This window comes from Hordeum vulgare, chromosome 2H, assembly GCF_904849725.1.
Source record: "Hordeum vulgare subsp. vulgare chromosome 2H, MorexV3_pseudomolecules_assembly, whole genome shotgun sequence".
Lineage (NCBI taxonomy): Eukaryota > Viridiplantae > Streptophyta > Magnoliopsida > Poales > Poaceae > Hordeum > Hordeum vulgare.
Genome location: NC_058519.1, coordinates 633,009,688 through 633,081,037, shown reverse-complemented (window position 1 = coordinate 633,081,037; position 71,350 = coordinate 633,009,688). Strand labels below are relative to the sequence as shown.

Genomic DNA, 71,350 nt, shown 5'->3' with positions numbered 1-71,350 from the left:
CGCGCCGCGTTTAAAAAATATGTTTGTCCAGCCGCGTTATAATACAGCGCGCCGCTTCAGCGGCGCGCAAAAATGCAGCGCGCGCACAACATTTTTAATTATATTAAAATAAAAAGGATACAAAGTTATTTTACATAGATTGCAACTAGATAGGTAGTTTAAAAACATAGATAGATAGTTCGGTGCTAGATAGTTCGAAAACATAAAACTAATCCCTGTCGCTCCAATCATCTGCACCATCATCATCGTCGTTGGTGTCGTTAGAGGTTGACAGCCAGATGTCCAACCAACGCTCATCTTCTTCAGTGAAGAAGGACCTCCCGCCTGCATTGACGATGTCGGCCTGCGCACTCGCCAATGCCTTCCGCCGACGCCTGTCCAACCGCTCCTCGCGGCGCCGGCGCGTGTCCTCCTCACGGCGCCTTGCCCAATAATCCTGCTTGTAGGCAACGTCCTCCGGGTGGCGCCAGCGCCACTCCGCCATGACCCGCTCGTCCTCCTGGGCGACGAGGAGGCGGCGCTGCCGCGCAGTGTGCTCCGCACGGTCTTGTGCGGAGTTTAGACGAGGCGGCAGGGCGACGTCTAACGCCTGCTGGAGCGTGTGGACGTCCTGGAAGTTCATTTGACGGCGCGGCCTGTTTAGGCGCCACGCCGCCGCGTCGAACGCGCGGGCGGCCTCGTGCGGTGTGTCGTATGCGCCGAGGCTAAACCGGAGATCGCCGGAGCGTATCTCGGCGTAGAACCCGTCGTTGGGGCGCTCGCGAACGCCGCGGTAGCCCGACGCAGAACGGCGGCGCGGCAGCATGGTGGCGCGTCGGGGGCGGGGCGCTGGGGCGGCGGTGGCGCGACAGGTAGAGGGAGGGAGAGAGAGCGGAGCGGTGGCGGCGCGCGAGGGAGCGGCAGAGCGCTGCACTTTTATAGGCGGGCGGGAAGCGGCGCGGCAAAAATGGCGCGCGAGTTGCCGCCTTTTCGCGCGCGCGCAAGCGGTTTTTCCGCCGCCGCTGGAGCGCGCCATTCTGTCCCGCGCGCGCCTTTTGCGCGGCTGTTGGAGATGCTCTAAAGAGTCACCCACGAGACGAGGCCTGTTTGAGACTGCTTTAATTCATCAAAATTAGCTTCATTTTATCAAATTTATTTTGAAACAGTTTTTTTTTTAGAAAAGGAGGATGACCCCCGGTCTCTGCATCTGGGAGATGCATGCGACCATTTTATTGGTTATTTCCGAGGACCTTACAAAGTAGTACAATAATATGTCTGAATCCGCCATCTTGGCAACATTTGCCGCTACTCCTATCCATATGATGAAGGGGTGCAAGCTGAGCCAAATACCCAGACCTCTCACCTAAGCCTAACATCTAAAGCCGGAGGCCCCGACCGAGCCACATACCGGGTCAGGGCACAAACAGTCTGACACACTCACATGTGTCGCCGCCACCATCTTCCACTGGTTCATCTTCAGAGCAGATTGAGGTACCGGCCTTGGCAGGTGCCTCCGCCATCGACGCCACCATGACGCCAAACGACGACCTCCACCTACGCGAGTCCATCTCCAAGCAGCGGACGTAGATCCATGCTAGGATAGGGTCGCACCACCGCCGTCGCCCACCACCCACAAGCACCATCCAGCCCAAGGTTCCCAAAGCGGCGCCTTCAAGAAGGGAACGACGCCGTGAGCGCCGCCGCCGCCCAACAAAGTTAGGGCTTTCGCCCGGGAGACCTAGGGGAAGGGGAACTGAGGGGATCAGTCCATACCGACGCCTCCAAGGAGGGGAACGGCGCCCTCAGGCGTCGCCGTCGACGCGGTCGGCCATGGCCGGCCAGGGATTTCACCCGAACTAGATCCCCATCACCAACAGCGCCTCTTGTACAGAACCGGCGACCCAAGGAAGCACGGTCCGACCAGGCTAGCCCGCACGCCGAACATGGGAGGAGGGGATGCGCCAGATCGCGCGCACCGACCACCGCAGAAGCCACCGCCGGCCGCCAACGACCACTGGATCCCGCCGCCCGCACGGCTCGAACGCGAGATCCACCGCCCGCACGACTGCTAGCTTGTCGTGCCTCATCCATGGAGCCGCCGCTCCAGATCCGGAGTTCCCCACGCAGAGGCAGGGCAGCCAAGGCCCCGCCGCCACGATCCTTGGCGCCCCGGGCTTGCCCGACGGCTGCCTCACGCGGCGGCGAGGAAGGGAGGGGGAGGGAGTTGGGCAGCTAGGGTTGAGAGGGGGAGGGAATTGGGCGGCTAGGGTTGGGAGGGGAAGGGAGGGGGAGGGAGGGCTAGGGTTGGGCCATCTACCAATCCAAACAGTTTTATACACAAGCTATAACACTATCAAGAGAATGTTTGGCTTTCATTTAGCTCCAGCTTTAAGAATAAAAAATTTGGTAGAAAGAATCTATTTGTTTGGTTGAGTGGAAAAAATGAAGCGATATCCATTTACTGTTGACAGTGGTGGATAATTTCTCTTCAACTCTAGCTTCTAGAATGTTTTGGAGCATCCTCTTAGGACCTTTGTAAAAACTCCGAACTTGTATCTTAGATTCATGTTTTTTTTGCGAAATAGCATATCATAGAGCTATTCTGTTTGATTTATCTTTTCTGAAGCAAAGCTTAATTTTAAAAGTAAAACCGTCTCAAACAGGCTCGAAATGTTAACATTCTCAGCGGGGGTATTTCGTACTACTTTTGAGTGTGGCTGCTCCCGATGTCAAAAGTAAGTAGATATGCACTGCGGACCTTAAGCAAGAAATCTCAAGTCGTCATTAGCTGGGTAGGTGTTGCTTGCTTGCGTGAGTGCAACGGCGCCGAGGGATTTCTAGAAGACGCAGCAATTTATAATTTGAACCGATCAAGTGAAAATGACATCTCATTAGATTTTCTTGGGCTATATATGTATCCACAACGATATTATTATTTATACCGTTTTACGACATTGTTTTCAAAGATTTCAAATGTTGTTTGCAAATAATATTATTATGAGCTCTCCTTGGGGTACACCTCACTTAAAGTTTGCACGGATCTTAAAGTCATTTAAAAAACGGTGTTCAGGTATATTCATAATCAACTAATTCTAATCCATATTCCCCATGGAGCAAACAAAGAGATCAGAACAATCTAAACTTTTTGATTGAATGGATAACTTCTAATATTCACCTTTAATCTGCATCTAACTTTATAAACTTTTCTAGGAGGGTGTACTAAATCAAAACTCTAGTACTCCCTTTATTTCTATTTACTCCGCATATTAACCTTGGTCAAAGTCAATCTTTGTAAACTTTGATAAAATGTATAGACAAAAATACTAACGCATACAATAACAAATCAGCGCCATTATATTCATTATTGAATGTACTTTCACATAATATGGATTTATTGTGGTAAGTATTTATATTCTTTTCTATAAACTTGGTCAAACTTCATGTAGTTTGACTTCCGTCGACTTTAATATGTTGGGTAAATAAAAACGGGGGGAGTACTATTTATGTTGTCCATTTTTACATCAAGATATCTGCCATAACTCACTATCCTCACTTCATAGTTGTTGGTGTAGCCGAAAGAAAAATGGAAATTCACTTTGGCACATGGGAGCATATATATGTTCCTGTCATCGGGATACATTGAGATTCGTCCTTCTACATAGAATTCCACCCATAATATGTGTAGCGTGCATGCTTACGTACTTACACCCACAATATGTATAGTATGCGTGTTTATTATTGCTAAACATACACACAGAGGCTTGGTATGTTACACCTATGTATACGTCAATGAATGGATTTGACGATGTATGCCTCGAGAAAATAACACTTGGATATATATATGGATTGGTGGGCATGCATATTTTAAGACCATCAAAGTCAATCATGCATGCACATGCGCTACATGTACAAGAAGCTGCGCCGACCCGGTGCCTGCCTCGACCATAGTTTTGGCGTGTACCCCCATCACATCGTACATCGGTAGCCAGAGGTGGGAGGGATATATAAAGAAAAACCATATTGGAAGGAGTAGGTTTTGTAAAATGAGTCACATTTAACAACATTAATTTTCTTCTTCTCTTGACGGAGTATACGGGCATATGTATTTGAAGCCTAATTCTCATGCATCGTGCCTTGCATCCTTCCATTGCAACGCACGGACAACTTTTCTAGTAAGATAAAATTTTCCTAAATTATAATAGGATCATGTCCCCACCAGTCCCTACACAACCTCTTCATTCAACAAAATAACGAAATTGCTGCAAAATAAAATTCTAGCGAATCCGGTTCCTACCTGGTACCGCATAGACGCTAGACTGCGTTGCAATTTGTGTGTACGTGCCTATATGTTTACTGTAGTCAATGTTCGAACAGCGGACGACTGATATTTTATTGTGCATCGAACAAAATATATACAATGGAGGAGTCTGGACGGACTTCACATTAATTTCGGTCCAGGTTATTCCAGATCCCCCGACACGGCTTAAATCTAGTGCAACAGTGGAAGAGTTTGGACTACCCATGACGTTTGTCCAACAATCTTGTCTTATCTAAAAATATAGATGGACCTCGCCACTCCACTCCACGAGATAAATTCACCCGCGGTCACTGTACTTGATCATCGAATTCACTTTGGTCACTGGACTGAAGAATACCCTAAATACGATGCTTAATGTCATATCAGTGAGCAGTGATGGTCACCGCCGACTCTGTATAGACGTATTTGGCATACCTGGCGCGCTTTTTGACCCTTTGACAGTGCCATGCAAGCCACGCAGGGGTCATTTGATATGTACATTTGATTTGAGGGTCCGATTTGAAAAATACGCGGGGGTCAAACACTACTCATCGCCCAATTCCTCTTTCGCCCAGCTCTAGTCGCCGCCGTCGACCAAATCACACCAGTCGCCGCCGGTGTTGCCGCCCGCCCAGCACTACTCATCGCCGGCGTCGTAGTCCACCCAGCACCAGTCGTCGCGGCTGTGGAGCATGTCTGCATCGAGCTCTTCCCATGGCCGCGGCCGCCCATTCATCCCCCTCATCGACTGCCCCGGGACGTGTGGTTCCTTCGTGATGAAGCATGTTTCCAGCACCGAGGATCATCCTGGATGGGTGTGCTACTGCTGCCCCGGCCATGGTGTATGTTCTTCAGTTTTGATCTACAAAAACTGTGTGTTTTGCCACATTTCGTTTTTTGATTTTTCCATTTATTTTGACAGAATGGATGCAATTTCTGGCATTGGGAGAGGGAGTATGTTGCTATCTTGGTAAAGAAGAAGTTTCTCACTGGAGCTAATGTTGTTGATGCAATTGGGTGGTCTGAAGACAGGAGAGAAGAGCTGGAGCGACGCAATGAACACAGAAGAGCTAGAGCTGGATTTATTAGGGGTCCATGCTCTGAGGAGAGGATGAATGCATCATTGTTGCAGGTTGGCAGGCTGATTGTTCTTCTGTTGAAGATAGTTGTGGCAGTAGGTGTGCTCTTGTGAATGATGTGTTTGATGCTAGTGATAAAGTTATGGTAGATCTTGTAACTGTGAGGAAGTTGTGTTCTTCTCTTTTGGTTATGTAATCAAGTTGTGCAAGTTATGGAATTCTCTTTTGGTTATGGTAGATCTTGTAACTGTGAGGAAGTTGTGTTCTTCTCTTTTGGTTATGTAATCAAGTTGTGCAAGTTATGGAATTATGTGATTAGTAGAAGAAGATGTTATGCAAGTTATGGAACTCTCTTCTCCTTTTTGCATTACTGTGTTGTCAAAAAAAATTGCCAATACCAAAACACATATATAGCAGCAAAGATCACATGAAGAAGCATCATATATATAGCAGCAACACATCATATATATAGCAGCTCATCAACATATATATAGCAGCAGCACACATATATATAGCTGTCTAGGTTAAGTTCAACACTACCACACCACCATAACACCAAGGTTAAGTTCAACACTACCACACCACCAAGTTTAAACTGAACATGAAAAGAAACACCAAAATGATGGACTAGTTCACCACAAACATATTGACCAAAGTTTCTACTTCCTAGGCTCTCTCAGCTCATCAAACATGCTGACTTTCTTGTACTTCTTGTTGTTGGATCCACCTCCCATGGCATGTGTTTGTTGACTTGAAGAGGCCCTCTTAAGACTGGACTTGTTATGCCTATCTTCATTTCTTTTGGCAGCAAGCTCTGCTGCTTTTCTCTTCCTTGCCTCCTCTCTAGCAGCTACCAACTCTGCTGCTTTCTTCTCTCTTTGTTCAAGGATGATTGCTCTCTTGGCTTCAGCTATTTCCTTCTTCTTTGCAACATTAGCTTCTCTTTTCTCTTGTGTCTCTTGCTTCTTTGCTTCTCTTTCTATTGCTTTCTTTTTTGCAGCCAGATCTCTCTTCTCCTGTGCCTCAGCAGCTCTCTTCTCTGATGCAGCATTTAGTGCCTCTAGTGCAGCATCTCTCTTTTCTGCCATTTCTCTATCTTTCTCCATTTTCATCTGCCTCAGCTTCATGGCTTGACTTCCATCCCTGTTAGCAGTTGTAGTAACATGTGGAATGTTGGCGTTCTGAGCTCTTGCTGAGTTGATGAAGTTTGATTCAGGCATGTGTTCATGAGAAAATGTAGGCCTCCTAAATTGGTGCTCCATTCTCATCTGCTGTAGAATTGTGTCACCATACACCTCCTGAAATGATGAAACTTGCAAAATCAGAATATGATGAAATCCTGAAATGATGAAACTTTGATAAGACAAATCATAATATGCAAAGCTTGGTAAGACAAACTTGAGTAATTACTGGCTCCTGTTCATCATAACTAAAACTGCCTCGATAAACTTCATCTTGATGCACATTCTGTTGTTCATCATCTGATGACACAACTGGAATAGGTTGTGGCTGTGGAGCATGCCTCACAGGTGGAAGCCCAACCTTCCTCTTGTTGCAACCAGCTCTGTTGTGACCCTCCTCTAGGCAGTGAGAGCAAGTGATTATCACACCATGCCTTGTGAGTTTTTTGCCTCCTCTCTTGTCCTTTGCTTCATGTGGTTGCTTCCTTCTGTTCTTCTGATGCCTTCCTTTCTTCTCATGCTTCTTGGATGGGGGTTTGATTTCAGGACCATACATCTTTTCCCACTCTCTCTCATCTCTGTCTGGCATGATGATAGGTTGGTAGGCTTTCAGAAATGAGGCAATGTTGTAGCATTTGTTCACTAGATCTTCAGGCTCAATTCTTTCATCTTTGCAGCAAACCACAGAATGATAGCATGGTATGCCATTGAGGTCCCACCTCTTGCAAGTGCAACTTAAAGATTTTAGGTCCACTATGTAAGATCTTCCTTTGTTATCAACCTACACACATAACATAGGCAATACGATGAAATGGAGGTAACAGAAATATGCAAATGAACTTGTCAAAATGCAAAGTCAGGCTACTTCACCTGAAATATTCCCTCTCCTGCATTTGATGCATGACATATAGCTGACAGTTCATCATTCTTCTCAAGTTTTTTCTTAATTTTGGGGCAAACAGTGCCATCCCATGTTTCTGCTTCCTCTCTTTAGTTGTAAAACCTTGTCATCAACTGCTTTTTGATTGTCCTGATCAATGACAAAATTGGCAGCTCCTTGGCTTCAAGTATGTACCTGCAGATGATAAAGTATAAACCTTGTCATCAAGTATTATCAACCTACACACTACCTGCAGATGAAAAAATGACAACAGATGCAACTTACTTGTTGAAGACTTCACAAGCATTATTGAGAAGAATATCACACTTTGGAAATTCTTTCTGAAATGCCCTAACCCAAGTTTTGGGGTCCATCCCATCAAGCCATTTTCATGCTTCAAAGTTTATCAGTTTCAGTTCTTCCATGTTCTCTTCAAAATCAGTAGGAGTTGTGCTCCTAGCACATTTCCACGGGTGGTTCTTGAGCACTTCACCTCTGAATTGCTCTTGATAGTTCTGCCACAAATGTCTAACACAGAACCTGTGCTCTGCGTCTGGAAAGTAATCTCTCACAGCTTTGATGAGACCCTGAAAATATGACAAAGACAATGTTAGCATCACAGTTTAGACAAGTGTGTAATCATGCATCATGACATACTAGTAAAGACATGAAATACCTTCTGCTTGTCAGACATAATAGTCCACAGACCAGTTTCACTAATGCCCATGTCTTGCTTCAGAGAGGATAAGAACCACCTCCAGGTGTCAGTGTTCTCAATGTCAACAACATCACAAGCAATTGGATAGATGCAGTCATTTGGATCTAATCCAACTGCAGTGAGAAGAACACCTCCATATCTGGTCTTCAAATGGCAACCATCTAGGCAGATTACTGGCCTACAAGCCTGCATGAACCCTCTCTTGCATGAATCCAAAGAGAAGTAGCAGTGCAGGAAGGTACCATTTGTATCTGCTGCTAAATAAAAAGTGCTCCCTGGATTTGACCTTCTCCACTCATTTGCATAGTCACATAGCTTGTTGTATTGTTTCTCCTCATCATGGACAATATGAAGAGCCAGCCTTTTTGCTCTCCTAAGCTTACTCCTTGTAGGCTTCATGTTCCATTGTTCTTGCACCACCCTAGAGAACTTCTTCATGCTCATGTTTTCATCTGCCCTAAATGAGTCCAGATACTTCTCTGCCATGTATGGAGCTGTGAAGTTTTTCACCTGCCATTTCTTGCTGCATGTGTGCTTGTCCACAAGCTTCTTTACCATGAATGCCTTTGACCTATTGTCATTGGATGCCCATAGATAAAAAGGGCACCCCTCTTCACAATTTGCACAAACCCTCATCTTGTCATTAGTTGGCATCTTGAGGTTGACCCTATTCCTGCATGAGTATTCTTTGATAGCCTTCCTAAGCAGTTGCACATTCTGAAAAACTTGCCCCACATGAAACTTAGGGCATAACAAATCTTCATCCCTGAATGTTTTGAAGTTCATATGAATTCTTCCTTCATCATCAGAATCTGGCCTTCTTAAGTCATCATCTTCTGACACTTCCAAGGGTTCCTCATTCCTCTTCTCCTCTGCAGCATCAAAGCAATTGTTGACATATAGGTCATCATCCCCCTCTGATATGGCATAGTCACTATCTGCAATTTTTGGCATGTAATCAATATCACTACCATCTTCCTCCTGATTTTCACTATCTCCACTCTCATCAATGTCATCCACCTCATCTACATCCTTATTCATAGCCGACTTGCCTTTATCCTTTAATACTTCACTTGCTGTCCTGAAACCTTCCCCTGATTCAGGTGTGTCCACAATCAATGGCTTCATAGGTCTGAAGACTTGAGGAAGCTCTCTAATTGGGAACCTAACTACATCATCCAAGTCCCTGATAGAATCATCATGTTCCAAAAAAATATCAATGAAATGATGCCCAAATGTAACAAAAGCTCTCATGTTATTTATGTCATCATCTCCATTGATCACCCTCAGCCCATTTGTGCTTACTTGAAGACCTGGCATGCAGTAGTACACTGTGATCCTTCCTTCCTTCTCATACCCTATCTGCTCTATGAGATCATCCACATGTTGGGGTGACCATGTGTTCTTGTCTATGTTACCAAACCATATGTTATGCCCTCCATAGTATTTTTTGGTTCTGCTTTGTCCCATGAAAAAACCTCCATGCCATATTTGAACAGAAAACATAGGATCATCATCACCTACAATCAAGAAATACACATATGCAGACAAAACATAAGAAAAAGTTGATTTCTGAATTTCACAACAACAAAAGTACATGAATTTCAACCATTGGTAGAAACTACATTGCAAAAGACCCTGCTTTATTGCTTGATCACTACTGCATTGTAAAAAAAGCTGCTTTATTTACAAACTACCCAACCCAAAAAACTACATACCGAATTCCCTTAAAACTACATTGCAAACCAAACCATTTGTATCTACAACCCCCCCACCCCAAACCCGTGGTAAACCATACCTAAACCCCCTCAAAAATACATTGTCAAAACCCTACCAAAACCCTAGTTGTAACCCCTTTCTCCACAAAATTTCTAATTAAAATCCATGGATTGAGGCTCTGGACGAGAGATTATGCACGGAAAAAGGGCATGTATGGACGACGGAGGAGGTTCTGGGCGGTTCTTACCGTATTGCGGCGGAGGTTCGTGCTTCGGGCAACGAACAGGGGCCATCGGCAGAGCAGTCGGTGTTGTGCAGCTTCACTCCCGACGGCAAATCCACCAGCAGCCTCGCTCCCACAACAGCCTCACCGACCTGGAGCGCCTCCGACCATCGGCCTCGAGCGCAACGACGAAGAAATAGAGCAAAAACAGAGCGGGCGGCGTGGAGGGAGTTAATTCCACTCCGACCACCGGTACATTTTACACTACGGCCCCTCAAATCAACGACCAAAGCAAAAGACCCCCCGCATGGACAAAAAGCGTGCCACGTATAGCGAATATGTCTATACAGAGTCAGCGGTGACCATCACTGTTCACTGATGTGACATTAAGTACCGTATTTAGGGTATTCTACAGTCCAGTGACCAAAGTGAATTCGGTGATCAAGTACAGTGACCGCGGGTGAATTTATCTCCCACTCCACACTAGTAGAAAACAGGGCTACCGTTCGGCCCTGGCCAGCCCATTAGTCCCGATTCTTCAAGAACCGGGACCAATGGGGGGTATTAGACCCGGTTCGTGAGCCCAGGGGGCCGGCCGGGGCCTCGTGGGCATTGGTCCGGTTCGTGTGGAACCATTTGTCCTGGTTCGAGCCACGAACCGGGACCAATGGTTCTCGCTGCTGGCCCACAACCATTGGTCCCGGTTCGTGGCTTGAACCGGGACAGAAGGGTTGGCTTTAGTCCCGGTTCATGCCACGAACCGGGACAAATAACTTGCCTACATATACCCACCGCCGCGGCAGAGCACTCCACAGTGCTCTGTTTTTGTCAAGCCGGCGAGGGGAGGGCATTTGGGTGCTCTAGTTCACCTCCTATGCACATGAGGTGTTCGATGAAATGCCCAAGCCACACTAGTTAAGATTTCTCCTCTCGAAACTCGACCTCCGAGCTCCATTTTCAACGAGATTTGTCTAGATTTAGCGGTCCGTCACGCCCCGTCCCCGCCCCGTCTTCACCGTCGTCGATCGCCCGCGCCGATCTCGTCACCTGCACCACCGTGGTGAGCCTCTTGTTCTTATCTTCTTTTTGAAAGAAAAAAATTCTGACTTCAGATAGATACTTGTCTAATTTTCTTACTTTTATTATTCCTTGTTATTATATAGTGCGATGGTTTTGGTATCCGCCCCCGTCGGCCCTCGTCCTGTCTATGATTCATATGTGGTATATATTATCTTTCCATAACTATTTGGTTCATTTATTGTTTATGACAATTATGCAGACCAATGTGACATAGATTTTATTTATCTAGGAGGTTGTTGAACCGGAAATTCCAACCGACCCTATTGTCGAGAGGTTAAATTTAGTTGAAGAAGAAAACAATTACTTGAAGGAAAAAATAAGAAAATTTTAGGGGGAGAAGATGATATTCGAGTTGCATGTTGCGGATGTCGTTAATGATCACAAGATCAAGATGGATGCAATGCGGTTGAAGATTAAAAAGATTAGAAAATATGCCATTCATATCGAGGCTTGGTATCATTATGAAGTTGGATCAGTTGTTACCTTGGTTGCGATTATGATCGCATTTGTTTTTGCATTGAAATGTTTTACATAATTTCAATGTATGGTTTAATTAGATGCTCTGGAGAGCTATATGTTGTTCAATGAGAACTATGTATGTACTTTGGTTTTAATGCTCTGGAGAACTATGTATGTACTTTGGTTTCAGAGTTCATTTCAAATGCTTTTCAACTTCATGGTCTTACAGCTTTGAATGGTGCATTTTGAACACGCAAAAACAAGGGAGTTCAAATAAGTTCAAAAAAATGAAATCCCTTTGTAACAGACGAGTTTCCCTATGAAACCCTCATACTTCGAAAGAGATTCTCCGTTTTGTACACGAAGTGCATCCAGTTTTTGTCGTAAGCCTCTCTACTTTCTTGCACATGCTATGTGGGTGAAATGATGATACCATGCCAACTTGTAACCTTTTCAGAGTTCATTTCAAATGCTTTTCAATTTCATGGTCTTATAGCTCAAAATAATCAGTAAGTGCATGAAAAATAACAAATGAAGTCAGAAAGGGTTGTAAATTGATGATGTGGCTTTGAATGGTGCATTTTGAACACAGAAAAACAAGGGGTTCAAATAAGTTCAAAAAAATGAATCTCTTTGTAATACACGAGTTTCCGTATGAAACCGTGATACTTCGAAGGAGATTGTCTGTTTTGTACACAAAGTGCATCCAGTTTTTGCCGTAAGCCTCTCTACTTTCTTGCACATGCTATGTGGGTGAAATGATAATACCATGCCAACTTGGAACCTTTTGAGATTTCATTTCAAATGCTTTTCAATTTCATGGTCTTATAGCTCAAAATAATCAGTAAATGCATGAAAAATAACAAATGAAGTCAGAAAGGGTTGTAAATTGATGATGTGTCTTTGAATGGTGCATTTTGAACACAGAAAAACAAGGGGGTTCAAATAAGTTCAAAAAAATTGAAATCCCTTTGTAACAGATGAGTTTCCGTATGAAACCCTGATACTTCGAACGACATTGTCTGTTTTGTACACGAAGTGCATCCAATTTTTGCCCTAAGCCTCTCTACTTTCTTGCACATGCTATGTGGGTGAAATGATGATACCATGCCAACTTGGAACCTTTTCAGAGTTCATTTCAAATGCTTTTCAATTTCATGCTCTTATAGCTCAAAATAATCAATAAATGCATGAAAAATAACAAACGAAGTCAGAAAGGGTTGTAAATTGATGATGTGGCTTTGAATGGTGCATTTTGAACACAAGAAAAACAAGGGGGTTCAAATAAGTTCAACAAAAATGACATCCCTTTGTAAGAGACGAGTTTCCGTATGAAACCCTCATACTTCAAAGGAGATTGTCTGTTTTGTACACGAAGTGCATCCAGTTTTTGCCGTAAGCCTCTCTACTTTTTGCACATGCTATGTGGGTGAAATGATGATACCATGCCAACTTGGAACCTTTTCAGAGTTCATTTCAAATGCTTTTCAATTTCATGGTCTTATAGCTCAAAATAATCAGTAAATGCATGAAAAATAACAAATGAAGTCAGAAAGGGTTGTAAATTGATGATGTGGCTTTGAATGTTTCATTTTGAACACATAAAAACAAGGGGGTTCAAATGAGTTCAAAAAAAATTGAAATCCCTTTGTAACACACGAGTTTTCCGTATGAAACCATGATACTTCGAAGGAGATTGTGTGTTTTGTACACGAAGTGCATCCAGTTTTTGCCGTAACCCTCTCTACTTTCTTGCACATGCTATGTGGGTGAAATGATGATACCATGCCAACTTGGAACCTATTCAACGTTCATTTCAAATGCTTTTCAATTTCATGGTCTTATAGCTCAAAATAATCAGTAAATGCATGAAAAATAACAAACGAAGTTAGAAAGGGTTGTAAATTGATGATGTGGCTTTGAATGGTGCATTTTGAACATAGAAAAACAAGGGGGTTCAAATAAGTTCAAATAAATTGAAATCTCTTTGTAACAGATGAGTTTCCGTATGAAACCATGATACTTCGAAGGAGATTGTCTGTGTTGTACACGAAGTGCATCCAGTTTTTGCCGTAAGCCTCTCTACTTTCTTGCACATGCTATGTGGGTGAAATGATGATACCATGCCAACTTGGAACCTTTTGAGAGTTCATTTCAAATGCTTTTCAATTTCATGGTCTTATAGCTCAAAATAATCAGTAAATGCATGAAAAATAACAAATGAAGTCACAAGGGTTGTAAATTGATGATGTGGCTTTGAATGGTGCATTTTGAACACATTAAAACAAGGGGGTTCAAATAAGTTTAAAAAAATTGAAATCCCTTTGTAACAGACGAGTTTCCGTATGAAACCCTGATACTTCGAACAAGATTGCCTGTTTTGTACACGAAGTGCATCCAGTTTTTGCCGTAAGCCTCTCTACCTTCTTGCACATGCTATGTGGGTGAAATGATGATACCATGCCAACTTGGAACCTTTTCAGAGTTCATTTCAAATGCTTTTCAATTACATGGTCTTATAGCTCAAAATAATCAGTAAATGCATGAAAAATAACAAATGAGGTCAGAAAGGGTTGTAAATTGATGATGTGGCTTTGAATGGTGCATTTTGAACACACAAAAACAAGGGAGTTCAAATAAGTTCAACAAAATTGAAATCCCTTTCTAACAGACGAGTTTTTGTATGAAACTCTGATACTTTCACGGAGATTGTGTGTTTTGTACACGAAGTGCATCCAGTTTTTGCCGTAAGCCTCTCTACTTTCTTGCACATGCTATGTGGGTGAAATGATGATATCATGCCAACTTGGAACCTTTTCATAGTTCATTTCAAATGCTTTTCAATTTCATGGTCTTATAGCTCAAAATAATAAGTAAGTGCATGAAAAATAACAAATAAAGTCAGAAAGGGTTGTAAATTGATGATGTGGCTTTGAATGGTGCATTGTGAACACAGAAAAACAAGGGGGTTCAAATAAGTTTAAAAAAAATTGAAATCTCTTTGTAAGAGACGAGTTTTCCGTATGAAACCGTGATACTTCGAAGGAGATTGTGTGTTTTGTACACGAAGTGCATGTAGTTTTTGCCGTAGGCATCTCTAATTTCTTGCACATGCTATGTGGGTGAAATGATGATACCATGCCAACTTGGAACCTTTTGAGATTTCATTTCAAATGCTTTTCAATTTCATGGTCTTATAGCTCAAAATAATCAGTAAATGCATGAAAAATTACAAATGAAGTCAGAAAGGGTTGTAAATTGATGATGTGGCTTTGAATAGTGCATTTTGAACACAGAAAAACAAGGGGGTTCAAACAAGTTCAAAAAAATTGAAATCCCTTTGAAACACACGAGTTTCCGTATGAAACCATCATACTTCGAAGGAGATTGTCTGTTTTGTACACGAAGTGCATCCAGTTTTTGCCGTAACCCTCTCTACTTTCTTGCACATGCTATGTGGGTGAAATGATGATCCCATGCCAACTTGGAACCTTTTGAGAGTTCATTTCAAATGCTTTTCAATTTCATGGTCTTATAGCTCAAAATAATCAATAAGTCCATGAAAAATAACAAATGAAGTCAGAAAGGGTTGTAAATTGATGATGTGGCTTTGAATGGTGCATTTTGAACACAGAAAAACAAGGGGGTTCAAATAAGTTCAAAAAATCGAAATCGCTTTGTAAGAGACGATTTTCCGTATGAAACCGTGATACTTCGAAGGAGATTGTTTGTTTTGTACACAAAGTGCATCCAGTTTTTGACGTAAGCCTCTCTACTTTCTTGCACATGCTATGTGGGTGAAATGATGATACCATGCCAACTTGGAACCTTTTCAGAGTTCATTTCAAATGTTTTTCAATTTCATGGTCTTATAGCTCAAAATAATCAGTAAATGCATGAAAAATAACAAATGAAGTCGGAAAGGGTTGTAAATTGATGATGTGGCTTTGAATGGTGCATTTTGAACACACAAAAACAAGGGGGTTCAAATAAGTTCAACAAAAATGAAATCCCTTTGTAACAGACGAGTTTCCGTATGAAACCCTCATACTTCGAAGGAGATTGTCTGTTTTGTACACGAAGTACATCCAGTTTTTGCCGTAAGCCTCTCTACTTTCTTGCACATGCTATGTGGGTGAAATGATGATACCATGCCAACTTGGAACCTTTTCAGAGTTCATTTCAAATGCTTTTCAATTTCATGGTCTTATAGCTCAAAATAACCAGTAAATGCATCAAAAATAACAAATGAAGTGAGAAACAAAATAAATAAAATAAATAAGTAATTTGAAACAAAATAATATAAATTTTAATAAAATAGATAAGTTGAAACAAAAAAAACTTTAATAACATAAATAAAAATTTTGAAACTAAAATTATCAAAGTATTTTCTGTTCAAAACATTATAAGCAACTTCTAGTATTATTGAAACTAAAATTATATAAAATTCATGCAACTAAAATTATCAAAGTATTTTCTCTTCAAAATCATTAAAAGCAAAAATAATTTTCATAAAGAACTTCTTTTGTTAGAAACTTTAATAGCAAAAAGAATTATCATAAAATAAAATTAATAAGTAATTGTAAACAAAATAAAATAAAATAAATAAGTATTTTGTTGTAAGTAGAAACAAAACAAAATAAATAAAGCAAAAAATAAAAAAAACTGGGAAAAATAAAAAAAATGCCACCAACAAGGCCACCATGACGTGAATACAACTAGAAACTCATCCATGGGCGAGGATTCAGGCCCGCAGTAGGCCCAGAAGGCCCATCAGGCAAAGCAGTAGCAAGTAGGCTTGTAAGCGCAGTGGAGAGGAGCTCGAGAGGGATGCGGCGGTGGGGCTTATAAACCACTGCGCGCCCCTTTCAACTAGCGAGGTGGGACTAAACTTTGGCCGCGACGCGGGCAGCACAGGGGCCTTTGGTCCCGGTTGGTGGCACCAACCGGGACTAAAGGGGGTGCATTGGTACCGGTACATGGCACCAACCGGGACCAAAGGCCGCCGCTTACTGCCCTTTGGGCTGCTGAAAAGTGACCTTTAGTCCCGGTTGGTGCCACCAACCGGGACTAAAGGGGGGCATTGGTACCGGTTGGTGCCACGAACCGGTACCAATGCCTTGGGTATATAAGAAACACTTAGCAGTTTCTGCAAAAATCACTTCTTCTCCGCCCCGACGTCCCCACACTGCTCCTCGTCGCCGTCGTGGCCGAGCCCTGCCCCGACGCCGTCGCCCGCGCCCTCGCCCGACGCCGTCGCCGCTCACCGCCCTGCCGCGACGCCGTCGCCCGCGCCCTCACCCGACGCCCTCGCCGCTCGCCGCCCTGCCCCGACGTCATCGCCGTCGCGCCGCTCGCCGCCCTGCCCCAACGCGCGCCGCCCCGGCCCTGCCCCGACGCCGTCGCCGTCGCCGCTCGCCGCCCTGCCCCGACCCCGCGCCCCTGCCCCTCCTCAGCTTGGTCCGGCGGCGCCCTCCCCTGTTTTTTTAAATATATGTGATAATTGTTTTTGTTCATATATATGATGATTTTTTTATAGAATATGATGTTTTTTTCAAGATTATATGTATATGATTTTTTTTATAGAATATGATGTTTTTGCTTTTTTTATAAAAATGTATATATGTTTGTATGTTCTTTGTGTATATATGTTCATATATGCAAAAGTTAGATTTAGTACATTTTAGGTTAGTTTAATTTTTAGAAAAAATTTAAATATCTAGCTAGGAAAGTAAGAAGAAGAAAAAGAATGAGAGGAGAAAAAGGAAAATAAGAAGAGGAAGAAAGGAGAAGAAGAGGAGAGGAAGAAGAGGAGAAATAAATAAGAAGAGGAAAAAGAAGAAAAAGAAGAGGAGAAGAAGAAAGGAATAGAGGAGAAAGAAGAAAAAAATAGAAATTTTTCTTCTTTTTTTTTCTTCGATTGCTTCTCTTCTATTCCTTTCTTCTTCTCCTCTTTTTATTTCTTCTTTTGTCTTCTTATTTTTTATCGGGTATGTCGTTGTTGATATACCCTCCCGATCGAACTTCAACACGAGGGGGGTACCGATATACCCCCTCCCCGAGAACATTATTTTCCCATGTATATGTATGTCGCGTCGTTATCGATATAACCCCCTCCCAGATAACTTCGACATGAGGGGCGGTCGATATATATACCCACTCTCGACCGTGATAACTTATACCACGGGAGCACCCCCCCTCGGCCCTCTCGCTCGACCAAAACTCTCGAGGACACCCAAACCCTAGAGAAAAAACGATGTTGGTCTCCTACCCCCTCCCGCCGCGCCCCTACCCGACAAACTCTCTCGAGGCCACCCAAATTTACCAAGTTAAAAGAGCGTTGTCGTCGAGGCCACCCCAAACCCTTGAAGCGTTGTGTCGAGGCCACCCCAAACCCTTGAAGCGTTGTCTAGGCCACCCCAAACCCTAGAGAAGCAGCGTCGAGGCCACTAACATGATTCCTTATTGTGATTAGCTAGCTAGTTCTACGTTTGCCACTAATATATATCCATTTGTACCATGTTTGAATAATAATTGACATGTTGTAAATATTTGCAGAAACTATGGATCACTCCCGAGACGAAGCAACAAAAGCGATGTTGGGGGAGATAATCGCAGAAGGAAGTGATGTCGTTGCGTCGTTTCTCTACGACACCGATGGTCAAGAAGGACCGGGTGAAGAAGAGGGCTATGTTCATGATGGCTCCGGTGACCCATTAATGCTGGTACAAGAAGAGGGCTATGTTCATGATGGCTCCGGTGACCCAATGGAGCTACAAGAAGGAGACCGTGATGACGGCTCCGATGACCGAACCGAGTCCGGCCAGGTATATATATATTAGTTAAACCCGTGCTGACTAGTTAATTGATGCATTCATTGTTTTCATATGTACACATATTAATTAACTCTCGTCTTTCTTCTTTTTTCTCTAGCCCTCTGGATCGAGCTCAACTTCGGTAAAGAAACGAGGCCTGAAGAAAAAGTTGCGCTCGGATGAAAGGTTTGAGATCACAGCAATCGCGCGCGATGGCAAGCCGATTGAACCCATTCGGACAAGGGATGCATTTCGTGCTCAGTGCGGGGTTCTTGTTAGGGACAAGATCCCGATCAGTATCCAGCAATGGTTAAAGCCAAAGAAGGAAGACCCTGAGGTGCCGACGTCTTATGTCTCCGATATGCAGAAAGAAGATCTTTGGACAACGCTTAAGGGAAATTTCACCCTACCGCCAGAGGAGGATCGAGAGAAGCTAGTTAAAGAGGAATTGATCAAGTCTCATGCTCTTAAGAAGATGGCAGAACTATTCAGGAGGTGGAAGAATGAGCTGAAAACGTTTGTCGACAAAGAAGAGACACCAGAATTCACCGGTCGGTTTGAGAAGATCAGAGATCAATGGCCCGCATTTGTGGCCCACAAGACATCGAAAAAGAGTAAGAAGATGTCAGCGACAAACAAGAAAAATGCTGCAAAGAAGAAGCATCACCATCGCACGGGGTCACGTGGTTACCTCAAAGCCCGACCTTTGTGGGACAAGGCTGAGAATCACCTGATTGCTAAAGGGGTCGAACCAGAGACATTGAGATGGCCAGACCGTTGCCGGACTTGGTTCTTCGGGGTTGGCGGAACCTTGGACCCTGTATCAGGGAAGTGCGTTTGGACGGAAGAGCAACTGCGAATACCCGTCAGGAAGCTTCGACACTATATCGCCGCAGCACAGGAAGGGACGTTCGTTCCAGACAGAGAGAAGGACGAGCTCACAATGGCCCTCGGGAATCCTGAGCACCCTGGACGGACACGAGGCACGCCAGGCTCCCTTTCGTGGAAAGCTGGGTTTCCGGACGCAGGGGGTTACAAAACCCAGGAGAGGAGGAAGAAAGTGGAGCATAGCCAACTGCAGGCGCTGCACGAAAGGGTACAAGGGCTAAAGGAATGAGAAGCAGATCGCAGCAAACGACCTGCCGAAGCTTCCCCTGAAGCTACCTCGCCATCTCAGTGGAGAAGCAGCGTGGCTTCCACCGAGCAGACTCAGCAGCTGGAGCCTGTCTTCACGGGCTACCCCGTGGATGCTATCACAGAGTCTCAACATTGTCACCTTATGACGCGATGGATGACATTGAAATTCAAGGCGGCTGTTGGCTCTGTTATACCAAATGAACCTGGCTCAACCTACCATGGCCAGCCGATTCCAGAAGGATATGCTAGGGTGATGGTGGATCAAATAACGGACGGATTTGAGGACCTCGAGCTTGACCACCCTACGGGTGAAGGGGAGATTCGGCTGGGTTCTTCTCTGAAGACTCCATGCCTATGGCGGAAGGAGCTCATCAACCTTCCGAACTGGACGCCTCCGCCTCCTCCTCCTCCTCCGGCGAGTCAGGGCACTCCGCCTCCTCCGGCAAGTGATCAGGGCACTCAACCTCCTTCTCCGGCGCGTGGCGGCACTCCGCCTGCACCGGCGTGCCCGAGCAGCCAGCTGTCTCCTCCTTCTCTGCCTCGTCAACAAAGGCGGAAGAGACCCGCCGCCGCTCCGGCGCGTCGTCCTTCTCCTCCGCCTCGTAAGAAAGGAAAGACAGCCGCAGCCGCTCCTTATGCTCCGGCGTCTAGCAGTATAGCCAGAGGCAGGCAATACAGATACGGTCCTTCTCTGAAGACTCCAGAGAAGTTACCATACGAGAGGAGCCAGGAGGAAAACGTGAAGGTCGTGCAAGCCGAAGTGACCAACTTCTTTAAAGGGGTCAAAGCAAAGAAAAATCCACCTCCGGAGGAGAAGATAGATCCGGTAAAAGTGAAGCGTACTCTGGCTGCCCTGACAAAACCACCAAAGTCTCCGGTGAAAGACAACTATGAGCGCATTCTTACAAAGTCATTTATCGAAGCGGAGCGGTCGGGAAGTACCGTTAGTGCTCAAAGGTTAGCAGAACGACGAGCTGGGAAAAAAGTTGCCCAGCTCGGCGAACAAGCGAACCAATCGTTGCCCCCGCTCCAGCTGTCTAGCGTCGTCGCGAATCATCCGGGCGGGATGGTGCCCGGTTATAACGATCTTGGAGATTACCTGCCCGACGATGCACATTTTGATTTCTTGGAGGTGGACGAACACAAATACGTGTACGGGAAGACTCTCGTCAAAGATGAAAAAACTCTAACAACGATGATGCGAAGATTCCATGATTGGTATATGAAAACCTGCAGAGAGTCTGAGGGGAGGAATATTTTGACGCTCAGAGTTAAAGAGGAGCATGACCTCGTTGGAATTGATCTGTTGAATGTTCCATTTGAGGAGTTCTTGGAGTTTTTCAATCTAAAGGCCCTCGATTAAGTTAATGATCACTTGCTACTGCCTGTAAGTAGTACTACTTCTGTCATTAAGTCTCTATATATAGGTCAGCTCTTTCATTGCATCTATCTTTAATTATTCTCACTATATTATGCAGATTGAAGACCGCTAATTGAAGAAAAGACAAATCGGTGATATTGGGTTCATTAACACAAATCTCATAGATGCATATATGGTTAAATTTCAGGCCAAAGATATCAAGGCCAAGCTGCTACAATCGTTTATATTAAATCAAAACAAAGCTATAATACTCTTCCCTTACAACTTCGAGTGAGTGTTACTGTCTTGTGCATATTCGGTTTCCCTTATTAGTCGAGGTTATAGTAATGTAATTGATGAGTTATGCATGCGTGCGCATGTTTCACTATATTCTCCTAGAGATTACGCTTGAGCAGGAACTAGTAACCGTCTTAGACTCGAGACGAAAAGATCCCAAGAAGTACGCGAACATGACTGAAATTCTAGAGAAGTAAGTTAAATCTATCATTATCGCACCATATTGACAACTTCAATTTGTTCATTTCCTGATATCAAGTAATTGTTTTCTTTGTCTGGCAGGGTTGGAGTAAATTCACCTCAAAAACTCCGGGACTGCCAAAGAAGCTGCAGTTTAGACACCCGAAAGTAAGTACTATAGTAGCATATATGTTCCACGCATCTCCTAGTGATTCAAGCGCTAGTTTCATCAATACCATTTAGCATGCTTGCTAATTATCAGTTTGATTGACCTCTATTTCTTGTAAAGTGGTTGTGGCAGGAAGAAGGGACTAATTACTGTGGATACTACATTTGCGAGTCCATCCGCCACACGACCTGTGAGCGGGGCTACTCCGAGAAACAATATGAAGTGTGTAAATAATTATATTCACAATTTTATTTTATTGTCATCATTTGTGTTCATTTTCATTTATTAATATATATGTATTGACCTCCTTCTTCAAATTAGATATTTCGGATGCGAGATGAACTCCTAGCACCAGATCGTATGCGAGGAATTCAAGAGGAATTGACGGCATTCTTTCTTGACCACGTGATCGCTAAAGACGGAGAATACTATGTGGACCCTGCAGGGTTCAATTTTAATTAGGAGATTATATTGTAAAAGATACTTATATTGTATATATGTAGGCAGTAGCGTCGGATAGATATACGAGAACTTGTTGTTCGACCACTCTCTCAGGGAAGGAGAGGTGGTCGATATCACTTCTCTTTGTATGCATCTGTTCATGACGATCTTCTGTTTCCTTCATTTGCTTAACTAGCTAGCGTGTCTAGTCCTCTCTATATGTATAGTACGTAGCGTCGACCAAGCACGGAGATAAGAAAGGACACTTCTCTCTATTAATTAGCATGCTAACACAATATATGAAACACCTAAATTAACCCCCCAAAACCCCCAAACCTTTCCCCCCCTTTAAAAAAAACAAAAACCCCAGCACCTGAGATGCTGACGCGTGGATGACACCAACCGGGACCAAAGGGCCTTTTGTCTGGGCTCGCCGCACCGGCCACGTGGAGGCCCATCTATCCCGGTTTATGCAAGAACCGTGACTAAAGGTTTAAGGCATTAGTACCGACACTTTAGTCCCGGTTCAAAAACCGGGACAAATGACCCTCACGAATCGGCACAATAGGTCCTTTTTTTACTAGTGCCACCTTCTCACCATCCATTCTCTCTTCCTACTCCTGGACCCAGCACCGTCACCACACCCGCGTCCCACCGTTGTAACACCACGTCGACTGGAAACCACCGCTACAATGAATCTCTCCAGCCCCACAGACCAATCCTTGTCCATCAGCTTCAAGGTGCCACCGGGTGAAATCCAGAAAGCATCAAATGCCAAAGGCATCACACCAGTAAAAAGTCTTACGATGTGGTGTGGTGGCGCAAGCGAAAGATCCTCATGCCTACACTACACTATCGACATGTAGGTTGTGCTCGAACACACGGTCTCCCATTCTAGGCCTCCTTTGTGCACCGTTGACGTCAACTCTTGAACTACTCCCTCCGTCTCTAAATATAATACTTTTTAAATATTTCACTATAAACTACGTACTGATGCATATAGACATATTATAGAGTGTAGATTCACTCATTTTGCTTTGTATGTAATCCATAATAAAATATTTTATATTTAAAAACGGAGGGAGTAGTTCTGAAGTCCTCATCTTCGTGGATGCCTGCTCCTCGGGAGTTCTACAGGGTAACATGTGTTGAGGGAGATAATCAATGAATGTCAATCTTACTTACGGGAAAGATCAATATCGAGCGGCGTCCGACGCGTAAACAAGTAAGGCGGACAGAGGAGCCGCATACAGTAAGGAGGACAGGTTGGTGCGCCTAGCATGGTTGAATACAAGCCTTGATCCCAGTGAAGGTGTTGAGCGAAGGGGCAGCCATTTGGATGAAAGTGCATGTGTTCTTTAATGATATGAAGAAATACACACCATTCAAAATCATTAGTATTGGAATGAGAGATCCCTCAATCATCGATGGTATGTCATCCTAGAATTAGTGGACAAATATTGTGGTGCGTATGTCCAAATAAAGAACCATGCACCAGCACCAAGTGATGTCAATGTAATCGATTATGTAAGTTTTGCTGCCTACAAAGTTCATCATATAATTAATTTGCTCTATGTTGCAATGTGTTCGTCATGCAATTCTTTTACTAGCTCAACTTGGCAACAACATTGTACAATCAAACCAAGAGTAAGGCATTTACCATGCATCATTGTTAGCTCAAGTTGAATGAACAAAGAAAATGGAACAAATTGGCCAATTCACCCATGACCACCAACGCAAAAGTGGCTCATGCTCCCACCCGTTTGCTAAGGTCACGGGTGAATTGGCTAATTTTGAATGAGCAAATAAAAAATAGGTGGCAAATGCCAAACAAATGAAATAAAGGAAGAAAAAGAAAATGAGTGGTTCAAAGAAGTAATGAAGATGCAATCAAAGAAGGTTGAAATTTAGAAGAGGGGTCTTGCACTTGGGATGATGTGTGAGGAGTCCAAGGCCATGTTCTTCAAGGTCGATGACTTGGATGACGATGTGGTGGTGTGGTTCGCTATATGCGTAGAGGCATGAATGCACACTTTGCCAATGCAGAGAGTGTACTTTGTTTGAGTGAGGCAACCACTAATAAAGCTCAAGATATCGCATATGACACTTTGCCTCTTTTTTAAATTTTTATGTATTTTGTTAGTCAATTTTTTCAAGATGTTTTTGCCCAATAATCACTAACGCATCGCCCCGATTAGCAAAGGGGTCGTCCCTAGGCCTGAGTGCACAACACACATGTCGCCACGGCACTCATAATATCGTGCCTCACGCCGTGCCCGACGCCCCCTTATAATGATATATATGCCCCGCTCACGTGAAGAAACTTCCGCGTGCTTGGTTTTTGGGTTGACCCGTTTAGCGGCCCGCTCGTTTCTTCTTCTCCTCACTCGCTTGAGATGATCGTTGTACTGGTGTTTGGTCTAGTTTTCTGTTGTTTTCTTTTTTCTTTTAGTTTTCTTTGCTTCTTCATGGTTTTCTTTGTGTTTCTTCTCTGTTTTTCTTTAGTTCTTTTACATTGTTTTCTTTGTTTCTTTTCTTGGTTTTTGTGGGTTTTCTTTCTTTCTAATTTTCTACAATTTATTTTGGTTTTATTTTTCCTTTTCTTGTTTTTTATTTATTATATTCTCCGTTTTCATTATTTTTATTTACTTTTTGTTTTCTTCAATTTTTTGTTTCTCCATTTTTCATTCTTTTTTCTTTGGTTTTTTATTTTATAAGTTTCCTTTGTTTATCTTTGTTTCTTTGTTGGTTTTTCATTGGTTATTTCTTTGTTCAACACATGTCTACATTTTTAGTGCACGATGTAAACAAAAATTTGTGCACACAAAATTATTTATGGATACACATTCAATATTTTCCAACACACGAAGTACATTTTTTCTATACATACTAATATTTTCTAATCTTTCTCTAATAATAAAGCACGTATTGCTTATGTCGTCCGTCGTGATAATTTTGTGAAAAAGCCCCTCCATTTTCAAGGATTCAACCCACAATCCTTTTGTAAGTAAAGTCGAACCGTTATTTTCGTTTTGCACAAAAACCCCTATATTTTATCCGAACTAACCCGCTGTCCCTCTTTTAAGTGACTATGAACCGTTTTTTCTAGTTTTACATAAAACCCCTTTTGTACAATCAAATTCTAATCAAGGTAGCCAGTAAAAAAAACATATAAAAAAGGTTTTGCAGGGAATCCTCGCATGGCCGGCCCAAGCATAGGAACCAACTATACTATGCTCTGCTCGGTGGAAATTAAACAGTACGCCTATTTGGGCCAGCCCATGGCGGGGGCCTGTTTTTTTAGTTTTTTGATTATTATTTATCTGTTTCTTTTTATTTTTTCCATTTCAAATAAATCAATAAAAACTTTAGAAATTCAAAAAATTATATTTACATAAATATTTGATAAAACATAAAATGTTTGCGAATTCAAAAATTGTTCGGGATTTTTGTAACAATGTTTGCATATTAAAAAAATCGTAATTTTGGAGAAAACATTCGTGAATCAAAAAAAGTCTATCATTTTGAGCAATTTCTTTAATGCAATTCAAAAAATGTTTGATAATTAAAAAAATGAATTATGCGCCAATTCACAAGAAAATACTTGAAAATAGTTTGTAATATAAAATATTGTTTGCACTGTAAAAAAATGTTTATAAATAATAAAAAATGTTTTCGATTTTAAAAATGGTCCCAAATTTATAAAAAATTTCACGAATGATCGAATGTATGCAGTTCAACAGTAATGCTTCTGAGTCTTTCAGATTATATACCTGAGTGAATTTTGAAGAATTAATTGTCAGGGTGGATCGGAATATTATAGTATATTTTAAAAAATGTTTCTTGAAATTCAGAATAATTCTTTGAGTTACCAAGTTTTTTGAGAACCATGATATTTTTTAAAAAATATGAACATTGTTTCAACTTGTGAATTGTGAATAAAACTAAAAGAAGAAATATTTTCTTGCATTTGTGGACAAATTTTCGAAATCATGCGATGAGATATGAACATAATGTGGTCATCACCATTGAAGATGGTGGGTTTTCCTCCCGTTGCAACGCACGTGCCCTTTTGCTAGTATTTTATGTAAAGTGTTTTTTTAATATATATAGATATATTTAGAACATTTGCAAGTACTCCCTCCATTTCTAAATATAAGGTTTTTTAGAAATTTCACTACGGGGCTATATACAAAGCAAAATAAATGAATCTATATTCTAAAGTATGTCTATATACATTCATATGTAATCCTTAGTGAAATCTCTTTAAAGACTTATATTTAGAAACGGAGGAAGTTTAAACAAAAGTTTAAAAAAAAACACAGGGCGAGGCATAGGGGCGCCACACACGGCGGCCATGCCGTGCTGGCATGTTCGGCAGCACGGCGCCTGGCGGCCGGCGCGGCGAGGGCTGTGGGTACGCAGGAGACCGGTAGTCGCAGGTCAGTGCACCTCTTCCTCCCTGATCGAGGTGGTTGGTGGTGTTCGTGGAGGTCGGTGGACCTCTTCCTCCCCGAGGTGGTTGGCGGTGCTCATGGAGTCGGCGGGGATCAGAATCGATGGTAAGCAAATCGTTACAAACTGGATATTTCCCGTGAATTGAAGATTGAAGTCAGTAGTTCCGTGGTTTCATTTTCAGTTGCCGACGGTGCAGGTGAGGTGTTCGATAAAATGCTCTTCCGGCCGAGCGGAGGGGTCGATGGCGCCTTAGGCGGGGTCAAGCTGCATCCTGCATCGAGGTACATTGCTCTAGGCCGGCCAGGGCCGGTCATCAAAATTACCATTGCCTGTACACTGGGAACCTTCAGCGAGGCCTTCCACCGAACCCGGATGGCACGGTGTGACCACTGACCTGACCAACAGTGGCCAAAGTTGGGCGCGAGTTTGAGTTTCCACATAAAACACAAGGTTGTCGCATCACTGATTGTGTGCCACACTCGTTTCCCCTTCCTTTCCAAGTCATAGACTTTTCCTTGCCCAAGAGACACGTTTGAGCTCAAGTTTAACAAAACATTACTGTAGAATGAGGACGGTACTAAATCAGCTAGCACTAGACGGGCAAAACATGCTCATAAATATTGATTAGTACTGGTCTATATGACTATATCCGTGCAATACTGTACCTGACCTGGTCGACGTTGAAGTCAACTGACAAGATCAAAGTTTTTCTGCTTATTAAGATATGACCAAAGGCAACTACTGTAGTCAGAGTGACTCGTCTAGCTGGTGCCCTACTAGCTCAGAATGGACGTTGAACTTGAAGTCAAGTAACAAGACCCAGCATTTATTTCTTCTACATAAGAAGAGTTCGATTCATAACCAAGCATACGTCTAGCTAATTCATAACAGCTCATGCTTAAGTTGCAGGAGAAGATGATCCTTCTCCTTCCCTCCATTCCTTCCCCACAAGCAAAGCTCCTCCTGCCAATACTACTTGTACAGATGGCACTTCAGCTCCTCGTGGCAAAGGTTGCCACCGCTGGTCCAGTAGCCTTGCCCGGCTGCCTGGAGGCCTGCGGCAACGTCACCGTCCCCTACCCTTTTGGCTTCCGGCAAGGCTGCTTTCACAAGGGCTTCAAACTCACCTGTGATGAGACACGCCACCCTCCGAAGCTGCTCCTGAGCGACGGCGTGGAAGTGGATGCCATATCCCTCTCGGGCGGCAAGGTGCGTGTCCAGAGCATGATTGTGAGGCCTTACAGAAACATGACGCGGCCGCAATCTCTCGGCTTTGGCGTCGCCTGGCCCGACGCCGCCTGGCCCGATTTGAATACTGGAGTGCGACTGGCGGTGTCAATCAAGCACAACGTCTTAGTGGCCATCGGGTGCAACCTCGTCGTCAACCTCGTCGGCCAAGAAACAGTTTTTAATGGCAATGCAAACGGGGATATCTATAATCAGTATGTAAGCGCATGCGCTGCGCTGTGTAACTATGATGGGACGGATTCAAGTGAGACCTGCTCAGGCTTCGGCTGCTGCCAGACGACCATCTCGCAGAGTTTTGCTGCGTACGGTGTGCAGTTCAAGCAGTTGGACAACAGTCCGTCCGGGGTTGCGTTCATAGTCGATCGCGATTGGTTCAACAGGATCAACGTCAGAGCCATACAAAATAGTACCACATTTCATGATTTTAGCGTGCCCACGGTGCTGGAATGGTGGCTGGATGTGGAAGGCGATCGTGACTTGCTCGTGAGGGATCTCCGTTCTGGGTCTGGTTGGAGATGCATAAGCTTGAACAGCCTCGCTCTCAATGTTAGCGATCACTACGGTGCAGTAAGTTGCAACTGCTCGTATGGATACGAAGGCAATCCTCACATCGTTAATGGATGCCAAGGTACCACCCCTACCACTATAACTACTATACTTCCGACACCCCTCTCTTTTCGAGAACTTCATCTATTAGCAGCAGTATAGTTGACATTTTAAAATGTAGCATATCTGATATCAGGCTTTTATAGCGACTCACAACTTTCTAAAACTACCGAGTATAACACAGATGCACACAGATACACACACCACTATATGCATGCGTTTACACATCGCCGTTGAAGATTGGAGTCATGAACTATCAAACTAGACAAATTAATAACAACGATCTTGCAAAAGTCTTCTAAGGAATTGGTTGACTGTATTGTTGTTTTATTTTCTTTGTATTTACTTGTTTTTTATTGGATGGAAGTACCGTAGAACGATTGCTCTATGGTCAGTGCTTAAAAAAGAATCATGCAAAAGAAACATTAATCATAGAAACTTCATAAGAATAAACTTTGCTAGTTCTCAGGCCATGATGTTAAATTTCTAATGCTTCATTAAATTTGTAATGCGCCTTTTGGTTCATATGTTAAGTAAACCTATAAACTATGATGTTGGGCATTGATCCAAAAGCGAGATTGGCAAGAAGTTCAGAAAGGCGGTGAATGCATGATGAACAGATCTCAAAATCTCGTAGAAATGAAATTGAATACGACAAGAATTTTCACTTTTAGCAGCTCAGCAGCCTTAGCAATCTGAAACCTGAAAAATTACATGCTCTAAAAACGGGCCGCGGGCTTTTAATCGAGTCGAAGGGTAAGCCGGGTGGATCAGTCCCTAAAATCTGGGGGCTAGAGAGATGGCAGGCAGGCGTCAGCTAGGCGCCCAGGCGGGAGCTGAACAGCATTGAGATAATTTTCATCACTAGGCGAGAGCTATGCACCGGGCCCAGTTGTCCACTATGCCATAGAGTTTTCAGAAAAGAGTTATGTCTGCTAAATAGGCACCTTTTTCGTTGCACCATCAGAAATATTTGTTTCTGACAGCGGTTCCCTACTGTCGTAATGAGCACACAATTTTTTTTTATGAAGCAATTCGGTCACCTGAAATATTTAAAGATCCCGGTGCTCAAAGCAGGGCCAAGACTTCCCTTTGAAATTTGCTCTTGTAGAATATGCAATCCTGTCCGAAAATTACTTGTTCAATGTTTTGAGGCTTGAACTGCACTTTGAACATGCTCTGCCTTTTAACTGAACTTGTCCTCCCTCTTTTCAGATATCGACGAGTGCCTACAGCCTGATGTTTATCCATGCGACGGAACCTGCACCAATATGCCAGGGACACACCGATGTACACCAAAAAAAAGTGCCAGCCGCCTTCCAGGTATAAATATAACTCACTCACTTGGTAAAAGTTCTTGCTTAATGATAATTAAGGACCATAGAATTACGAAATTTTCTGTTATGTAGTACATTAGTAGAACAGCTACATAAATGCTACTCCCTCCGATCAGAAATAAGGGTAGTGGTTTTAGTTCAAATTTGAACTAAAACCACGACGCTTATTTACGATCGGAGGGAGTACTAATACATTTTCCAGTTTAAAATCAGTTTTCTTAATGCTGTGAAAGCATCACCATTCACAAACAAAGAGAACACAAAACTAGTAAACCAAGTGATCAATGATATGGAAAATATACTTCCAATATGATTGCTCTGATAAATATATTTAAGTTCAAATTTGTGAAATGCAGACATCACGTACTACTATCAATCCTTACTATCATTATCTGCAGGTTTGATTGCTGTAATTGCAATTAGTGCTGGTTCTGGCATAGTGCTTTCTCTTCTGGGTATTTCCAAAATCACCAATAAATTTAAGCAAAGAAGAGCCAAGAATTTGAGACGAAATTTCTTCAAGAAAAATCATGGATTACTTCTACAACAACTAATCTCTTCAAATCAAGATATGGCAGAAAGAATGAGGATTTTCAGCTTGGAAGAGCTGGACCAAGCAACCAACAAATTTGACCATACTCGCATCCTTGGTGGTGGTGGCCATGGCACAGTGTATAAAGGCATCTTATCTGATCAGCGTATTGTTGCCATTAAGAAGGCCAAAATTGTCGTTCAAAGGGAAATCGACCATTTTATCAATGAGGTTGTCATACTTTCACAGACAAACCATAGGAATGTGGTGAAGCTCTTTGGCTGCTGCCTAGAGACAGAGGTTCCTCTACTTGTTTATGAGTTCATATCGAATGGAACTCTCTCATTTCATCTCCATGGCCAAAGTGAGAACCCGTTATCATGGAAAGATAGGTTGAGGATTGCACTGGAAACTGCAAGAGCCATTGCATATCTACACTCTGCTGCTTCAATATCAGTATACCACAGAGATATCAAATGTGCAAATATACTCCTTACTGATACTTTAACATCAAAAGTATCAGATTTTGGAGCTTCAAGGTCTATTGCAATAGATGAGACAGGAATAGTTACAGCTGTCCAAGGAACCCATGGTTACCTTGATCCTGAATACTACTACACTAGTCGACTAACGGAGAAAAGCGATGTTTACAGCTTTGGTGTCATCCTAGCAGAGTTACTGACAAGGGTGACACCAGTTTTTGCTTCCCATTCGTCAGAAGTCACAAGCCTAGCATCACATTTCGTGTCTCTTATAAGGGACAATCGATTATTAGATATTCTGGATACACAAATTGTTGAGGAGGGAGGGGCTGAAGGTGCTGAGGTGGTCGCAAGACTCGCAAAAGCATGCTTAAGTTTAAAAGGTGAAGAAAGGCCCACAATGAGACAAGTGGAGACAACACTTGAGGATGTTCAGAACTCAACAGTCAATCTTAGTTCTCAGATCACAAGAGTGAACCGGAATGCTGTAAATGATCGGTCATACAAGGGATGCAAAGGCAGCGAAGTAACCAGAGTATACAGCTTGGAAAAAGAGTTCATCCAATCATCTGAAATCCCAAGATGATTTTACTTACATTGTGAAGTGTTATTGCTATTATTAGTACGGGTGCCAATTGGGAACTCTGAATTATAACCATGTATGTAGTTCATATACTACTGGGCCATGTATAATTCTGCATGTGAATGTAAATAAATTTATTCTGGGTACACCGTTTAGTGTTAAAACATCTAGTTCTTGACACCGAGTTTCAAAAGCTTTTGAGAATATATGTTCACAGGTATCTATGAATGTACATTCTGTAAATATACTTAGCATACATTTGTTGAATTTGCGCCGCAGAGATATGAAGAGCGATGGATATTATCTATAAACAAACTTCTGAAATGCTTTATTGTAGGTACTTTTCATTGATGAGAACTTGAGAAGGCAATGCAAATTTAGCATTGCCTTGGAAAACCCATAACTTACGGATTTTGATTTATGTGAAGGTATGAGGCACACATACATCGCTTGTTAAGCCCCCGCGTCGCTCATTGCCATGAACGTGTTGTAGTAACGCGCTAAAACTATTTTAGTGCGCGAAACTTTTGTGCGTCTGTTGAAGATGCTCTAAGAAGATAAGAGAGAAAGATACGGTGTTAGATTAATTATGGGTACACACCCTCCAAACACATATTTTACGTCTTGGTGAAAAATTGTAGAAAGGGTTTGAACACAAGATTATTGCTTGTGATTAGAAACTCACTTGTCACTGCTCTAAAATATCTCATGTGCGTAAATAACAAGCACAAGAATCAACCTTTGATTGGTTAGGAGAGGGTGGTGGTACTCCAACATTATGGAAGTTTGTTTCCCTGGTGCTAATGTTTGATCCTTGATGCCTTTGCTCTATTTAAGGACAATGACGACGCACATGCCTCTTCTACCCCATTTGTTTCTAAATATAAGTCTTTTTAAAAATTTCACTACAAGACTACATACGATGTATATAGACATATTTTTGAATATAGATCCGTTCATTTTGCTTCGCATGTAGTCACCTAGTGAAGTCTTTAAAAAGACTTATATTTAGGAATGGGGGAAGTAGTTCTCACACTCAACATGGCTTCTTCCCACCTCACCTCTGCATCTCTACTAGCTGCGCTACTCATGGTCGGCATGGCCACCGTCCTGTTTGCCACCGCCGTCGACGGCATGGACACACATGAGGCCCGCAAACATCTCCACTTCTACATGCACGACGCCTACATCGGTCCCGAACCCACCGTCGTTCTAATCGTGAACGGGACGGGCCATCCAGTGAAGGGCTCCGACGGCGGAGCCCGGTTCGATGACACGGTGGTCATTGACGACCGCCTCACCGAGGCAGGCCCGGCCCTGAGGGGGGCAGGGGGCGGCCGGCCGGGGCCCCCAAAACTCAGGGGGGGCCTCCCACGTAGCTCATGGGCTAGTAATGCTAATCCATGGGCCGTAGCTTTTGGGAGGTAAGTGGACGTGGATGCAAACAACATAGAGATTCTTCCAAATTCCATCATGTAGCAATCACCAGATCTACGCCGCCCTTTTATCTTTTAGTAATTTCCTTCCTAATTTGATCACCACTTCGTTGTGTCCCGCAGTACCCTGATCGTAAGATGCATTCAGTAAGACCATCTACATCCGGACCCCTCAAACCGGGAGATCCTACCCGCCACATTCTGCGGCAGGGAGGCGGTAGCATGCATAGGGTGCTCGCGCCAGCTGGGCCGGTCCAGTTTTTTTTCTCAAAAACATCTAATAATTTTTTCTCTGTTTCTTTTTTTTCTTTTCTTCTTATTTCCTTTTTTTTTCTTTTTTGGTTCGTTTTTTCTATTCCTTTCCTTTCGTATTAGATGCAAAAAAATAATAATTCAAATTTGAAGAACATTTCTTGAAAATTCAGAAATTTTGAAAAACGATATTTTTTTAAATTTAGAACATTTTTTTAAAGCAAGAACGTTTTTCAAAATTTAAGAATAATTTTAGAACACAAACTTAGATAAGAAATTGAACAAAATTTTGATATTTCAAACATTTTCTGAAAATACTGAACACTTTTGGAAAATGGCAAACATTTATTTGAGAATACCGAACAATTTTTTAAAATACCAAACTTTTTTGAAGTTATCAATGTTTTTTAAAAACAGAAACTATTGAAAATTTAGACCATTTTTTCTAAAAATCAAAAACAGTTTTCCATTTTTAAGAACAATTTTAGAAAATCCAGAACAGTTTTTGAAAATCCCAAAGATTTCTTGAAAATTCAAAACATTTTTTGAAATAGCATTTGTAGAACATTTATTTAAACTCCGAAACATTTATTGAAAATCCATAACATTTTGTTAAAACAAAAAAATATTTTTTGAATTTAAGGAACAACTTTTGAAAATCCCAAACATTTATTGAAAATGCAGAACATATTTTAAAACAGAAATAGAAAAAAATAATAAAGAAACAAGAAAACAAAAAAAAATGGATCAGGAAACCTTCTAGAAGTTTTCTGAAACCGGAAAAAAACGGATGGTACCAAGTGTGAAGCCCCGGCACCGTTTCGCAACGAGCGGCGAATAAACTGTAATATTTTGCAATCATATATGAACACTTAGGGCCTGTTTGGTTCCCAGTCACACTTTGCCAAGTCAAAATTTGGCAGCCACAGTTTAGTTAGCATATTATTTTTTTGCGACACTTTGGCTTGCCATACTTTATTGCCGTTATGACCCATTTGTCATAGAGTTAATTTTTTTGCCAACTTTTGCCAAAGTTTGGCATTCATTTTTTCAGCCACACTTTGTGGCTTGCCACACTTTAATGGCTTGGCACACTTTTTCTTGATAAAATTAGTCTTCAACCAAACAAACCCTTACTGTGCTGGAGAACCGCTATGATGATTATATGGGCGAGCTTTCGCTTCCAATATGATGATTGCTTACGCGTCTTTGCTTGTTTCGTTGAGCTTTTGCTGCTACTTATTTAAATATTATGATTATTAGTATTCCGAAAAAAAAGTATAATTGTTAATAGTACTACCAGTGCCTTATCTTCATTTGTTTTTGTGCCTTATCTTCAGATGGATCACTTGAGTAATTAAAAAGGTTAGAAATGGAAAAGGCTAGTACTATATTAGGTGGATAGGGCAGGCACGCCTACCCTTGGGCGGCACGCGATTTATTTATTTAGCCAAAGTAGATCGAATCATTTGCCCATCATCTGCTTGACATTACGGCTACCTACCTACATGGTGCGCTTCACGGCTCGCCGAAGCGCACCGGAGCTGGTGGTGCCGGCGCGGCCGACGCCCCACGAGGTCAATACCCTCTCCGACATCGACGACTTCTCCGAGTGCCGGTACTACGCCTCTGCGATCGAGTTCTTTAGCCGCGACCCGACGGTGGACAACGTCCACCCAGCCAGATCAATCGTGGCGGCCCTCGCAGCCGCGCTGGTTTACAACTACCCGATTGCCGGCCGCCTCCGGGAGATCCCCGGCGGCAAGCTCGTGGTTGACTGCACCGGCGAAGGGGTGGTGTTCGTGGAGGCTGACGCCGACGTGTCGCTCGAGGAGCTCGGCGGCGGGCAGCCCCACTATCCGTGCGCCGAGGAGTTTGTCTGCGATGCCGTGGTCGAGCGCGGCAGTGGCGCCGTCGACGTAGTTGGCCGGCCGCTCTTCTACATGCAGGTACGAAGTGTATTTTCCTTTTTCTTTTTGGAAGACCTCGCAGGTACGTACTCTGAAATAGAGTAAGTAGTATTTAGTGTCCAATTTATTTGCATATATACAGGTGACGAGACTAAAAGACGGTGCATTTGTGCTGGGTTTCCAAGTGTGCCATGTCAACGGCGATGCTGCCGGCGTGACGCAGTTCATCAGGGCGATAGCCGAGTTGGCACGCGGCGAGGCACATCCTTCCATATCGCCGGTGTGGGAGAGGGAGATCTTCAAGGCGCGTGACCCACCTCGCGTCCGGCATGACGTCTACCCAGCGTATGACCCATCGTCGCCGAGTAAAACTGTCCTCGGCGACCATGACGACGTTGACGACCCGATGCTGTCGACGCCGACGGAAGATATGGTTGGGCAATACCTCTGCTTTGGCCCCAAGGAGCTCGCCGCTCTACGCGGGCATGTGAATATGGCGCAGCCATGCACGACGTTCGAGCTCTTAGCCGCATTCCTGTGGAGATGCCGCACGGCGGCGCTGGGCTACCGTCCCGGGCAACGCGTCCGGCTCGTGCTCCGTGTGGACGCGCGTGGCAACGACAGGTGCAAGCTCGACCCGCCGATCCCGAGAGGGTACTACGGCAACGCGGTCCTCCGGCCGATGGCGGAGGCCGGAGTCGACGATCTGTGCAGCAGGCCTCTGGAGCACGCCGTAGGGCTCGTGCGGAAGGCGAAGCTCTGTGCCACGGAGGAGCACTTCAGGTCCATGGTGGACATGATGTCGTCGGCGCGCACGCACGAACGGTTGGTAGCGAGTCGAGACAAAATTGACAAAAATGATCCCTGGGAAAGAACTCACAGAGTGACCCTTCAAAGAAAATATTTCACCCGACTAACCCTTTTGTGTGACGTCCGACACCTAGGCGCCACACTACACTGTGTAACGCCTAGCTGTTCGACGCCACACCCCCCGACCACCTGGCAGAGAGGGCCCATCCCTCAGGCCATGTGACGCCTAAGCCTCAGGCGTCACGCATTGTAATATGTGGCGTCAAACGCTTAGGCGCCACACATTGACTTAACAAGCACGGGCCAGCCCCCCTCCCCACCCCCTCCCCATTCCCCTCCCTCATTCAAACAGAAACACGCACGGCGGCGGCTGGCTCTCATCCAATCCCTAATCCCCTCCCCCCATCTCCTTCAGATCTGGTGATTTCTTGCTTGGATTGATTCTCCAAGGTTGGCTACTAGGTAATCTCTTTCGTTTCCCATCCTTCTATCCAAGTGGAATAGGTTTTTGTTGAGTAGATTGATATGACTAGATTGATATGAGTAGTTAGGATATGAGTTCTTAGGATTTGAGTAGTTAGGATATGAATACATTCATATGAGTAGTTAGTATTAGTAGTTAGTATATGAGTAGTTAGGATATGAGTTCTTAGGATTTGAGTAGTTAGGATATGAGTAGATTTATATGAGTAGTTAGGATATGAGTAGATTCATATGAGTTCTTAGGATTTGAATAATATGTAGATGAGTGGATTAGTAGATGAGTAATTTTTTGAATATGAGTATTTTTTTGTGATTTGTAGGATGGTGTGGCTTCTGAATGATGTTTATGACGTTGAACACCGGGCCTATTTTATGTCGGAGAAGAAAATGGTAAGTAGATCATATGATAAAAAATCATGTATTTAATAAGCACTTGAAAATGTAATGATATCACTTACTCCTATCTGTTTGCAGGAGCTTACGTCCATGAAGATCCGGTCTCACGGGGCATCGTTTGTAGTGCAGTTCGATGAGCGGTACACCCCATACATCGAGATGACATGACTCCTTCCATTCATTCAGCTTGTGAGTCGGTCAACGCCCAATCTGAACGCTGCGGCAGTCACAACACTTATTGATCGTTGGAGGCCGGAGGCACATAGTTTTCACCTCCGGACCGGAGAGATGATAATTACTCTTCAAGATGTTTCCATGATCACCACACTTCCGATCAAGGGGAAGCCTCTTTGTATGAGCACTGATTCCGAGGGATGGCGGCAACAAATGGAGGCCCTTATTGGTATGTCGCCTCAGGAGCCAGAGGTAGAAGATGGAGGGAAGAAAGATAGAGTCCCGGCCGGCGCTCCTTTCACTTGGATTGCCGCGAACTTTGCTCATTGTTCTAAGGACGCAGATGACGAGGTGATCCAGAGGTATGCTCGCGTGTACATGTGGTACGTATCTCTAGGACTATCTTCGCTGACGGCACTCGCAGGAATGCTCCATGGATGTGACTGGAGGCGTTGACTGTTTTCGACAAAAAGTTTAGTTGGGGCTCGGCCGCACTGTCTTACTTGTATCGGAAGGTAATAAATTGTTAATAGTAAGTACTCTCTGTTATCGTTTTTTGCTAAACTGATGCATGTTTGTTGTTACTTGTAGTTGGACGATGCTTGTCGCAGGACCACAAAGGACGGTGGAGTTGGTGGTTGTATGCTCACTACAAGGAATATGCTAATACACGACGCTATTTTTTCGTCGCTACATCGCTACGGTTTTTAATTTACGACGATCTCATGACGAAAAACCAAACGTCGAAAACGGAGCGTCACAAATGAGTAGCAGCGACGTTTTGATCCTGGATTGTCGTAACCTTTACGACGATTCTAAATCGTCGTTGGCAATCGAACTCAGTCCTAAGTGGCAGTCCTACGTGGCAAAGTTACGACGAAATCAAAACGTCATGGCTGAAATCAGCCCAACCCATTTCAATTGATCACATGGGCTGGTTTTATTTTTTTTGGCTTTAGCCTATTTACAGCCACTTCAGCCAGGGCCCAAATACATTTGGTCCAGTTTCAGTTTTGGCCTTTTTTATTTTTGATTTCAGCAACTTTTTGTTCTATAACTTGGTTTCATTTCTATTTGTTGGGCCTTTTCAACCCAATTATTTGTCCAATATTAAATGCAATATTATTTCATATTTAAATCAAGAAAACTCCAAGTCGAATTAAAATCATCCATCATATAACATTACATAATACATTTCTCAGGTTTACATAACACAATAAGTCATCTCCTAAATACATTTCCTTACACATGAATATAGCAAAAACAAACAGAATTACACAATAGAACATTGGCACATCTGCTACTGTCACTATAATGGACTTCATTCCACTCTCCTATGAGACATGCTCGAGATGCGACAACTTGTCATCCTACAAGTAGACTCTCCTGCAATCATCTCTATCCGAGTCGGAAAGAGCAGCAAATCCCATTTTATTTAGCAGACAACCTGTACAGGAGTAAGAAATGCAAGAGTCAAATAAAATCCATCAACCAGTGAACAAACAAGAAAGCTACAAGATCTTCAGGAAGTAAAACAATTAAACAGTCACAATTTATAGATACACTAACATCTATGAACCTAATCTGCACTATGGATTCAATGCCATCAGCATCTCCACGGTTTATAGGAGAAAAAGTGAACCGCAGGCAAAATATTCATACTTAAGACTGAAAAACAAAGATAGATGTTGTCCTTAGCAGAATCCATACTTGTACTGCTGGAATAAATCATGCATGAGACTAAGACCAGATTTAGAAATGAACAGTAACACAGAAGACAGAAAGTGTGCAAGATACTCTTGGCAAGTGTAACTTACACAAGATACTCTATAATTTCGAGAGGTAGATGAGGTTCAGAACTTGCAGGTTACTGTTCCACTATACAATTTCCTTACAACTGCAGGTAAATGATAAGTGTAGCAGGTCGTAAAAACAAACATATTAACCAATCAATGGAAACGAGAGTATTTTGACCGTATATATACAGAGATACAAAAGGATTGCTCTAAAAATCACCATGTCGCAGCACCTGACCAAACATGAATCGGTGATGTATTCAATCACCTATCTGTACTAGTATCTAGCCTAGCCTAAGCAAGGTAGGACACGGACACAACTAATCAGCAAGGAACACTATCATGGACGCTTACACTATCATACCTAGCCGGATACAATTTCTAAATTATACGTACATGACCAGTCCTGCTACTACTTGGATTAGGACAAACACTTAACTGCCAAGCTAACAAACATCTAAATAGCTAGAAAACTAAATCACGTTATGACACTACTACTCAATCAAGATTATTTCTAACACCTTTTCCATCCCCAGACAATAACAGCTTAAAAGAGCCACTTGATGAACGTGATTGGAAATTTTTGGCATCATCCAAGTGCAGGACTAGTTGGTCAAAAGGACCAGATGCTACTGATTCGGCGCTCTCCCCATTACAAGTAATTCCCTCATACCTGATGACGGAAAGGTTTCACAATACTGGGCGAGTCAGAACTTATATCAGAGATTGTGAATCATTAAATACTCAATATGCCATATCCATGAAACACAGTTTTCAGCCAAATGCAGCGACAAAAATCTGAACGACACTTCATAAGCTCAATTACCTGTGAACGGGTGTATCACCTGTTTTTGGTTAAGGACACTTGGAACACTGCAGAATCAAGCTCCACGTCGCCAGCAACTCTCCTCTCCATTTTTCCCACAACTACAAGCGCAGCCCCCAACTCCTACACTACAATTTTTATAGATCGAATCAGCTCCTCGTCCACTTCAAATACCTGACAAGAGGAATATCAGCACAAACGCCACAAACCTTGCAAAAGGGAACAAATAACAAAGAAGAGAGATAATGCGACTGCCAAGGTCACAAAGGATAACATGTCAACATCTATAATAACTGATTAAATGTTCCATGCCGAAATATGCAGGTTATTTTACAGCATGGGGGTACTAACCAAGCATAGAGCAAATTGACTGTGCATGTATTCACCGAACCAACTCCACACCTAAGTCATTCATTCCGCTTGATTATGTTCCCATAGCAGAGACAAACTTATAGGCTTCTAGCAATTAAACAACATGTGGTACGAGCGGAGTATGCCTCAACTTCCTGCTCGAGCTGCGATCTGTACCGCCGCATGCCGACGCCCCTCCGGACCCCTTCCCTCTTGCCGGCACCATTGATGCCGTCATCCTGCAATGGAACGACACACCAATTAATCAGGTTCATGAGTGTCACGTGAAAACAGTCCGAAACGGCGAGCAGAGTCGAAGCATCCCAACCAAGAAGGGGAGGAAGAATGCAGAGCAGGACGCTGAAATCAGAGCAGACCAAGAACTAGCAAGCAAAGGGGAAAGTCGTATCTCGTCCTGTGGGGGTCCCTCGAATTCAGGATGTGGGCAGACAGCTTGCCCGAAGCTAATGATTCGCGTTGCTGCCAATGGCGGGGGATGCACAAAAACAAGACCGTGTTTGGAGAATTCTAATTATTGTGCGGGGAAGCAAGAAATCGGAGGTTGACTATACGGACGCGACACATTCATTGACCAATTCACTAGAGAAGAAACGAGTTGGGTAGAAGATGAGAGACCAAGCGTGGAGCAGCTCGACGACACGGACGCCTCGCCGCCGCTCCCTGCCGTGAGACGCGTCGGGCGCTGTTGCTGCGGCGGCGTTGGCGTCGGTGTGGGGCACGCGTCGCCGCCCGACCTCCGGCCGCCGCCACCGCCGCCGCCCAGCCGCTGCATCGCCCTCTGGATCGAGGCGCGCGGGCCAAGAAAAGAAGCAGCGGCAGCAGCCGCCAGCGCTGAGAGGACGTAACCGAAGGTCATGCCCAAGATCTCCAGCTCTATCGTCTCCAAATTCGCCACCACGCCATGCCAATCCCAGTTCCCCAATCTACGGCTGGTAAATCACCCAATACAGAAATCAGAAGGAGGAAATTTAACGAAACAGAGGATGCTCCGGTCAGGAGGGAGCAGGGGGTGAGGGTCGCTGACCTCCTCCGGTCGGCGTCGCGGAGCAGCTCCGTCCGACGGCGCAGGAGGAGTCCCGGCTGAAGGTGCAGGAGGAGTCCCGGCCGTGGTGGGAGGCGGCGGCGAGGGGAGAGGGAGGTGGGTGGCGGATTTGGATCAGGGAGAGGGCTAGGGTTCCTGTGCGCGCGAGCGCGAGAGAGGGATGGATGGATGGGGATGGAGAGATGGATGGATGGATGAACGCCATGTCATCGATCCATGCCACAACCAATTCCACCAATTAGAATAAAGCATATTTAATTATATTTTTCCTATTGCTTTACTTCTACTTTTTCACATGATAAAATCTAAATATAATCTCTTGGAGTAGGCAAGCTTGCATCTTGGAATTACAAACGATGCTGCCAAAGGGACTTTCCATTTTCTTTGCACGAAAAATCCATTTTTCATTTTTCGAGTGCCCAAAGTAAGTTTTTTGTGAAGGACCTGTCATATATTTGTTGCAAAATTGGACTAATTTTTTTCTGAAATTTTAAGTCTTATTAAATGTACAATTGACCAAATAGTTTGGTGCGAAAAGCTTTTGATTCACCTCTCGTGAAAAAGACAAATTTCCTTTGATTCAGCTGGAAGCAGGTCAAATTTCAACTACGACTGTTTGATAGATTGCTCTTTAATTTTCCCAAAAATTATTTCTAAGTACATAATTATCTATTTAATCATATAAACGCAAAAAAAAAATTACAAGAGTCAAGCCCTAGCTACGAATGGTCATACCCGCCGTTTGGACCGCATTTTGAAACAGGCATGAAAAAATCAAAAAAAAATTGAAAAATTGAAAACCTTCGCACTATGTCATTATATGTGACCAAGTTACCAGGAAAAATAATAAAGTTGTAATATGGCAATTATTTAAAAAAAGTGTTCTCAGAAATGAGCTATCATGTGTGAAGATTCATGGCTTTCAAGCCAAATGGTCAATCTTATGGCCACATTCATGGCATAGTTTGTTCAAATGATCTAATATTGTGCACAAGGGTGTGTATTGGAATGGAAAACAATGTTGCTTCAGGAAGTTTTCATTTTCCTTGTATGAAAAATTCATTTTCCATTTTTCAAGTGTCCAAAATGAGTTTTTTGTGAAGTACCTACCATATATTTGTAGCAAAATTGGACCAAATCATTTTTCTAACATACTAGGACATATTTAATGTACAATTGATGAAATGGTTGGGTGTTAAAGGATTTTATCGACCTCTCGTGAAAAAAGACAAATTTTCGTTGAATGAGTTGAAAACGATCAAATTTGAACTTCAGCTACATTATAGTTTGCTCTTTATTTTTCCTAAAAATCATTTTTAGATACACAAGTATCTATTTAATCATAGAAACACCAAAATATTTTAAAGATTCAACCACTAGGTAGGAACGATCATACCCGCTGTTTTGACCGCGTTTTGAAATGGCCATGAAAAATTCAAAACAAATTCAAAAAAATGGAAAACCATTGCATTGTGTCATTATATGTGACAAAGTTACCAGGAAAAATAATAAACTAGTAATGCGACAATTATTTTAAATAAGTGTTCTTAAAAATGGGCTATCATGTATGAAGATTCATGGTTTTCAAGCCAAATGATCAATCTTATGGCCACATTCATGATATAGTTTGTTGAAATGATATAATATTATGCACAAGGGTGCATATTGGAATGACAAACAATGTTGATGAAGGAATTTTTTATTTTCCTTGTATGAAAAATTCATTTTCCATTTTTCAAGTGACCAAAATTAGTTTTTTTGTGAAGGACCTACCATATATTTGTTTCAAAATTGGACCAAATCATTTTTATAAATTACTAGTCCATATTTAATGTACAATTGACAAAATGGTTGGGCGTTAAAAAGCTTTTATCCACCTCTAGTGAAAAAGACAAATTTATATCGATTCAGTTGGAAACGGGTTAAATTTGAACTGCAGTTGCATTATAGTTTTGCTCTTTATTTTTCCCAAAAATAATTTATAGGTATATAAGTATCTATTTAATCAAAAATACATGGTGTGGTGCCTTGACGTCAAGGTTTGGATGGTGATCGAGGGCCCCAACTCCAGAGCGCGTGCACTTGCATGCGAGCTGCATGGTCACCGCCTGACCATTGCGTTGCCACGCGTTTAGCTAGGTGGAATAGGCATGTCTGGTGGGTTGGACAATCCCTCGGTAGGTGTTAGCAAGAATAATATAATAGAAGAATCTCACGAGGAGACTGAACTAAGCTCAAACATGAATTAGCAGCCAAGTGTTTGATTAGCGGTGCGGGTAATTCACATATACAATGGGACTAAATTTTGGCTGAGGATGATCATCTACTAAGGGGACTCTCTTGGCAAATTTTTAGCTCAAATGGATGAATCTAGGTGGCACTTTCTTTGCAAAGTAACATATTGTGCAGAAATATGGATGTTGAAGCTAGGATCAAATGAATGAATGGATTGAGCTGAAATTTGGTGTATGATGTTAATTTGGGCATATGAAGGCAATGTATAACAATTATACCATTTGGACATGCCAAAGTGACACTTCCTTCACAATGTGCCAATCTGGACAGAAAATGGTAATTGAAACTGGGCTCACATAGATGTTTGGATTGAGCTGAAATTTCGAGGAGGAGGATAACTTGGGCACATTAAGGTACTGTAAAAAGTTCAGAAAATTTGGATAAACAAAAATTGTACTTCCTTCACAATGGTCTCTACTGAACAGAATATTGGGAAAAATATTGAGGGAAACTGGCTGAATTAAAATGAGCTAAAATTAGGTGGAGTGAGGTTATATGGTCACTGTCATCCCGTGGTAAATTTTCATCAACTATAAAACAATATAAAATGTAGTTGCTTCACAAAATGAAAATATTACCAGAAACAAAGATTGGATGATGAGCTCACATGGATTGTTAGATGTGGCTAAAATTTTATGGAGAGCTATGTTTTCGGCACATAGATGATGTGGACAAAATTCAACTCATCAGGATATTCCTATCTAGTACTTCATTCACAAAGCTGTTAGCTGAACACAAACTTTGAAAATTTGCTGAGAAAGATTTACTAGGCAAATCGTTACGAAAATTTTCATGAGGCAATGATTTTGATAGGAAAGAGTGCCCAAAAAATATGAGGGTAATCAAAGAAATATAAATAGCACTTCCTTCACAAAGTGCTATTTTGAACAAAATAGAAAAAATGAATATTGCTGAATTATTTTTGAACTATGGAAGGAAGAGTTTTCACATATTTGAGAAATATATGATCCAAAGTATTTATGAGAATTTTTCTAGAATTTTTTGAATGTCAGAATACTAGGTTGCTTCACAAACTAGGATGAGGTGGGATATAATGGACCCACGAGTGACATGTCAACATAGTTAGAACGTGTTACGACATTTTTACAATCGTCGTAAAAGTTATGACGATCTCATCTTATGCGATTATGACGTTTTTGACTCACATCGTCGTAATTTATATATAGATTTTGTCCCCTCAAACGGTTTACGATGATCTCAGATGAAATCGTCATAGATTTATGATGAATTCATCAACGACATCTTAAAAAATGTCATGTATGAGCATATTTCTTGTAGTGGCTCCTACTTTCAGTATGGAGCTGGGAACGCCAAGATTGTTGTCATGAAGAACATTACCATCATTCTCATCATCATCGTGCTCATCATTAGCCTCCAGCAATTGTTCATGTTCAATGTTGACCTCTTCGTTGGCCTCATCGACACAAGAAAGAGGTTCAATGTTGGCCTCTTCGTTGATGGGTGCAGGAATAGCTTCAACAATCGGAGAGGCAACCCGGTTAAAATCCAACAAGTTAGGAACACTTGTTTTGATGGCAAATAACTCTAGAGCCTTGTCTAGTGATTCGGCCACCGTATCCTTGTATGCAAGCCAACGTTGCTCGGAGTTGACACGCATGATCTTCCAACGAATGTGCATTCCGAATCCCACATTATGCCTACCATCAAACTCAACTACATCACTAGGGTCCATCCAATTCAAATCCTTTCGGACTTGTTCCAACAATTCAGACTTGTTCCAACAATTCACCATAGCTAGGACACAAATCGAACACCATGTCAAGCTCATCCGGGTCCGGATCAATATTGCCTTTTAAAAAGGCATCCTTGTCCACGTGATGAACATAAACACATGTTCTTCCCATCCCTAAACAACAAAACATATAACTTTTTTATAAGCAATCATACAACTACAATATGTACTTACTAACTTCCAAACATCCATAACCCTAACCCCATCATAACCCTAACACAACCAAACATCCCTAACCCTAGCCTAACCATAGCCTAACCCTAGCCTAACCCTAAAACAACCATAATGCAAACATCCAAACAATCCTAATCCTAACCCTATCATACCCCTTATCCTAACATACAAACAAATACAACAATATCATATACATCCCACATTTCATGAAAAACTAGGGTTTCCTCAAATTTGCAAAATAAAAGACCACAAGAGATTTTTATTTGGATGAGAATGAGGGGAGAGATGGGGATTACCTTAGGGAGTGATTGGACACCAAATGCCCGGTCCAAACCTTCAGATTTGGTGACTTGGAGAAGGATTTGAAGAGGGGCCCGTGGCTGGGAGAGGGGGCTGGGGGAGGGGAATAGGGAGGGGAATGGGGAGGGGTGGGGAGGGGGCTGGCCCGTGCCTGTTAAGTCAATGTGTGGCGCCTAAGCGTTCGGCGCCACACATTATAATGTGTGATGCCTGAGGCTTAGGCGTCACACGGCCTGGGGGGTGGGCCCTCTCTGCCAGGTGGTCGGGGGGTGTGGCACCGAAGGCTAGGCGTCACACAGTGTAGTGTGGCGCCTAGGTGTCGGGCGCCACACAAAAGGGTCAGTCGGGTGAAATATTTTCTCCGAGGGGTCACTCTGTGAGTTCTTTCCCCCAGGGGTCATTTTTGTCAATTTTGTCGCGAGTCGACGAGTGTTCCATGTGTCTGACCTCACCCGGCTGGGGCAGGCGGATAAATTTAATTTTGGTTGGGCCAGAAGGGTTGGTGGCGGGTTGCCGAGGATAGGGATCTCAAGCTTTCTTATGGCATACAAGAACGAGCATGGCGAGGACACATTTGTGGTGCCCATGTTATTGCCCAGACATGCCACGGAGAGGATGGCAAAGGAGATGTCCATGTGGGTTGGAGGTAAGTTTATTATACCCAGCTCCATGTGACTACTCCCTTCTTCGTTCCTAAACATACGTCTTTTTATAAATTTTACTATAAACTACATACGAAATGTATAGAAATTTTTTATAGTATAGATTGACTCATTTTGTTTTGTATGTAGTCCATAGTAATAAAATCTATAAAAGGATTTATGTTTAGGAACGAAGGGAGTGGAAGATAAGATATATGAATGCTCTGTAAGTTGCTATGTAGAAGTACATATGGATGTGGTGGTATGCTTCATGAGTTTTGATTTGTTCGCGTCTATTTGTCCTTGTTTTTGCTTTGTTTTAAGAACTGCGGTTGGAAGCCCTGGTGGCAAATCACGAATAAAATGTCACTAGGTGAGTGCGAATGCATTGCGACGAGAGCCAAAAACGCAACGTGGAGAAAAAACTAGCTAGTCGGAGTGTATAGACAATATGCTTCACAATCCTCGTGACATGGCATCTTGCCACATCACCGGCAAGCCTTGTCTAAACAAGGTTTCCAATCAGCTTCTTGACTCTTTGTCTCGGTGAATGAATAAGCACCGGCCTAATGGGATCATGACAATATAACGTTCCGTTATTTACATGTGAGATAAACGATCATAGTATCTAGGGATCTCTATGAAGATATTTGGTAGGCACAATGCTCTAGAGCTTTGATAAAGGCAATAAAATATACTAGTTTGAAATGCATAAAATACACAATATTACATCTAGTTATGATCATCCGTGAAGAAGGCTATTTTCTCATTATTATTTGTCTTGTATCTATCAGAGATTCGGTGCAACCAAAGTGTTCTCAATGACTGTTCAAAAAAAGAACATAAATGTTGTTGTCAATTACACATTCAATATAACATAAAGTATATGAAAAAATAGAGATATCAACAAAATTAAGAAATTAATTATACATTATGTTTAAAATAATAATTCATAATTAAATAAAAAAGTTTGGTATAAATTTATTATCAAGTAATACTTGAGGAAGCTACATTTTGAAGAGGCGGGTGTTATCGTCTACGCAGATGCTCCCACCGTACATCAATGACGCCAGCCCATCCTTCGGCCCCTCCAAGTCGAAGAAACCTAATACAAATCCAACTCCTATCCATAATTAGAGAACAACTTACTATTTCATTACCGACACGCCATATTCCAAGTAATCTTGTCCTAACCGCATTCAAAACCCTCCATGAAAAAACACATCACGACGACGATGGCTCAACGTCGGCAACTGCGGACATGACAGAAAGAGAGAAGGAAATGTTGCTGGTGACGCAGTTGTGGTTCCCCGCATGATTCTAATTCCTGCCAACCGACAAGGAGCTCCTCAAAGTCTACCTCCGTGGCAAGATTGAGGTGCATAAGCCGCCGTTGGACGTGTTCATGGACGTGAAAATCCTCAACTGGAGACTGCCAAGCTCGTCGGTAATTAATTACACATCGATCTCAACTTAATTGGTTGCCCGGCTTGATCTCTCTATCGATCATGTAATTCAATTAAATCCGAACGAGTCGATCTTAGTTTCCTTCCCGATTAACTCTTGTCAAATGCATGCACTCCGAATGAAAATGAGCTAGTTGATCGATTAACTTTGGTTTCATCTTAACCTAGAGGAGCGCAAGGCCCACAGGGAGGGCAGATACTTCTTCTGCACGTGAGAGTGTTTTGAGCAATCACATTCAAATACATTTTACCCACCACCAAACCATGAGATAATTAATTTAAATATCCTCTGCATTCCCTCAAAATGAATCAAATATCCAAACAAGTAAACAAAACAATGTACACCACATACTTTCACACTAGCGGTCTAACGTTCTAAAGTCCATCTTCAGATTATATTTCTTTGCAATTGCGATGATATCTAGACGAAATTAGTTGTACCAGTATATTTTTTCTTTCAGAATATCAATGATTCAAACCTCATCATTTCAAGAGGCGGGGCTACATCATAAACAACTAAAACTTAAAAATAGCTGAGTTACTGTGGTGCTTATGCTTCATACTTTCACACCATAGCGAGTTTATTATTTATTGAATTTTCCAAGCAATGCTCGATGGCTACCCAGCATCCCCACACGCCCACCGGAGTAGACTTTATTTTTCGACAGCAGGAATAAAAATCTCGGCAGGGAGTAAATTATTTCTGGGAAATGAAAATGAAGGCTGTTTGAGGGATGGGACGTCGTCCACACGGACTGCACTCGACCAACGCACTTTATCAGCTACCTAAACGCTAAGCACTGATCCTCACGCTGCGTGGTAGAAAGTTTCATTGTGTAATGGACTAATGGTTCCACTTGTTTCCTTTCTAGTTTACGAGGAGAGCGCCTTGACCGCGACTATATGTATGCACTGTCTATGTCAAAATGTATTAGTATGTATTATTCTTGGTGAAGTCAAATTCACCAAGTTGATAGTAAAAATATGAAGTATCTACACCTTAAAATAAATATTATTGGAACCATCGTATAACATATTTTCATACTCTATGTATGTGGTATTATAGATGTTCATAACGTTTTCTATATAATTGGTTGAACTTTATGAAGACTGATTTTGACAAAAACTAATGGCTACTTATTTCAGAATTCAGGGTGTATGTATGTATGTTTTCTTTGAAAAAACTAATATATTAATATCATAAAGTTACCAATTACATTTAACCTTGCCGCAACAAGATGTCTTAAAGACATCCAGGATGGACGCAACCTAAAAAGAGGCCTCGTCATAGTAATCAACTCCTTTCAACAATAAGACACAACTAGACCCGGCCCTGAAGGGGGGCGGTAGGGGCGGCCGCCCTGGGCCCCCGAAATCAAGGGGCCCCAACCTGGCCCTGTGCTGCTTGGTAAAATCGCCCAAAGGCCCCCGAAGTCGGAAAACCCTATTTGTCGCGTGTTGCGGCAAATTGTCACGGCTTCGCATATAGAAAACACTAGGGAGGGATGATTTGGGCTGGCCCATTAACTTTTGGGGGCAATGCCGGTATTGGGAACCTTCTAGACTTTCCCAGCCGGTTTTGGGAACTTTCTAGAAGTTTCCCTGAACCCGTTTTTCTGTTTTTTCGTTTTCATTGTCTTTTTTCTTTTCTGTTTCTTTTCTTTTTGTTTCAAAAATGTTCCAGAATTTGAAAAAATGTTCTAGAATTTGAAAATATGTTCTGGAATTTGAAAAACTGTTCCAGAATTTGATTTTTTTAGAATTTTGAAAAAATGTTCCGGAATTTGGAAAAATGTTTTGACATAATTAAAAATGTTCTGGAATTTTTATCCAAATGTTTCGGATTTTTCAAAAAAATATTCCGGAATTTAAAAAAATGTTTCGGAATTTGAAAAAATGTTCCGGAATTTTAAAAAATATATATAAAACAAATTTATTTTTTTGAAACAAAAAAATAAGATAGGCCGGCCCAATTGGAGGGAGCCGAAGATGGGCTAGCGCAGTCGGGGGCGTCATCCATGTGCGGCGCGCGACTCCTTGCCACCCCCCGTGAAATCAAGGTAGACTATGTGTATGGTGTACGCGACTCTCTATTCCAGCTAACGTAATGGATTCTCCTGTAAATTCTGAGATTAGACGAGATCATGTTATATCGCTAGCTATATCTTCTAGCCTGCGCCGCCGCACCAATGGTGCGCTTCGAAATCCATGGGTAAAGTTCATCGATCTATGCAGCTACCCTCCTCGGCTCCTTTCTTCCTGATTCCTCCAACGTCCACCCACCCTGATGGCATGTTTCCTCCTACCTGTAAGCCAATTGATTATCTGTTTCCCATGTATACCCGTTATGTGATGAGGATGGAAAATCTTAACATATTTTTTTGCTCTCATGAGTTTCATGAAAGGCACATGTAGAGCAGCAACAAAATCAAACATAAGACGGGGTAGGACGCAGGAGCTTTTTGTTCTAGATTTGATTCAAGAAAGCCACAACTGGTGTTGGGTAGTAGATGCACATTTGACTGAATTCTAATGGAACGCTGGATCCTGTCTCACAAATTTGCGAATTACTCGCTAACCAAATTAGACTGGTAAACAATTAAATCTTGACGGTTGTTTTTCCCCAAAATAGATGGCCATCCCTCAGGATGTGTGTGGTGCCATGTGACTTCGAGATTTAACATCATCGCCTCCCACGCGGCCACACCGAGAGGCGAGATGCCAAGTCGCCGAGAGGAGACCACACCTACAGACTGCATCCACAAGCCACTGTGGTGATGTGTTTACATAAGGCATGTTTTTATTTCATATGAACGTAGTTTGACGCATTTTAATTGTTTATTTGTATTATTTCACGTGTACATATTGGATATTTTAAAGAGCCATCGTTCATTCATGCTTCGATAATGTGTGTTGAGACTTGGTGCATAACTGCTCTAATAGATGGTCATCACGAGCTCGCTTGAAAGAGCGGTGCCAAGTTTATTGTCTTTGAAAAATTAGTTGTTATTTCAGTATTTGTATCGAGGGGCCTTGGATTTCAGTTTCGTCCTGGGCCCCCGAAATGACAGGACCGGCCCTGCACACAACATCACACAAATCATCACCAAAGACAACATCCAAAAAACATAATAATTCTTAAAAAGCAACATCTTCAAGAATGAGACAGTGCTGAACGCTGTCGTCGACCGATCCAAGATCTTATGTTTTTCCCTTGGAGAAAGTTTGAACTTTCAAAACAATCCCTTTAACAAGGAAATTATCACGCACAACCAATGAAGGGTGAAGGCCAAACCTTAGAATTTTACCCGAAAGTCACGACTTAGCACTCGAGGAGCACCACCAAAAATGAAATCCTTCATTGTTGCCGCCCTCACTTGTCACTTCTGCTTGTGGAAGTTATCAAACACCTGGCTATCTCCATCGCCTTCAAGGCCCCCTTTGCCTTACCAATCCTCCTATCTCAGTCACCATGACTTTCTTCATCGATAGCTACGCCATGGAAATCGAGATGACGACATGTCCCATGGTGTCAACAAACAACAGTGCTTCATGCGGGCACTCATGGAGCCGTGTAGGCAGGTATGGATACGCCCGGACGAATTCTATTCGATCCACATATCCTTGAGCAAGATCTCCGACAACAATTCCGGAACACGTCGATGGCTAGATCAAGGAGGACCGATCAAGGCGGTCATGCATATCGCAAGAGTGATGCGATAAGAACACTAAGACCGCCATCACACCGTTGCCACCACCCCGCTGACGCCATGGCCCTCATGATGAAGCAATTGGTATGCACTGCCGACTGCCCATGCCGCCGGCTTAAGTTGGATGCAAGAATGGGAGGTTCCCGATCAGCCGCCACCCCCTCGCCTGCACGACCCGCTACTTCGAAGCCCACCGTGCGCCGTTGGTCCCGAGTGCCGTTGCGCCATGATACACTCATTTTGCAACATGACGCCCCTATTGGCAGCCAAGTTGTCCGAGAAGCCGTACACGGCTCCGAAGGAGAAAGAGGAGCAGAAGAAAGGGAAGAAAAAGATCCGAGAGGGTCTTCGGTCCAAGGGTCCACCGGATACTAGGTCCGAGGAGACGCTGACTCCCTCGAATACAGAGGGACGGGAAGAAGACGACAAGGAGGAGGAGGAGGGCGGCTCCTCCCATACAAGTAAGAGAGCGGAGTTCGAAGATGTCGAGGGAGATCCAGCTCCCGTTGCTCCGAAGAAGCAATGAGGGCCCCCATGACCCTATTTGAAGATATTCCGGACTCAGACGAGGTGTCTGAGGATGACGCACACGTCCATCGAAGTGTTGGAAATATTCCCTAGAGGCAATAAAAGTTGGTTATTATTATACTTCCTTGTTCATGATAATCTTTTATTATCCATGCTAGAATTGCATTGATTGGAAACTCAAATACATGTGTGGATACATAGACAAAACACTATCCCTAGTGAGCCTATGAAGGACTAGCTCGTTGATCACAGATGGTCAAGGTTTCTTGGCCATACACATGAGATATCGTTTGATAACAGGATCACATCATTAGGAGAATGATGTGATGGACAAGACTCAAACTATGAACGTAACATACGATCGTGTCAGTTTATTGCTACTGTTTTCTGCATATCAAGTATATGTTCCTATGACCATGAGATCATGCAACTCCCGGACACCGGATGAATGCCTTGTGTGTATCAAACGTCACAACGTAACTGCGTGACTATAAAGGTGCGCTACAGGTATCTCCGAGGGTGTGTGTTGGGTTGGTGTGAATCAAGACTGGGATTTGTCACTCCGTATGACAAAGAGGTATCTCAGGGCCCACTCAGTAATACAACATCACAACAAGCCTTGCAAGCAATGTGACTAAAGAGACTTGTCGGTAACGAGATTGAACTAGGTATGGAGATACCGACAATCGAATTACAAAACGAGTAAAGAGACTTGTTGGTAACGAGATTGAACTAGGTATGGAGATACCGACAATCAAATCTCGGGCAAGTAACATACCGATGGACAAAGGGAATAGCATACGGGATTAACTGAATCCTTGACATAGAGGTTCGACCGATAAAGATCTTCGTAGAATATGTAGGAACCAATATGGGCATTCAGGTCCTGCTATTTGTTATTGACCGGAGAGTGTCCCAGGTCATGTCTACATAGTTCTCGAACCCGCAGGGTCTGCACACTTAAGGTTCGGTGACGTTTCGGTATTATCGACTTATGTATGTTGGTGACTGAAAGTTTTTCGGAGTCCTGGATGAGATCTCGGACGTCACGAGAAGCTCCGGAATGGTCCGGAGGTAAATATTGATATATAGGAAAGTTGCATTTGGCTTGGCGAAGACCTGCTGGATTATCGCGGACGTCACGAGGGCCTATTTCGGCCAAGGATCAAATAGGGAAAAAGGGAAAAGGGAAGGAGGAGACCAAGTGGAGTCCTACTTGGAGTAGGATGGGGCTGGACTCTTCCACCTCCTCTCCACTTTGGCCGAACCGAAAGCCTTTAGGCTGCCTCCTCCCCTCCCTCCCTCCAATATACACTAGAGAATTGAGGGCAGCCCTAACCCTAATAAGCCACGTGCTGCTCTCTTTCTATCTAGATCGTTTTCTTCTCTAGATTAGTTTAGCAGAGCTTGGCGAAGACATGCTGGATTAGTTCACCACCACCACCACCACGCCGCCGTGCTGGAGAACTCATCTATCTCTCCGTCCCTCTTGTTGGATCAAGAAGGTGGAAATCGTCATTGAGCTGTACGTGTGCTGAACGCGGAGGTGATGTCCGTTCGGCACTAGATCGGAACAGATCGTTATAGGATCGCGGGACGGATCGAGATGAGATCGCAGGGCGGAACGAGATTGGATCGCGAAGACATACGACTACATTAATCGCGTTATATACGCTTTCGCTTAAATATCTATAAGGGTATGTAGATGCACTATCCCTTCTCATAGATGGTCATCATCATGGATAGATCTTGTGTGCGCATAGAATTTTTTTCTGTTTCTCATGCGACGTTCCCCAACACGAAGTACCCTTAGGATGAAACCCCAAGCAAGAAGGTACTTATCAAAAATCCAAACACACAATTCTTTTTTAAATACCATGGCTCTAACGACTAGCCCCGTTTTCTGTATTGCAGCGTGCAACGTAATTTCCCCATCGATCAGTTTTCGGAGGGGGGTTCTTTGCCAACTAATCTAGCTCAAATCAGGAGTGGCTCTCCCCCACACACCTCCCCCTGCCACCCGAGGAGATCGGGGAGGTGGTTGATACGTCTCCGTCGTATCTATAATTTTTAATTGTTATATGCCAATATTCTACAACTTTCATATACTTTTGGCAACTGTTTATACTATTTTTGGGACTAACATATTGATCCAGTGCCCAGTGCCAGTTCATCATTGTTGCATGTTTTTTGTTTCGCAGAATATCCATACCAAACGAAGTCCAAGCGTAATAAAAACTTACGGGGATTTTTTTTGGAATATTTATGATTTTTGAGAAGAAGAATCAACGCGAGGCGATGCACGGAGTGCCCACAAGCCCTGTCGCCACGACCAGGGGGTGGGCCCGCGGCAGGCAGGCTTGTGGCCACTCCTTAAGGCGGTTGGAGCCCTTCTTTCGCCGCACGAAAGATAATATCCGGAAGAAAATCGTGTTAAAATTTCAGTCCAATCGGAGTAAAGGATCTCCGGGAATTTAAGAAACGGTGAAACGCAGAATCTGGGAGCGCAAAAACAAAAGGACACAGAGAGAGATCCAATCTCGGAGGGGCTCTCGCCCCTCCGCCGCCATGGAGACCATGGACCAGAGGGGAAACCCTTCTCCCATCTAGGGAGGAGGTCAAGGAAGAAGAAGAAGGAGGGGGCTCTCTCCCCCTCTCTCCCGGCGGCGCCGGAACGCCGCCCGAGACATCATCGTGTGGAGATCTACACCAACACCTCTGTCATCTTCACCAACATCTCCATCATCTTCCCCCATCTATATTCAGCGGTTCACTCTCCCGCAACCCGCTGTACCCTCTACTTGAATATGGTGCTTTATGCTACATATTATTATCCAATGATGTGTTGCTATCCTATGATGTCTCAGTAGATTATCATTGTCCTATCGGTGATTGATGAATTGATATGGTTGGTTTAATTTGCTTGTGGTTATGTTGCTGTCCTTTGGTGCCCATCATATGATCGCGTGCGTGGATCAAACCATAGGGTTAGTTGTATGTTGATAGGACTATGTATTGGCAGGCTAGAGTGACAGAAGCTTCAAACCTAGCATAGAAATTGATGCATATGGGATTGAAGGGGGACCAATATATCTTATTGCTATGGTTGGGTTTTACCTTAATGAACGTTAGTAGTTGCGGACGCTTGCTAATAGTTCCAATCATAAGTGCATAGAATTCCAAGTAAGGGATGACATTGCTAGCAGAGGCCTCTCCCACATGATATTTGCTATCGATCTAGTAACGTAGTCAATTGCTTAGGGACAATTCCGCAACTCCTACCGCCACTTTTCCACACTCGTTAGACACTCGTAGTTGTTTCTTTATCTAACCAGCCCCTAGTTTAATTTACGTGTTCTTTACTTTCTTGCAAGCCTATCCTATCACTCCTAGAAAGTACTTCTAGTTTCATACTTGTTCTAGGTAAAGCGAACGTAAAGTGTGCGTAGAGTTGTATGGGTGGTCGATAGAACTTGAGGGAATATTTGTCCTACCTTTAGCTCCTCGTTGGGTTCGACACTATTACTTATCGAGAAAGGCTACAATTGATCCCCTATACTTGTGGGTTATCAAGACCTTTTTCTGGCGCCGTTGTCGGGGAACAATAGCGTGGGGTGAATATCCTCGTGTGTGCTTGTTTGCTTTATCACTAAGTAGATTTATTTGCTGTTCTAAGTTGTTCTCTATCTTTAGTTATGGATATGGAACACGAAATACCAAAAAAATTAGGTGTACTTGCTATTCATGGAGATGGGGAACCTCCTAAAACCCTCGAGGCTCGTTATGTGGAAAATATTATGCACTTCTTTGATAATCCTGAGAAAGCCCCATTCAATTATATAATGGGATACACGTTGGATCAACGTGAATACTTTAGGGATTATCGCTTGACTCAAAAAGGGAAACTTTTATGGGATCAAATCCATTTGTTGAAATGGTATGCTTGGGAACTATGCAAGAGATATGGTGTTACTTGTTGCTCTAGGATGAAGGCTCCACACCTTCCCTTTTCTTGTGAATTTAATGATCATAGAACCTTGGCTTCTTATGCTAATGGTATATATGATTACTATGATGTGGATCAAATAGAAGAGTTTGTTGCTTTTATGGGTGCTTATGAAATTGAGGCTCTGTTTAAAAGGTGTGATGATAATGATGATGCTCCTTACCGATCTGAAAATTTGGCTATGCTTTGTTATTGTTATACTAATTATGAATATAATGCCCATATTGAACGATTTAAGGAGAAATCCTATGCTGCCCAAGAAGAGACTATTATTTTGCAGGAAACTATGGACGAAGAAAATGCTGAAATTGTGAGCTCATTAGATGAAAAAGATGAAGAGGAGAGCGAAGAACAAAAGGAGGAAGAGCGGACTAGCTACCCGTGTCCACCTTCTAATGAGAGTAACTCTTCTACTCATACATTATTTAATCTCCCTTCGTTCTTACCGAAGGATGAATGCTATGATCCCTTGGATTCGTTTGAACTATCCCTTTTTGATGAACTTGATGCTTGCTATGCTTGTGGCCATGATGCCAATATGAATGATGCTTATGAAGATGAGCTAGCTATAGTTCCTTATGTTACACATGATGATTTTGATGAATATAATATGCATGTGCTTGCTGCTCCTACTTGCAATTATTATGAGAGAGGAACTACATCTCCACCTCTCTATGTTTCCAATACGATAAAATTGCAAGAAACTGCTTATGCTATGTATTGGCCTTTACTTGATGTGCATGAATTGTTTTTTTATGACATGCCAATGCATAGGAAGAGAGTTAGACTTCGTCATTGCATGATATATGTTACCTTGTGCTCACAACTAAATTTCAAATCATTGCTAATTAAAATTGGCTTTGATATACCTTGGGATCCGGGTGGATCCATTACTTGAGCACTTTATGCCTAGCTCAATGGCTTTAAAGAAAGCGCTGCCTGGGAGACAACCCGGAAGTTTTAGAGTCATTTATTTCTGTTGAGTGCTTTTATTTAGTTTTTAAAAAATATAGAGGGGAACTTAAAACTTTTTCAAAAAGAGAAGTGATTGAAAGGTGATGCATTGCGGAAGTGAGGGTCGACCTTGAACACTTGTGTTCATGCTCATGGAAACAATGTAGAATTTTTCATGGCAGTTTCTCACAAAAATAATTATCCCCTTGTACAATTCATTTGTATTTTAAAAATAATATGCCAAGCAAAGCCTTTACGATTAGTTTGGGTGATAGTTGTTTGATCACGCTGAGAAAAGACACGAACTTTCTGCTCACGAAATTAATTTTCATTTTTATTCTGGAATAGCTTTTGAGTTGATTCCTTTTTTCTGCTGATTGATATGCAAATTTTCCAGACGTTCATAACTTTTCAGATTTTTTGAGATATCAGAGGTATACAGAATATACAGATTGCTACATATTGTTCTGTTTTGACAGATTCTGTTTTCTATGCATTGTTCTCTTATTTTGATGAATCTATGGGTAGTATCGGTGGGTATGAATCATGGTGGAGTTGGATTACAGTAGATATAATGCTAATATGAATTTAGAATGAGTTCACAACAGTACTTGAAGTGGTGATTTATTTTATTATACTAACGGATCTCACGAAGTTTTGTTGAGTTTTGTGTGATTGAAGTTTTCAAGTTTTGGGTGAGAGCACGATGGATGAAGGAATAAGGAGAGGCAAGAGCCTAAGCTTGGGGATGCACGATGGACCCCAAGGTAATATTCAAGGAAGACTCAAGCATCTAAGCTTGGGGATGCCCTGGAAGGCATCCCCTCTTTCGTCTACAATCTATCGGTAATTTTACTCAGAGCTATATTTTAATTCGTCACATGATATGTGCAAATGCTTGGAGCGTCTTTTGTGTTTATTTTCCCTTTTTCTTTTATGCACCATGCTGGTATGAGATAGTCCTTGGTTGGCTTTATATAATGCTTCTTGTGCTTCACTTATATCTTTTGAAGTTTGGATTGTCTATTTCCTTACACATAGAAAACCGCCATTTGTAGAATGCTCTTTTGTTTCACTTATATTTGTTAGAGCGGGGCATATCTTTTGTAGAAATAATCAAACTCTCATGCTTCACTTATTCCTATTTAGAGAGTTAACAGGAGTTGGCCATTCACATGGTTAGTCATAAAATCCTACATAAAACTTGTAGATCACTGAATATGATATGTTTGATTCCTTGCAATAGTTTTGTGACATGAATATGTGATATTAGAGTCATGCTAGTGATTAATTTTGTATTCGTAGAAATACTTGTGTTAAGGTTTGTGATTCCGGTAGCATGCACGTATGGTGAACCGTTATGTGATGAAGTCGGAGCATGATTTATTTATTGATTGTCATCCTTTGTGTGGAGGTCGGGATCGCGCGATGGTTAACTCCTACCAACCTTTCCCCTAGGAGCATGCGTGTAGTACCTTGTTTCGATGACTAATAGACTTTTGCAATAAGTATGTGAGTTCTTTATGACTAATGTTGAGTCCATGGATTATACGCACTCTCACCCTTCCACCATTGCTAGCCTCTCTAGTACCGCGCAACTTTCGCCGGTGCATTACACCCACCATATAGCCTTCCTCAAAATAGCCACCATACCTATCTATTATGGCATTTTCATAGCCATTCCGAGATATATTGCCATGCAACTACCACTGTTTCGTCTCATGACATGTGCCACCACTTCCATATTGCCATTGCATGATCGTAAGATAGCTAGCATGATGTTTCCATGGCTTGTTCATTTTTTGATGTCATTGCTATGCTAGATCATTGTCACGGTACACTACCGAAGGCATTTCATATAGAGTCATCATTGCTCTAAGTATTGAGTTGTAAGTGTGATGATCATCATTAATAGAGCATTGTCCCATGTGAGGAAATAAAAGAGGCCAACGAAGCCCATTTATAAAAAAGAGGCCAAAGATGCCCACCAAAAAAAAGGAGGCCAAAGAGCCCACAAAAAATGAGAGAAAAGAGAGAAGGGACAATTGCTACTATCCTCTTTCCACACTTGTGCTTCAAATAGCACTATGATCTTCATGACAGAGAGTCTCCTATGTTGTCACTTCCATATACTAGTGAGAAATTTTCATTATATAACTTGGCTTGTATATTCCAATGATGGGCTTCCTCAAAATTGCCCTAGGTCTTCGTGAGCAAGCAAGTTGGGTGCACACCCACTAGTTTCTTTTGTGAGATTTCATACACTTACAAGCTCTAGTGCATCCGTTGCGTGGCAATCCCTAATCACTCACATTGATATCTATTGATGGGCATCTCCATAGCCCGTTGATACGCCTAGTTGATGTGAGACTATCTCCTTTTTTGTCTTCTCCACGACAACCATATTCTATTCCACCTATAGTGCTATGTCCATGGCTCACGCTCATGTATTGCGTGAAAGATGAAAAGGTTTGAGAACACTAAAGTATGAAACAATTGCTTGGCTAAAACCGGGGTTGTGCATGATTTAAATATGTTGTGTGGGGAAGATGGAGCATAGTCAAACTATATGATTTTATAGGGATAACTTTCTTTGGCCATGATATTTTGAGAAGACATGATTGCTTTATTAGTATGCTTGAAATATTATTGTCTTTATGTCAAATGATATACTATTGCTTCGAATCACTCGTGTTTTAGTATTTATGTCATGATTAGATTATATGATCAAGATTATGCTAGGTAGCATTCCACATCAAAAATTATCTTTTTTATCATTTACCTACTCGAGGACGAGCAGGAATTAAGCTTAGGGATGCTGATATGTCTCCGTCGTATCTATAATTTTTGATTGTTTCATGCCAATATTCTACAACTTTCATATACTTTTGGCAACTTTTATACTATTTTCCATACCAAACGAAGTCCAAACGTAATAAAAACTTACGAGGATTTTTTTTGGAATATTTATGATTTTTGGGAAGAAGAATCAACGCGAGGCGATGCACGGAGTGCCCACAAGCCCTGTCGCCGCGGCCAGGGGGTGGCCCCGCGGCAGGCAGGCTTGTGGCCATTCCTTAAGGCGGTTGGAGCCCTTCTTTCACCGCAAGAAAGATAATATCCGGAAGAAAACGTGTTAAAATTTCAGCCCAATCGGAGTTATGGATCTCCGGGAATTTAAGAAACGGTGAAACGCAGAATCTGAGAGCGCATAAATAGAAGGACACACACACACACAGAGAGAGAGAGAGAGAGATCCAAACTCGGAGGGGCTCTCGCCCCTCTGCCACCATGGAGACCATGGACCAGAGGGGAAACCCTTCTCCCATCTAGGGAGGAGGTCAAGGAAGAAGAAGAAGGAGGGGGGCTCTCTCCCCCTCTCTCCCGACGGCGCCGGAACGCCGCCCGGGACATCATCGTGTGACGGCGATCTACACCAACACCTCCGTCATCTTCACCAACATCTCCATCATCTTCCCCCATCTATATTCAGCGGTTCACTCTCCCGCAACCCGTTGTACCCTCTACTTGAACATGGTGCTTTATGCTCATATTATTATCCAATGATGTCTGAGTAGATTATCGTTGTCCTATCGGTGATTGATGAATTGCTATGATTGGTTTAATTTGCTTGTGGTTATGTTGCTGTCCTTTGGTGCCCATCATATGATCGCGCGTGTGGATCACACTATAGGGTTAGTTGTATGTTGATAGGACTATGTATTGGCAGGCTAGAGTGACAGAAGCTTCTAACCTAGCATATAAATTGATGCATATGGGATTGAAGGGGGACCAATATATCTTATTGCTATGATTGAGTTTTACCTTAATGAACGTTAGTAGTTGCGGACGCTTGCTAATAGTTCCAATCATAAGTGCATAGAATTCCAAGTAAGGGATGGCATGCTAGCAGAGGCCTCTCCAACATGATACTTGCTATCGATCTAGTAATGTAGTCAATTGCTTAGGGACAATTCCGCAACTCCTACCACCACTTTTCCACACTCGTTAGACACTCGTAGTTGTTTCTTTATCTAACCAGCCCCTAGTTTTATTTATGTGTTCTTTACTTTCTTGTAAGCCTATCATATAACTCCTACAAAGTACTTCTAGTTTCATACTTGTTCTAGGTAAAGCGAACGTAAAGTGTGCGTAGAGTTGTATCGGTGGTCGATAGAACTTGAGGGAATATTTGTCCTACCTTTAGCTCCTCGTTGGGTTCGACACTCTTACTTATCAAGAAAGGCTACAATTGATCCCCTATACTTGTGGGTTATCAGTGGTATCTCGAGAAGTCCCCTTCGAGCCGAAAACCAAGGCCGGGGGTGATGATATCATGGCCGAGGTTTATACCTTGACCACAAAGGACTAGGAGGATGAATCCCTCCCGGCAAGAAAGGAAGGAGGGTCGGGACATTCTAGGTCCCCTCCGAAGGCAACTTCAAAGGCCTCTTCGTCTTTGGTACCATCAGTAGCAATTTCTCCGCGAAGGGAGACTGCTACGCCGCACCCGGAGCCATCCTCAAGGGAGCAACTCTGAACTGGGTGGCCAGTCATGAGGGAGGAGGGTCTCAATAACTCTTCCATTCCCGAAGAGTGTCGCATTCATCTGAGTGCGGATTGAAAAGCATTCATTCTGTTGATAGAGGTCTGATGGAGGCTTTCGACGTGCTGCTGGAAGGTATCAAGGTAATCTGCACACTCTTTTTTCCCTTCACAAAGTAATTCTATTTTTTGTATTATCTATAAGCATTCTTATGCTCAGTAGACCCCTAGTCTTGTGTGAGTTAGGAAACCGTGAATTTTTTTTCAAATTTTCAAATAATTTTCTAAAATTTGTGAACATTTTACACAATCGTTAAAAGTTTGAACTTGCAATTGTTTTTACAAATTGATTATTCATTTTGAATTTTGATTTTTTTATTGAAACTTGTGATTTTTTTGAATCAACTGACATTTACTGAAAATTGGGAACAATGTTTGGAACGCATTAAGATTTTTTGAATCGATGATTTTTTTAATTTTTGTGAATATTTTATGAATTTCCGAATATTTTTGAAAATTCATTAATATTTTTAATACCCTAAGTTATTTAAAATTCGTGAACAGTGTTTGAATATGCGAAAATTCTGTGAAAATCATTATAATTTTATATTCCCCGAACATATTTTTCAAAATCGTGAACATTTCTTGAATATGCAAACATGATTCCAAAATCACGAATATTTAACATTTTTGTCAAAGTCATGAAGATTGTTTGAATAGGCAATCATATTTCCAAAATCATAATATTTTTGATTCCCCATTTATTTCAAAATCGTGAACATTCTTTTAATATGCGAACAGTTTTTCTAAATGACGATTGTTTCTCGAAACCTTGATTATTTTATGATCTCTCAAACAGTTGTGAAGTCACGGATATTTTATGATCTCCCAAACATTTCTTTTCAAATTTTACAATTTTTTTGAAATTTGGAACTATTTTGGAATCACGACTTATTTCAAATAAGGAAAAATGAAAAATAAGGAAAACAGATAGGTAAAGAAACGAAATGTGAAAAGCACGCGATTCTTCTCTATTCAACGCGCAGGCCGCTGAAGCCTTATTTGGTACTAGTGTTTTTGAGGAGATTGATGGAGATAATCCCCCAATACACTGGGTAGGGGTAGTGTATTGGGTATTGCAAAAGATGCACTATAATTTCGGGATTTGAGGGGAAATGCGGGGATGATACATGTCAAATACACTAGAACCAAATGGTGTTATGAAAAATGTAAGGATTGAGGGGTTTGACCGGGATAATCCCCGTAAATTTCCTAAAATACAGTACCAAACAAAGCGTGAATGGGAGCACCCCGGTAGAGAGAACAACGTGCGTATCCGGCGCACTGGAGAGAGCACCGAGCCCGAGCGAGCAGAGGCAGAGACAGAGAGCGCGCGGCAGCAGAGCCGATATGCATAGCGCAGCTGCGGTGGTCGCCGGCTAGGGGCCTGGTCGGCGCCGCGCCGGCACGGAGAGGGGTGCGGGTAGGCATGGTAACGGAAAGTTAGGCGGGGCAGCTGTGCAGAGGGGTGGTGCGCTCGTAGTCGCAGGGCACTCCACTCTTCTTCGTACTTCCTCCCGAGGTGGCTTGGTGCGCGCCGGAGATCGGAATCAACGGCGAGTGACTCGTTAAGGACTCCAACGTTTCTGTTGAATAGATTACGGCCAAGAGTTCCTTAGTTGGATTTTGGATGTTGGCCCTGCAGCTGCAGGCGAGCTGTTCGATGAAATGCTCAAGCCGGCTCGCGCCGCCGAGAAGGGGTCGGTCGGTGGCGCCTGGGCGGGCCGAGCAGCATTGAGGTAAATTTTCTTTTCCCCCCTGTTTTGGAAATTGCCATTATCTGGACTGGTTGCCTCCAGTGACCAATCATTGACGGATGCCTCCAGTCGCCTCCAGTCCACGAAAGTCACTATTGGCATAGACAAGTTGGACACGATTTCCGAATAATACCGAAGATCACCACATCACTCATTAAAATCCACCTTCTTTTCCGCTTTGGTTTTATTCAGCGAGAGCGATGCATCGGACCCAATCGTGTACAATGCCGTAGAATTTTAAGAGAAGAATGCGCTATAAATAGGCACCCTTTTGGTTGCACCAAAGACTCAAAGAGAATAGGTTTACAGGATGGTGCTGGTTTCCTCTACTCCTTCCACAAGAGCAAAGTTATGCACCAGTATTGCAGCATTAACACTCCAGCTTATAGTGGCAACGTTAGCAGCTCCAATAGCCCTGCCTGGTTGCCCGGAAGTATGTGGCAGCATAGCTATCCCCTACCCTTTTGGCCTCGGGCAAGGGTGCTTCCGCGCGGGCTTCAACCTGACGTGCGACGAGACGCGCCATCCACCGAAGCTGTTGGTGGGCGATGGCGCAGAAGTGATTGATATTTCTCTGGTGGATGGCACGTTGCGGATCCACAGCAAGATGCTGAATATCCCGTTGAACACAAGCTCTACTCAATCAAATGGCTCATGGTCCGTTGGCCTGAAGGACGAGGGCCCCCTGATTGTGTCCGTCGATCATAACCGGTTCGTTGCAACGGGGTGCAATGTCCAAGCCAGCCTCATTGCCTCTTTTGGCGACTACGTTAGCGTCTGTGCAGTGTATTGTGCTGACAAACCGTGGATGAGCGACACCTCATGTTCTGGTGTCGGCTGCTGCCAGACGCCCATCGCACGGCTAGGTCTCCCGTTCTATGACCTCCAGCTTGGTTCTTTGAGCAGGAGAACCGGTGATTCATTGGAATATGGAGTGGTGTTCATAGCTGACCAAGAGTGGTTGGCCAGAGAGGGACCCATGCTGCAGTTGAATTACTTTGATAACCCACATAAGATTGTTGATTCCACGTTGATCCCAACGGTGGTAGAATGGTCGCTTCATGTGAGAGATGAAGGGTACGATCAATTGTACTGGGGGCAGCATGACTTCGATGTATATGAACCCAGATCCTTAAGCGTATACTGCTTCATATTCAAAGATAGTTCTTCTATCCAGCGGGCACGGTGCAACTGCTCCAAAGGGTTCGAGGGCAACCCTTACATCGCAAATGGATGCCAAGGTATATATTACTACTTTTTGCTGTGCTCTTGCATTTTTTATAGCCAGGGACCCTATTGCTCACTGGGATTTTGAGTTGTTAATTTCCTTTGACTTTGATGCTTTACTTGCACTTTGAACATATCCGATTTGTCCATGTCAACTTTGTGAGTAAAATGTGTTTACACTTATATCTTTGTGTTTTCAACAACATATTTTTTCTACTCCCTTTTCAGATATCGATGAGTGCCAACGGCCAGATATTTATCCATGCCATGGAACCTGCATCAATGATCTGGGGACATACCGATGCCTCGCAAAGAAAGGTATCACCAGCCTCCCAGGTACACATACAACCCACTCATCAGATATAAGGTTTTCCCTAGTGATAGTTAAGGTCCTTAGAAGCATCTTTACTCCTATAAAGGTATGAGTTGGCGAGGTTGGTCCATGGACCTCCTCCCCTCCAGACATGAGCCTTTTGATACACAAAACAGTCTAGATGGAAGCACAACTCCACCTATTTGCCACCAAAGTTGTAATGAAAGTGCCGCAAATGCCACTGTATCGAATAAGATAATTATCCCTCCACTCATTCAACCAACCTGACACCATGAGCACCTGACGATGTGTCGGTTTTCCTATCTGCTACTGTCCCCATCTGCCCGATTCTGCTACCACCACATGGCATCAATTCCAATAGCAATGCATGTGTATTTAGCTAACCATGATATCCCATGGATGAAATTGGTTTGGCAAGACTATAGTGGCCTTGTTCCTTGCTGCCCGTCCAATGGGCTCTGTTTGGTGGCACGATGTTCACAAACACTTCAGCCAGTTTGAACATTTTGCAGCTATGTGCAGTGCAGAAAGGACCGTGCTCTGTTTTTCGGAAGGACCTCTATAATGCTGCCCCCCCCTCCAACTCAGCCTCGCAGACTCTTCTCATTTGCTTTCAATGACCATGCCTCTATTGGACAGATCCTGCCTAGTCATAATATCTTCAACCTCTTCCGTGTTTGGTCCCAATTTTTTCCAATAAAACTTACCGAGGTCTTTCCTGCGACTCAACGAACGTACGGAGCAAAGCTGCCTTCTGTCGATTTTCTTTTTGACTATGCGCAAGCAAGCTGGTCAATTGTTTCTGGAGCACACGCGTGAAAGCTAGATTCAAGCCTTGGGCTGATCGATCTAGGTCCGGCTGGAAACACGCCCGAATGCGTAAATGCTTGTCGTGCCCGTGTTTATTACTTCTGAAATTGTTCCAAATATCGGCAAGTTAATCGGCATCTCGGTCAATTAATCGCTACTCGGTGGGTCATCAAATAGCTGATTAACTGATTTATCGGCCGATTAACTGGAAAATTCACCTATTAATCCCTACTCAGCACCCGACCGATATGGTACCAGGTACCGATATCCTGAACATATATTTATAGCAATTTAGCAACTATATGCACCTAGCTAAGTAGGTTTAGGAATACCACTCCCACAGCGTTAGCCACTGTGCATACCAACCTTCCTCTCTCCTCCTGTGCCTTTAATGGGATTCATGAACTCTGGCTCTTCGTCTAGAGATGCCACTGTTGTTCAAGTGATAATGGCATCTGATTATACTCTTGGGAAAACAGGCATTTTTTCTCTCAGTAGGTTTATCGCAGGCGTTCAACAGATTCAGCCTCCTTTTGCCACTCTGTGGATTTGGTCTTCCTGCTTCACCCCCTAGCTTGAGGGCTTCACATGACTCTGTCAATGATAGACTTAGTAAAAGAGACATGCTTCGGCGGAAGAACACACAAATCACCAATAACCATTGCTGCCCTGTCTGCGACCAAAAAAAACTCTACCGAGGTCAATGGGATCACCATCCCCTACAGTTCTCATCAGTTAAAAAATATAATACTATACCGTCTATATAAAATGCTACTGTATTTTTCTGGGTTAAAAAACTACATTCTGTGCAGGTTTGATTACTGTAATTACAATTAGTGCTGGTTCTGGCATACTATTTTCACTTCTGGGTATTACCAAAATCACCAATAAACTCAAGCAACGAAGAGCCATGAAGTTGAGACGGAAGTTCTTCAAGAAAAATCATGGATTGCTTCTGCAACAGCTAATCTCTTCGAACAAAGACATAGCAGAAAGAACGAGGGTTTTCAGCTTGGAAGAGCTGGAGCAAGCAACCAACAAATTTGACCAGAATCGCATCCTCGGTGGCGGTGGCCATGGCACTGTCTACAAAGGCATCTTATCTGATCAACATGTGGTGGCCATCAAGAAGGCTAAAATTGTAGTTCAAAGGGAAATTGACCAGTTCATAAATGAGGTTGTCATACTTTCACAGACAAACCATAGGAATGTGGTAAAGCTCTTTGGCTGCTGCCTTGAGACAGAAGTTCCTCTACTAGTCTATGAGTTCATATCGAATGGAACTCTGTCGTATCATCTCCATGGCCAAAGTGAGAATCCTTTGTCATGGAAAGATAGATTGAAAATTGCATTGGAAACTGCAAGGGCTATTGCATATCTGCACTCTGCTGCTTCCATATCAGTATACCATAGAGATATCAAATGCGCAAATATATTGCTTACTGATGCTTTAACAGCAAAAGTGTCAGATTTTGGAGCTTCAAGGTCAATTGCAATAGATGAGACAGGGATACTTACAGCCGTCCAAGGAACTTATGGTTACCTTGATCCTGAATACTACTATACCAGTCGACTCACGGAGAAGAGCGATGTTTACAGCTTTGGTGTTATCCTAGCAGAGCTACTGACGAGGGTGACACCGGTTTTTTCTTCTCATTCGTCAGAAAGCACAAGCCTTGCATCACATTTTGTGTCACTTATAAGGGACAATCGATTCTTAGATATTCTAGATACACAAATAGTTGAGGAGGGAGGGGCCGAAGATGCTGAGGTGGTTGCAAGACTCACAGAAGCATGCTTAAGTTTAAAAGGTGAAGAAAGGCCTACAATGAGACAAGTGGAGACAACACTTGAAGATGTGCAGAACTTAAAGGTCAATCTCAGTTCTCAGATCACAAGAGTGAACCAGAATGCTATAAATGATCAGTCAAACAAGGGAAGCAAAGGCAACGAAGGAACTAGGCTGTATAGCTTGGAAAAAGAGTTTGTCCAATCATCTGAAATTCCAAGATGATTTTGCCTACATGGTGAAGTGTTGCAGTTACTATTGTTAGTTTTGGTGTCATACTGCATATCAAGTGTCAATTGGAAACTCTGAATTATAATTATATATGTATGCTCTTGCTCTATGCTAATGGTCCATGTAGAACCATGTGAAAGTAAATAAAAGTAATCCAGTTACAGTTTCTACAGTTAAACATCTACTAGTTCTTAACACCGAAGTTCAAAAGTTTGCGAGAACTCATGTTGATTCGAACCATGAATGTACATATTTCAAGCACCTAATTTCCATCACATAGACTTGAAGGGCACTGAAGATAGCTACAAACAAACTTGTGAAATGCTTTGTTGCAGGCATATTCACTGATGAGAAGGCAATGCAAATTTAGCATTGCAATCAGATGATCAAAATGGCAATTCGGCAAAACCGCTCTAAGGTGTTGCCATCTTGGCAAATCCAGAAAGTGAAGCGATTGCTTCCCCGGTGGTCAAATAGAGGCAGTCCTGCCTGAAATGATTGTGTGCATCGTTCGCTCGTTGTATTTTCTCCATAACCTCTCCGGTTGGATTCACAAGTACAAGCTGCGAAGGGAGAGAAAAAAGGTAAATTTGCCACATAACTTAAACTGATAGCTTGTGAACTAGAGATATTAACTTTTCATATATATGATGAAGTATACCTCTAGGCCATGCTTCTCTGTTGATTTCTTTAGGTCGATGAGGAATGCTATGCCGCTTGTGTCAATTGCAGGGACAGCTGAGAAAAATACATATGGTCTAGTGAGCTTGTGTTAAATAATAATAATGCTTAACTATAGAGTGAACGATGTTTCTCTCGAGAGTCACTAACCTGATAGATCCAAGATTACGACACGGAGTTCACTTTGTTTATTCCCTGAAAAACTTTCATCCTCTATCCATCTTTTAGTCCTACAAATGGAAATATTAAATTGTAATATGTTCCACAGCTTGACTTCAACATTTATTTCTGTTACTAGAATTTTTTTCCTACCTTTCATTTAGGTAGTTGGTGTTTGCAAAGTTTATAGGAGCCTCAATTGTCAGTATCAAGAATCCAGGAACTCTTTGAGCCTCCTTATACTGATGGAGGTTCCGGTAAATATCTGTTCCCTTAATGTTCCCCTGAATCATCATCCTTGGCCTTGTGATTTGCATCAATACCCTAAATATGGATATACCGACCTGCAAATTTGACAAATTTCAGTAACGAAGCAATTAAAGTAGCAGCTTCCTCTGCAGAAAGTTCAGCAACGTATCTCAGTAACAATTATGTTGGTTACCGCAATCGCGAGGCCTTCCTGGACCGAGATGAAGATGACACCAGCAAATGCGCAAAGGCACACGAGGAAATCCATCTTATCCATCTTCCAGATGTTGTATGCAGCAGGGAGATCGATCAGGCCAATGACAGCAGCGATGATGATTGCTCCAAGGACAACATTCGGCGTGTATACGAACAATGGCATGAGGAACAGCAGCGTGACCATGACCGTCAGTGCCATGACCACGTTGGACATGGCGGTCTTGCAGCCAGCATTGTGGTTCACAGCAGAGCGAGAGAATGCTCCTGTTAGAAATAAGAGAGACATCAAGCTTTCTACCTATAGTTGTGTCTATCGTATGATGCAGAGTCCGGGAGGCTTGTCCTTCTATAATCTAAAAAATATTTCTTTTTTGACGAAAGAAAAAAAAGACTTTCTACCCTGGTACTGATACTTCAAATTTTTTTTTTTACAAGGAATGCAAGAGAATGCTGGAGGTTATTCTAAGTCCAGAAATGTAGGTTACCTGTTGTCACATAGCATGATGTACATGAGCCCACAATGTTCATCAACCCAATGGCCATCATCTCTTTGTTTCCATCCACCTGGTAGTCCTTGAGTGATGCGAACGTCCTACCAACTGCTACCCCTTCCTGTCAGAGCGAAATTCAGGGCACACATCAGATTACCAGTGACGCTGGTTATGAAACATCCACGGCACCTACTTAATTATAATTTGAAGTGTAGGGTAATGTTTTATTGCGGTGTGAGGCCATATATAGCATACCGTCAGGGAGATGATTCCGGTGACGAGGCCGGTCTTCATGGTGAGTCCAAGATATGTGGTATCGAAGAGCAGTTGGTCCCATGAGGGGCGGTTCAGGCCACATTTGAGCGATCCAATCTGCGTTGAAAACATGCAGACACTGCTTGTTTGCCATCATGTTGCATAACACAGTTGTACATCATAGAAATGATTGTTCGGTTTTAGTTGATTTCTTACGATGCTGATGCCGTGGTTCTGTGCTTTGAACAGGAAGACGAGCAGCGTGGATACGATGACGGACGCCAAGGGAGCACACGCTGAGATCCAGAAGAACTTCGGCCATCTCATGCTCTGAACATACACATGCACGCAGAATGTCAAACGGATAGGTACGAGTGTAGAAGTCAGAATCAGTGATTGCAAAAGAAGAAACAGATATGATTTTAGGTTCTAAAAATGGGAATTTCTCTGACAGTTTCAGCATACACCAACCACCCATGGCAAAAACAGCTAAGAATGAAGTGAGATAGACAGGGTCGCCACCAGCACCGGCTATCAAAGTAGGTAAGTATGCCTCAAGAACTTTACTACTACTATGAACCGAGTTACACAAGGTTGCCACCAGTACTGCAGGAGGTAGCTAGGCTCAACAACTTCAAGGAGGAGTGGATTTAATTTTAGGTTCTGGAAATGGAACGCTGTCTGTCATTTTCAGAGCGGAAGCAGAGTGAAACAGAGTTGTTGCCAGCACTGGCCATTGAAGTGCTCAAGTCCTTCACTATTCCCAGCCGATTTTCATTTGGAAATAGGTCAGTACTGAAAGAAGATGTAGCTAGAGAAGTACAGACTACAGAGCAAACTTCAGAATTTCTAGGTTGCAGAAGTACTTGAATTGTGTGAGTTTCTTAATTTTCTTTGTCATGACCATTTTGTCGATGCGCCAAAATCAGTATGGCCTTGAGAGGCGCAGCATTATTGCTCTATATATAGCTAGCATATATAGATCAAGCTGTAGCAGTTGCACTAATTATGGCCTGGGGGAGCTTAATTTCTGAAGCCAGCACCCATGGATTCAGCCATACAGCAAGAGTGCAGATTTGGTTAGATTGTAAAATTGTAAAATTCTATGTCAGTTTCAGAATACACCAACTGGGCAACCCAAGCAAAAGCAGTTAAGAATGAACTGAGTTAGACAGGGTTGCCACCAGCACAGGCTATTAAATTTAAAACTAGGTATGGCTCAAGACCTTTACTGCTCCCAACTAAGTTTCATCCAGAAAGATATCTCATCCCTGCAGTAAGAAGTTTTTTTTTTCTTTTTTTGCGGGGGTAAGGGAGTTTTTGTTGCAAGTTCATAGAGTTACAGTGGAGAGGCCACAAACCCTCAATACATTGCAGTAAGAAAGTTTAGCTATACAGAAGTACTGTAGTACAGAGCAGAGTTTGGATTTCTTACGGTGCACAAGCACTTGAATTCTGTGCATTTAATCCGAGTAACGAAATTAGTATGGCATCGTGAGGCACACCAGTATTCATCTATATATATATATATAGCTACATCACATAATAGATCGGGTAGTGGTTGCACTGGACGGCCTTTGGGCGCTTGGTTTCTCAAGCCAGCTACCTAAGGTTCGGTATGAAAATGCAGGTCCAGTGAAGTAGAGGTCACAGTAGCTTGCTGGGAGTGGGGAAAATGGTCCAAAGTTTCAGTGAACGCCCTTCATCACTGCGAATTGGCACTTTACCAGTGTTGTCCACCTCGTCGTGAACCGAACGTGACAAGTCACCGCCCGGCTTTGTCCCGAAGCCTCTTTTCCCAACACGACGTTGACCGCTACTACTACTACTAGCCTTTTTTCCATAATAATGATCATCAAAAAGCTTATGTAATTTGTGGGTAAAGCACTGTCTGATGTGTGCGTCCATCCCCTGGTCACCAACCTGAATGAAGATAAACAT

The 71,350-nt window shown here is 42.8% G+C and overlaps 5 protein-coding genes and 1 long non-coding RNA gene across 7 annotated transcripts in view; 4 read left to right on the top strand and 2 right to left on the bottom strand.

Annotated features, from left to right (window-relative positions):
• Positions 1–1,015, bottom strand: part of LOC123428857 (wall-associated receptor kinase-like 8) — an 8,910-nt gene extending 7,895 nt beyond the window's left edge. The window contains exon 1 of the mRNA XM_045112974.1: positions 588–1,015. Coding sequence (XP_044968909.1) covers positions 588–1,015 — 428 coding nt within the window. The remainder of the gene's footprint in view (positions 1–587) is intronic.
• Positions 1,016–26,420: 25,405 nt separating this feature from the next.
• Positions 26,421–31,503, top strand: LOC123428112 (wall-associated receptor kinase-like 8). 2 transcript variants are annotated; one of them, XM_045112280.1, is made up of 4 exons: positions 26,421–26,576; positions 26,669–28,348; positions 29,542–29,649; positions 30,062–31,503. In XM_045112280.1, the coding sequence occupies exons 2-4, from the start codon at positions 27,367–27,369 to the stop codon at positions 31,261–31,263; spliced, it is 2,292 nt and encodes a 763-aa protein (XP_044968215.1). In that variant the 5' UTR covers positions 26,421–26,576; positions 26,669–27,366; the 3' UTR covers positions 31,264–31,503. The 2 variants fall into 2 exon arrangements, with proteins under 2 accessions (XP_044968215.1, XP_044968214.1); XM_045112279.1 differs by having other exon boundaries at positions 26,654–28,348.
• A 2,876-nt stretch (positions 31,504–34,379) lies between these two features.
• Positions 34,380–35,995, top strand: LOC123428115 (acyl transferase 1-like). The gene is made up of 2 exons (XM_045112283.1): positions 34,380–34,897; positions 35,001–35,995. The coding sequence occupies exons 1-2, from the start codon at positions 34,457–34,459 to the stop codon at positions 35,889–35,891; spliced, it is 1,332 nt and encodes a 443-aa protein (XP_044968218.1). The 5' UTR covers positions 34,380–34,456; the 3' UTR covers positions 35,892–35,995.
• A 103-nt stretch (positions 35,996–36,098) lies between these two features.
• Positions 36,099–36,632, top strand: LOC123428117. The gene is made up of 2 exons (XR_006622481.1): positions 36,099–36,130; positions 36,472–36,632. It is a non-coding gene; the product is annotated as an uncharacterized LOC123428117 (long non-coding RNA).
• A 26,629-nt stretch (positions 36,633–63,261) lies between these two features.
• Positions 63,262–67,536, top strand: LOC123428113 (putative wall-associated receptor kinase-like 16). The gene is made up of 3 exons (XM_045112281.1): positions 63,262–64,208; positions 64,423–64,530; positions 66,151–67,536. Exons 1-3 carry the CDS (start codon positions 63,278–63,280, stop codon positions 67,350–67,352), a joined length of 2,241 nt encoding a protein of 746 aa, XP_044968216.1. The 5' UTR covers positions 63,262–63,277; the 3' UTR covers positions 67,353–67,536.
• A 25-nt stretch (positions 67,537–67,561) lies between these two features.
• LOC123428114 (probable sulfate transporter 3.3) overlaps positions 67,562–71,350 on the bottom strand; it is a 5,527-nt gene continuing 1,738 nt past the window's right edge. Inside the window, exons 5-12 of the mRNA XM_045112282.1 lie at positions 69,626–69,739; positions 69,410–69,526; positions 69,149–69,275; positions 68,641–68,927; positions 68,352–68,542; positions 68,190–68,269; positions 68,020–68,096; positions 67,562–67,921 (exon numbers count right to left, since the gene is read on the bottom strand). Coding sequence (XP_044968217.1) covers positions 67,772–67,921; positions 68,020–68,096; positions 68,190–68,269; positions 68,352–68,542; positions 68,641–68,927; positions 69,149–69,275; positions 69,410–69,526; positions 69,626–69,739 — 1,143 coding nt within the window. The 3' untranslated portion in view covers positions 67,562–67,771. The remainder of the gene's footprint in view (positions 67,922–68,019; positions 68,097–68,189; positions 68,270–68,351; positions 68,543–68,640; positions 68,928–69,148; positions 69,276–69,409; positions 69,527–69,625; positions 69,740–71,350) is intronic.

Bases quoted from the DNA above. Each gene is read 5' to 3' on its own strand.
- LOC123428113 (XM_045112281.1), top strand. From the start codon at position 63,278: ATGGTGCTGGTTTCCTCTACTCCTTCCACAAGAGCAAAGTTATGCACC. The intron at 64,209-64,422 runs GTATATATTACT...CTCCCTTTTCAG, and splicing joins CATCGCAAATGGATGCCAAG to ATATCGATGAGTGCCAACGG. The intron at 64,531-66,150 runs GTACACATACAA...CATTCTGTGCAG, and splicing joins AGGTATCACCAGCCTCCCAG to GTTTGATTACTGTAATTACA.
- LOC123428112 (XM_045112280.1), top strand. From the start codon at position 27,367: ATGCTTAAGTTGCAGGAGAAGATGATCCTTCTCCTTCCCTCCATTCCT. The intron at 28,349-29,541 runs GTACCACCCCTA...CCCTCTTTTCAG, and splicing joins CATCGTTAATGGATGCCAAG to ATATCGACGAGTGCCTACAG. The intron at 29,650-30,061 runs GTATAAATATAA...CATTATCTGCAG, and splicing joins AAGTGCCAGCCGCCTTCCAG to GTTTGATTGCTGTAATTGCA.
- LOC123428115 (XM_045112283.1), top strand. From the start codon at position 34,457: ATGGTGCGCTTCACGGCTCGCCGAAGCGCACCGGAGCTGGTGGTGCCG. The intron at 34,898-35,000 runs GTACGAAGTGTA...GCATATATACAG, and splicing joins GGCCGCTCTTCTACATGCAG to GTGACGAGACTAAAAGACGG.